General features: G+C 48.1%; 1 long non-coding RNA gene across 1 annotated transcript; it reads left to right on the forward strand.

Annotated features, from left to right (window-relative positions):
• Positions 1 to 21,968: 21,968 nt before the first annotated feature.
• Positions 21,969 to 46,220, forward strand: LOC311585970. Its single transcript, XR_014775410.1, has 3 exons — positions 21,969 to 22,106; positions 31,177 to 31,307; positions 45,745 to 46,220. It is a non-coding gene; the product is annotated as an uncharacterized lncRNA (long non-coding RNA).
• The last annotated feature ends 25,869 nt before the right edge of the window (positions 46,221 to 72,089 follow it).

Here is a 72,089-nt window from a genome sequence, read left to right on the forward strand (position 1 = left end):
ATGCAATGTACATATACTATATGCAACATACAACGTACATACTGTAGAATATGTCACATGCACAATGTACAGCTTGACATACACACACACACACACACACACACACACACACACACACACACACAGCGCATACCGGATCTTGTGTCTCCATGCAGTGACACGACCTGGAACAGGTGCTCACATGTAGTAATGTGATCATCCGTCATCCCATGATGAGCTGAAAGGAAAGCTACCCGTGTGTCAGCATGGTGGCCTCGTGAGAAAGGCCAGGGGCTGGTTGCTGTGCTCAGCGTGCTAGCTTTTCATCCAAGGTTGGCTGAGCCTCACCCAGGGGGAACAAACCCTGTCCTTTAAGGACACCGTTTTCATCATCACTAATTGGGCTGAGCCACGTGTGACAAAGCCTGTGGTTTCGCCTTTCAGGCCTGGGGAGCCTCGTTTCCTCCCTCCAGTCCTGGGGATTCACTTCCCAGCAGGTGCCCATCCTGTGGTCAGCCAAGGGGATCACTTTTCGGATATGACTTGGAAATGATGGATGGATTTCCATCTTCCCAGAGGAGGGGTCTTTTCCCAGCCACCAGCCACACGTTTTGGATGGCACCATCCGGCATCATTACTATGCCCGCTAGAGCTAGTCATGCTTTGCAGCACTCTCAGAAGTTGTGAATGGTCATAAAATTATTACCCATGAATAAATAAATAAATAAATAAATAAATAAATAAATAAATAATAAAAAACTATTCCATGAAATAGCCACAGTGTCTCTCTCTCTCTCTCTCTCTCTCTCTCTCTCTCTCTCTCTCTCTCTCTCTCTCTCACACACACACACACACACACACACTCACACACCTTTTGTGTGTGTACTAAAAGTTTCCAGGATATTCTTTCTCATGTGATACTTGCAATTCTATCATTAATAATAATAATAATAATAATAATAATAATTTCATCAAGTTGCTGTCTAGTGTGCACAAAGCTCTGGGTTTAAGCTCCAGCAGTGTGATGATGACTAATGATAAAAATTATGTTTATAGGTTGAATTGTTGTCAAGTAGTTCACATAAAAATGACATTGGATGTCAGTGTTTAATACTGTCCAGTCTGTTCCCTAGACAATGAAGCTGTGGAGTTAATTAATATGTGATGGTGCCAGTATAACAGCTCTGTCTCTCAGAGACAGAATCTTGCCCAGTTCTTGTTAGACTTTCTACATAGTTCAGTAAAACAAAGCAAATGTGTTGTGTATCATATAAAGAGATAGATAGATAGACAGACAGATAGATAATACATGCATATATACATACACACATACATGATAGATAGATAGATTCATAGGTATATAGATAATAAACAGGAAAGATGATAAACAGAGTGACATGTACGTACATACATACATACAAACACATACATATATAGGTGATAGATACATAGATTCATAGGTAGGTAGATACATAGATAATAGACAGGGAAGATGATAGATTCATAGATAGATAGATAGATAGATAGATAGATAGATAGATAGATAATTGATAGATGATATATAGATGATAAACAGATAAAATATAGATTATAGATGTCATAGATAAGTAGAATCATGAATAGATGATAGCTAGCTAACTAGATAATCAATAGATATACAGACAGATCAAGGATAGATGGTAAATTTTGATGACACATACCTCGCCAGCTCCAACCCCACTTTAATGAAGCTATTATTTATTTTGTAATAGTAGAATTGAAAATTGCACTCATATACACATAAGTGTTCACTGAGCCCTTGTTATGTGCCAGACACTGCTGTAGTTCTTTTGTGGTGAGGAACTGCAAAATTGAGTGACAAAAATTAAACATTCTTTAGAATTCTAGATTTAGTATCACATAAACTTAGGTCCCCCAGAATACAAGAGTGAGGCCTGAGCTTAGATGTTACTACTTTGTAGGTATGAACTATGAGGCAGGAGAGCAGGGAGGGCAACTGAGACAGCACAGGAATGTGTTGCCACTGATGGGCCATCTCAGAATTCAGAGCTGTGAGAAGTCAGTGACCAGGGGATCTGAGAATAGGCAAGCAGCGCCAGAGGCTCACACATATCATCCAAGAGGCTCTCAGAAACTGTTTCCACTTCCAACCTGCATGCTGTAGAGAAAGTCTGTTGTCTGGTGTGTCTCATCCTGTGACATTAAAAGAAAAGCTATGGTCAGAAGGAAGATGGTCAATAAATGGGTCCTGGTTGGGGGCGGGGGGGGGGGGGGGAACCTAAGCAACTCATGTCCAGGAGCAACAGTCAGACTCTGCCTAAGCCAGATGCTGCTGGGCACCTTGAATCAAAGACAGTTGAGGCCAAGAGATGGGAAGCAAGGCAGGGTATCCCTGACCCTATTAGTAACCCATTGAGTTGAGTATCCAAATATCCCTAGGAATGACTGTACACTTGCCACAGATACACAGGTGTGGGAACAAGTGGTAGGAGACCATTTCCCACATGTAGACAGACTCACTGATCTTCACCATGACCCTAGGAACCAAGCAGCCCTGGGGCCATGTCTCCATGCACAGAGGAGAATCAGGGTGTGAGTCTGAGGCTGGTTGCTATGGTTACCCAGACAGATCGTGATGGATGAGCTGAGACTCAAACTCGGACCTCCAACTCCAGGGCCCTTTCCTTGGTATCCGAAAGCTCTGAATTCTCGCCCTATCCTATTTCAGGAAAAGACAGCTGGGCTGGAGAAGAACAGCTGCCCTCAGCCTCATAAAAGATGAGGTTCTCGCCCCCTGCTGCTATGAAAGGAAGGGAACAAATCCTTTGGTTCTAACTGGAAATAAGGAAAATGAAGTTAAAACACTGTAGAGTGAGGGAGAAGCATTTTCCCCGATTCTATTCTGGAAGGGGTTTAACCCATTCGGCTAGTCATGTCCAGTGACTGTATCTGTGGCACCGAGGGAAGAGTCCCTCAGTTTCCTAATTTGTAAAATGGAAACAATCATGGCACCTGACTCAAAGGACAACTGTGTTTATATTTTATTTATAGTTGAACACTGCAACTGATTGACATTGTGTATTCTAATTGTTACCATTTTAAAGTACTTTTACTGACTGTCAATGGTTGGTTAGAGTCTCTCTGGGCAGGTTGTCTATCTTATCACTGGTTGGTTGGTGGGTCTCTCTAGGCAGATTATCTATCTTATCACTGGTTGGTTGGTGGGTCTCTCTAGGCAGATTATCTATCTTATCACTGGTTGGTGGTGGGTCTCTCTAGGCAGATTCTATCTTATCACTGGTTGGTTGGTGGGTCTCTCTAGGCAGATTATCTATCTTATCACTGGATGGTTGGTGGGTCTCTCTAGGCAGATTATCTATCTTATCACTGGTTGGTTGGTGGGTCTCTCTAGGCAGATTATCTATCTTATCACTGGTTGGTTGGCCAATTATTTCATTGGCTCACATTCTAGTTCTTTCCTAAAATCCCTCAGTGGTTACATGCAAGGCCCTACAAAACAGGCTCCCTCATGCCCTTCATCCTTTTCTTTCATCAGTGATGCTTTACCCCATCTCTGAGATAGGACCAATTAAGGTGTTAGGTTGGTCCTTTGGGGTTCATCTTGCCATTTAAGGCAGTCAGGTGGGCTTTCTCTTCTGAGGTAACTCCAGCTCATAGTAGCTGGCTGGGCTGTCACTTGTACTGACATAGATTCTGGGGCCATCTTTAGGCCCAATAGGCCTTATAAACTGTGGATGTCTACCAGGGGCAGAAGACAGGGAATAGAAACATTGTTTGCCATTCCTGGAGAGGGGGAAATTTGGCCTTATCAAGATTTCCCTCTTCTGTCAAACTTGACCACATTTCTCCATCACCACTCCCAGATACATCTTGATGTTCTGGTGCCTAGCCCATTAGTGCCTGTATGTACTTATCGGCAGTTAGACATTATCCCCAGAGGCAAAAAGTGAGGCTGTGTTGGTTTCTGTTTGTTGATGTGGGTGGTATGGGTGCAGTTGTAGTTGGCAGCTTCAGAGGTCTTGAAAGCAATGGTGGTTATGTTAAGCAGTTTATGGAAAGTGTGCTGATGGCGAAGATGATGATGGTGATAGTGGCGGTGACTATGGTGGCAGTGGTGACGGTGGTTGTGGTAATGGTAATGATGGTAGAGCTAGATGATAGAAATGGTGGTGGCCACAAATGATGATTGTGATGACGATGACGATGATGATGATGATGATGATGATGGTGGTGGTGGTGGTGGTAGTGGTGGTGGTGCTGGTGGTAATGGAAATAAATGGTGGAGGTGGTGGTGCTGGCTGTGGTGATGGTGACAGTGTTAGTGGTGATGATGATGACAGAGATGATGGTGCTGGTGAGGATAGATGCTGGAGGTGGTGGTACTGGCTTGCTGGTAGTGGTTTCAGTGTTGATGGAGCTCTTTCTGGTGGTGATGACAGCACTGGTTTCGGTGGTGGGTTGCTGGTAGAGATGGTGGAGGTAGAGATGATGGAGAGATTTGGTAACAGCGGTTTCTCCCTTCCTCTTCCCCACATATGGGCTGTCCTGTCATACTGCGTTGGGAGAGAAAATACCATAGATTTAAAATACCACCCAACTCTTGAGCCTACATTGACTTTCCAACACCTTTCACACATGCACAGATTTTCAGACATTTGTCACATTACCAAAGAGGCACACAGGGCTGCACTGTGCCAAGATGCATTGGTTAAGCTTGAAAGTAATCCTTGTGGCGGAGTGTTTTTGTTGCATTTCCATGGAAAGCACATGCCGGGTGGTGTTTTCTGGGAGCACCTGCAGTAAACTCTGTAGCCTCTGTTTCCCCATTGGCCCTCAGTCTTGCTGAGCATTGGTGCCTTCTTTCCATATTTCTGTGGCTTAGTGAGGGAAGTGACTCTAGACCCAGTGAAGGCTGGCATGTCTGATTCAGCGCTCCCACCTGCCCTTCTCGGCACATGGGGCCTCCTACTTCACACCCGGAAGGTCAAGAAACATCCATTTTGGGGGGAGGAGAAGACTCCATGTGAACATCCCATACCGGTTCTAATACCATAGGCTTCATCCTCACCATAGCACAGGCTGAACCCCCTGCCATGACACCCTCCACCCATACTCATGAAGCTCCACACCAGCAAGCTCTTTGCTCTGTGGGTGTGCCGTTCCATCTTTTCTCTGCAGGATGAAGCCCCGTGGAGCACACTGGACCCACTTTTCAAATGCCCAATTTATCTCAGCATCACCTTAGCTTCTCCTTGCTCTCTCCTCGTTCTCTCACTACTCCATCATATCCTCTGAACACCAATGTGGGGACAGGAGCCACACACCTTTGAAATGTGCTTCCTGTCATCTGATCCCGAGGAGAACCCTGGAAGACTGGGCTCACCATTTTTCAGATTTGGAAATGATATCTGGAGTTCAAGGGAGTAATTGATTTGACACATTAGTCTTCTCATGAGTGTAGGGAGGGTGATGTAATCCCAGTGACATTCTCCTGTGTGAACCTCGACTGATGGCTGAGTGGAAATGGACATTTCATCTCTCTTCCTCTCTCTCTAAATCTCCCATAACCATCCACCCTCAGTCTCAAAGGCCCCGCCCCCAACAGGTACATGAACGACAGAGATAGAAGAAGATTGTGTCTGCTGGCTTTAAGAACACTTAACAGCATCTGTGTCACAAGCAAAGCCAGACCCTGCTTGGGCTTATTGAGCACAGAGAAGACCCCAGTGTGAGAGATGTGGGGCCAGGAGGTCACAAGTTGTCAGTGACCCCATCTTCCTTCCTTGCCACTCCAGAATGAGCCTGGTAAATGCTAAAGGAGAAGCTGTGAGCCTATTGTGTCCTCGTCTGCTGAAGGCATGCAGCATGGAGGGTTTCAAAAGACGCAGGTAATGCCTGGTAACATGGGGAGATATTTTGAGATGTGCACTCAAGGATACATGCTTTAGTTCTGAGCTATGAGATTAGCTCAAGTAGAGAAGAATGGTACTGGGTAGTGGCGATATGGTGGTGGAGAAGTCTAGGGAACAATAACAGCAGGACCACAAGGGATCCCCCAAGATGTCCAAGGATGAACATGTGGTGGCACATGACTGTGATCTTGGCACTTGGAGGTTCACGCAGGAGGATCAGGAGTTCAGAAGACCTAGGTTCAGTTTCCAGCACTCACGTGGTGGCTCACAGCTATCTGTAACTTTAGCCTCAGGGGATCTGACAACTTATTCTGGCCTCTGAGGGCTCTGCTTGTATATGCTACACACATACACACACACACACACACACACACACACACACACACACACACACACACACAAACACACACACACACACACACACACACACACACACATACACATAATTTTTTAAAATGAGCTAATCAGACCACTCCATAGTTTACTCAGACTACCACCTCCTCCTCCCAGACAGACAGCTAGATAGTTACAGATTCTCTTGCTGCTAAATGTAGTATGGGGCTGGTTCTGGCCCCTATGATGTAGAAGCAGTGGGAAATGCTACCTCCAGACCTGGCCTCTTAGAGGCACTCATGAGATTCTTTTAGTAGGTCAGTCTTGCTCTGTAACACACAACTCCAGATCTTGATGGAGTCAGCCATTAAACACTTGTCCATCTCACCCAGAAGGCCAAGCAGGTGCTTCTCACTGCTGGCATGTCCTTGGTGTGGTCACTAGAAACCCAATATCTGCTTGGCCTTCTGGGTGAGATGGGTAAGTGTCCATTGGCAGAACAAGATTGGCCTGACTACCCGCTGCTCACTGTTGACCTCCAGGCCACACTGGCCCACTGTTACAGTTGGATCTCTGGGGAGGTGGGGTGAAGTTTGTGGGCCTTAATCTTTGACCCAGGCAATTGATCAGCCACTAGTTCAATCCCCCATCCCCATGGTTCAGTTCTCAAATGTCTGTCTAAGACCACCTGGTGTAAGGCTGGGTCCCCAGCATGGTGCTGTTGAGAGGCACTGGACGCTTTAAGAAGTATGGGCTCATGGAATGTCTTTGGGTCATTGGGTGGGGAGGGGCAATGCAGTGCGAGATCTTTCTAGAGCATTCTCCCAGGCCCAGAGGGAATGGAGCCAATCAATCAAGTTGAAAGCTCGAAGACTGCTGACCACGCCTTTTTTCTTCAAAAGTGAATTGCCTCGGGGATTTTGCTATAGGGCAGAAAGCTAGATAACTTACCCATCCAGTATGGCTTCTGTAACATCTATGTCCTGGCTCTGCTGTCACCTTTCACAGTGTTCTCTACACAAACATGTTCAATCGATACATTTATATAGAAAGCCTTGTGTTGCCTCAGAAATAACAATTAGAAATCCAGGATCCTTTCATCTAAGTAAAAATAAACCAAAGAATTAAAATATGATTGATAAGTTCTGGTTGACAACTGTGACCAGGTGCAAGGCCTGATGTTGCTCTCTCAGTGATTAAGTATCAAAAATGGTAAGGGGAGGAAAGAGGGGATAAAGAGCTATCAGCATCGGCTGGGTGTGGTGGTACCCTTGGGAGGGATGGCAGGAGGATTCCAAGTTCAGGACCAGCCTCTGCTACACAGTGAGTTCGAAACCAGCCTGTACTACATGAGATCCTGTCTCAAAAATAGGTAGGTAGATAGATAGATAGATAGATAGATAGACGAATGGACAGATGGATGGATGGATGGACAGACAGACGGACAGACAGACAGACAGGTAGATAGATAGATAAGTGATAGACCAGTAATGGATGATAGGTAAATAGATGATAGATGGATAGATGACATAGATTGATAATAGATGATAGACAGATGGTAGATTGATGATTGACGATAAATGATAGATAGATGGTAATAGAGGAATAGATGGGCAGATGATTGATAATAGATAATAAATCAATAGATACCTATATTAGCATCAGTCTAACGTCGATAACTGGAGAAGTAAGTGGTAACAGAAAAGAGATGCAGTTTCACTGTGATCCAACAGCATAACCGTCCACTCTTGTACTACCCCTCCCCCCACACACACACCTTCTCCCACATTCAGAACCTTCGCCCTGGAGGACCACTAAAATGAGACATGCAAGTCCCTAAAACATTGTTAGAATGACGGCATCTGGAGGGTGGTGGGCCACTGTCTAGACACCATTGAACTTGGCTACCTGTGTGCGGTGTGTCTTTGAGTGAATCTGTCCTGTCCTTTCATAGCCTCATCTCTGTTATAGGGGAAATGAAGGTATTTACCTGGTCAGACGATGAACAGGATCAAACCAGCTAATCTGTAGGAAGTATCTAGGTTGGGGCAACTGTTACAAATTAGTAATAAGCATAGAAGAGGGGGCCTCACATTGGGTGCTTTTCCCATGATGCCATTCCGCTACCTGTCCAGCAGGCACTTATGGTACCTCCATGACACAGCTGCTGCTCCTATGATGCTGAGGCAGGTGAGGTGACCTGTGAGAAGAGAGGGCTCCTCCTGCCGGGCTCTCGATGACAAATGTGCAGAGGTCCAAAGTGCAGATGACAAAGTGCAGAGATCCAAACAGAGGCGGGGCTGGCTGGCAAAGTCTCTGTAACAATGAGGATCTTCCCAGGGCCCCAGAACCCAGTATAGCTCAGAAGGCAAGGGGAGAGGGGAACAGGGGCGGGGTGAAGGCAGTCATACTAGCAAGTGGGAAGGGCCTGGAGTTCATGGGTGCCACTCAAAAAATTACAAGAAGACGATTAGGGCCCCAAGGCCCTAGGCATGAACAAACACAGTCTTTGTGACAATCTTGGTTAAGCAACCAGAGCAAGCTGTGTGTGTGTGTGTGTGTGTGTGTGTGTGTGTGTGTGTGTGTGTGTGTGTGCATGTGTGTATGTGTGTATGTATGTATATATGTATGTATGTATGTATGTATGTATGTATGTATGTATGTATCTCCCTTCCCTTTGTTCTACTCATGAAAGAGGGCAAAAAGGAAGATTTGCCTTTAGAGCCAGCAGACTTGGGGAATAGCTGCTCCAGAGGGTATCTATCTGTATTTGTCTGCACGAGGCAGATTCCTCAGGCACAAATCCTTCTAGCAGCTCATCCGCCAGGTGCTGGCAGAGAACCCGAACTATTGTCACAAACTATTGTCACCCTGGAGATGAGCAAGTCCTGGTTGGCCCTTGAGTCCTGGAGGAGTGAGAGCTGAAAAGAGACACGGTGGGTGGGAGGCAGTTGAGGACAGGAAGAGCCAAGATCAATGAGGACACATGGTAGAGGCCCCGATACGAGAGCCTAAGTTCTCAGCTCCCATTTGATGCCTAAGTTCTCAGCTCCCATTTGATGGTCGCCTGCTCTGTGGCCTTGGGAACTCTCTTCTGTCCCTGGGCTTTGGCATATGTGTTTGGAAAAAAATAAAATAAAATGAGAGGGAAGTATCAGACTGTGCCGAGGCCCCCTTCAAGGCCTATCATTCTGTGCTGAGAAAGTTTGAGGTAACTTTCAAAACAGCCACTGGCCCATGACATCAAATTGACATTTGGAGAGCTAAAGGAACTCTTCCACTGGGGGGGGGGGGCTCCTGAGTGCTGGGATTAAAGGTGTGTCCCACCACCCAGCACAAGTGTCTACTCAATCCATCTATTGATTCATTCAGTCCTTAGCCATTGAAATACACACTCGTGTGCACGCACACACACACACACTTGCATGTATGCATGCATGTGCAAACTTACACATGCAAAATAAATAAGTATAACTAATTTTTAAAGAGTGGGGCTTCTGGTAACATCTAAAGACCCCATGTCTTAACAGATAAAGGGTATTTCTTCTAAAGGAATGGGGACACTAACACCCTGTGGGACATAAAATACTGGCTCATATAAAGACATACACAACCACTCTTGGCACCTGTGACTATGTTATATTGCCTTACATGAAACAGGCATCTTATGATGTCGTTAATTAAGCTAAGGACCCTCAGACCATTCTAGACCAGCCGAGTGGGTACAATGGCATCATAGATCCTTAAAAGAGGGAAGGACAGAACCCAGTGTGATAGTGCACGCCTTTAATCCCAGCACTGGAGAGGCAGAAGCAGGCGGATCTCTGTGAGTTCAAGGTCAGCATGGTCTACAGACTGAGTTCAAGGACAGTCATGGCTACACGGAGAAACTTTGTCTCAAGAAGGGGTGTGGGGGACAGGGTCAGAGCCAGATGAGGAAAGTGGTGCAGGGCTGTGCGCCAAGTAGTATAGGCGGCTTCCAGGAAATGGCTAAGTTTCCACAGGATCCTCCAGAAGGGAAGATTAGAAGGTCACCTGTGGTCACAGTTTTCTGTCTGCAAATCCCAGCTTGTCGACTTCCTAACTTTGCCCTTGAAATGTATCACCTTGTCCCCTTGTCACTCCCTAGGTGTAGAGAGGCATGGAAAAGGACTGTCTCCCAAGGTCCCCAGAATGGAACAGGCTACTGTGTTATACAGAGTACTTGGAGCTGGAACCGCCATGGAACACAGTCCCTGCCAGGGTTTCCTGTCTTGGTGTGGGGTCACCCCCAAGAAGGCAGAGAATACTACAGGAGTGATTCCAAGGGCAGCCAGGCACCATGCATTAGACTCATCTTTGTTAAGGCCACGTGCACAGGCTTTTGTGCTGCCATCAATAGCGGCAAGTGTCATGGCCTTGGAGCTTCCTGCTTTGCGCCTCTCCACCTCTCGTCATGCGAGCATCAGGGAGACACAGCAAGCAGGTCTCACGCTGCATCTGAAAGACTCTCGAAGCCACCCGCAGCCCCACCTAAGTACACACACACACACACACACACACACACACACACACACACTCACACACACAGACACTCATGCGCATATGCGCACAAAACAGGATCCTGCCATTGTGTGTCACAGCCTGAACTTTCTACCGTTCACATTGGAGCCAGCCCAGCAACCCTGAGCGATTGCTTCCCAAGTCCTATTTATGGAGGTTTTGTTCGGACAGAGTCGGATATTGTTGTTTTTCAGAGAGTCTATTTAAAAAACAGAATGCCATACTGGGTCAGGCTGGAAGGCTTGGGACAATGAAGATAAATGCGTGTTCCTGACGACAACGACGCTTTTCCCCAAGTCAGAAAGGACAATGAATGCTATTGTGGGGAATCTGCTTTTTTCATCCCTTTATTTATTAAAAAACACAAAGCAATCTTGTAAGAGATCCTAAACATTTGAATCCCGCTCCCAAGTGGCTTCTCCCTGGGATCCTGTGGCTAGCTATCTGTGGCAGAGCTTTGAAAAATCAGGCTCCATTGGACCTGCGTTCTGTCTTCTTTGGGCTAGACAAAAACAGTCCTGCCATTTAGGTCATGACAGGCAGAGAGGAATCAGCTTTTACTTGCTTGTGATATGTGATTTGATGGTTTTGTGCCTCCGATTCCAACATAAAAAGCAGTAATAATTGTTTTCATTTATTTTCTCATTCACTCGTCCAAAAAGTTCTTGAGGGCTAATTTTGGGGGCAGTCAAGGTCCTGGGCATTAAAGACAGAGGTCATATCCACCAGTGATCTTAGCAATTGGAAGGCTGAGGCAGGAGGATGGAAAGCTTCCAGCCAGCCTGGACTGAATATGAAGACCTTGTTTCCAAATAAAAATGGAAGAAGAGAAAAAGGAGGAGGGGAAAATCTTGCTCCCCTGGGCTCTTCCCCAGCCCTCCTGCACATGCTCCCAGCTGCCTCTGTGAAATGACAGCATCTCCATCCAATCTGCATTCACCTCTGCCTCACAGATGATCAGGAGCCTGGAGAGAGCTGGCCAGGCCTGAGAGACCTCAGTAGAGGGGACGAGCCCCAAGTTCACTGCGCCCCTCCTTCACGCTTTCAGTGTCCTCTGCTGGGGGCAGGGTGATTCCCAGAGTGTGCTCTGAGGTCACAGCACAAGATTAAATTAGAGGTTGGACCCGCTGGCCCCTCTACCCTTGCAGAGCAGGGATGGTCCTGGTTCAAGGTCATTTCTCTTTCTCCTGGATGTTGGGTGAAAGTTTTCATGGGGACTGCGGGAAGGGTGGGGTGAAAGCATTGCTTTCCAAAATAAAGTCAAAGATAAGAGATTAAGACTCATAGGCTCCTCTCTCCAGAGTGCACTTGTCTTAATCCAGGCCTCCCCTGGGTAGGGAGGGGCTGGCAGGCTGGAAAACACATCCTGGTTCAAAGAGCAAATCAAGTCTCCAGCAGGGAGAAACTACAGGGCACATTTCCATCCAAACTCCTCACAGCCCTTATTCTGATCAGGCTACAAGAACACGTGGCCAACCAGCTGAGAAGGAGGGGGTTGGGCATGGGGGGGCAGGTTCAATGACATACTCAGTGGGAGACAGAGGGCACAAAGAGTCTCAGGGTACCCTTACACTCACCAACTAGTCACTCAACAAACATCTTCTAAAATGTGCATGTATGTATGCATGCATGGTGAGGAGGGTGTCCATCAACTCCCATGTGCACAGTGTGCCTATAGAGGTCAGAGGACAACTTGGGGGAGTTCTCGGCTTGAGGTAGGATCTTTCTGTTGGCACTCTAGGCCAGGCAACCTTCTGAGCTCTGTGCATAGTGACAGAAGTTGCTGAGTGCAAAGTCAGGAGCATGAGGGAATGGGGGAAGGGCTGCATCTACTGAACCCAGAGTGCTCAGGGAGACCTTCCTGGAGGAAGAGAAGGCCACCTCGCTTCCTCAGCCTTGCTTCTACTGCCAAAGTGGAATAAGCCAGGCACTGCTCTGTTTCTAAGCAGCCTCCTGGGGCCCCTGCCCATTCTTGTAGGCAAGATTGTCCACCTGCCGTGAGAGCCCGGAAGTCAGGGGACCTCTATGTTAGTTCTTCTTCCCCTCTGGCTGTGGTCCCCACCTCTACCTTGCCCAAGGTGACATATCCACAGTCATATCTCCAACATGTAGCTTAGATTGTGATGCATTAAGTGGGAGGTGGGACCCGCTCGCCCCTCCACCCACTCAGAGCAGTTGGTTCTGGCACAGCTCAAGGATGTTTTCTCTCCCGGGGATCCTAGGGGGAGGGATATACACCTGCGTGTCATAGGATAGCCAAGGCTGCCATTCTGCAGTGCCAGTGCCTTGTCCTTTGAAATGCAGCCAGTCGTTGTCCTAAAGCTCACCAAGTAACAAGGGTGGTTGACCAGTGAGCCGCACCCAGGGATCTGTCTGTCTCTGGCTCTCAAGCTCTGGGCTTCCAAGAACCACGGTGGTGCTCAGCTCTTGTTTATAGATTCTGGAGTTCAGACTCAAATCTTAACGTTTGCAGGGCAAGCATCTTACTGACTGGGCCATCTCCCCAGCCCCAATTACACTGTTTTGTAGGTGAGAAAGCGAGGGTCTACACATGATCCAGCCCCTGCGTTTCCAAGGGTGTCGTATGTATGATTGCCTCTTCTGGCCATGGTGCATTCAGCTCTTGTTGCTAACCAGTACCCACAGGCAGGGAGGGACCTTCAAGTCATAAGCCTGGTAAATCAGCTCAGGGCTGTTTGGACATCATGTGCAGTTAGTGAATTCAATGGAGCATAAAAGACCAAGAGCATCAAGGGACATAAATCTGCCCCATAAGTGCGGATTTAGGAGCTCTCAGCATCCCATCCCTGCGCCTGTAATCATAGCCCCGGCTGATGGAGGAGAAGGGTGAATCCCACCTGTCGCTCTGTGGTCCATGGCTTATCACGGTGGTTTACGATCCTACCTCATTGTATCACTGTCAACCCGGCATAGAAAGTCTTCGTCGCTATCTGAAGACATCTGATGCCTGTACTGAGAAGCCAGAGAAGATCCAGATACCCAGCCAGGGTTTGTTGAAGGGCTAAGGAGAGATGCTTTCCCTACCTCAGACACAGACAAGGGTGCGGAGGCAGGAGTGGAGTTCACAGAGCAGCAAAGCGTGTTCCTCTTCTCTGGTGACTGTCTGCTTTCCACAGGCCCAGAACCTGACCCAGTGAGATGGGAAGAAATCTAGAGCCCGGGCTGAGGCAACTCTCACCTTCACCCCTACAGTCTCCTTAGAAAATTAAATTATCTGTGCCACTGTGCACCCCTGACAGCAACACACACACACAATTTTTCTGGAAAGGGCTAGACAGCAGATACGTCTTGACTATTTGCAGCAGACGGGTCATTGTTTCAACATCCTCAGGCCGGCCTTCGTGGCCCCCAAGCACCTAGAGGTGGCACGTGGACGAATGAGCTCATGGCTGGGTGCCAGTAAGACAGGCTGGAGTCCAGAATCGGCCTCTGGTCTTAGTCTGCCAAGTGCTGCTCTGCGGAGCTTATTGAGAGGCGCAGGGTGCCACGTCGGGATTTCCTGGAATTGCCCTTTTTTGCTCAAACTAGAAAGTCCTTGTGGAAGGGAGTTGTCTTGGTTTCAAATTCTCCCTGTGACCTAATGTCCCTGGAATGGCTGTGACTTGCGCGGAAGCCTATGGAACTGGACAGGATTGAAGGATCAACTCGCCGCTTCTGCAGCTTCAGCAGCATTTCGAGGAAATGCCTTGGCCACAGTGGTGCTTCACAAATAAATCTGCTTATTTATTTATTTGTTTGTTTGTTTGTTTATTTTTGAGACAGGGTCTGAGGTAGTCCAGGATAGCCTCTAATTTGCTATGCAGATAAGGTCGGATCTTGAGCTTTTGACTCTCGTGGTTGGGACTAAAGCACAGGGTGTACCGCCGGCCATGCCAGGTTTTACACAGTGCAAAGGCGGAACCCAGGACTCCCAGCACGCTAGGCAACCACATCACCCTTCTAGCCATTTCCATGCCCAGGACCTTCTAACCCCAAATGTTCTGGGTGTTCAACTGTAGCTTTGCTAGCCTGTCCTGAGGAGTCCCAGGGTCTCTGGACCCAGTCCACCTGGTAGTTCTCATGTGTGGTCACTGCGACAATTAGGACTGTCTTGCCCTATTGTCCCCTTAGTCACCATGGGGGGGGGGAGTCATTGCTAGTCAGAGATGCACACTCAAAAGGACCCCTCCATGAACACTTCCATGAACACTTCCATGAACATTTGCATATGACTCATTCTGGAAGGTTTCATCTGTACTCCCTGACTCAAAGCAGGCAAGAAATTTCTAGTTATAGGGAACTGTGTTCTACTTCTGTCATTCTTCTTTTCTTTGTACCCCCATACATACACAGAGAGAGAGAGAGAGGCAGAGAGAGAAAGAGAGACAGAGACAGAGAGAGAGACAGTGTCTCCAATCCAGTCTCCAGGGCAGTTCTCTAAGCAACCGGTCTGGAACAGTATCTGAGACTCTTATTTAGAGAGCATGGCTCAGGTTGGTCTCATCAGGTGGAATTGGATCAAGCTGGTAGGTTTTGTAAGAAAAGCCAGGTGCAGTTGGGCGTGCCCTCAAACCCACAGTCCCTTTGTAGGGAGAAGGACTGTGCACTTGAGACTAGCCTGGGCTCCATGGTTTCCTGGTCAGAAAACCTTGTCTCCAAAGAGTAAGAGGAGAAAAGGAAGGCAGTAAAAAAAAAGTGAAGGAGGGAGGGAGGGAAGGAATGAAGAGGAAGTGAGGGAGGGAAGTGAAACACAACACATGTAAGCCTTGACTCCCACAAATCAATATCTCTCTCTCTCTCTCTCTCTCTCTCTCTCTCTCTCTCTCTCCATCCTTCCTTTCCTTCCTCCCTCCCTCCCTTCCCTCCCCCCTCCCTCCCTCCCCTCCCCACCCCCCATGTATATGTGTGTCTCTCTAACACTTCCAGGCTAGCCTCAGACTCTCTATGTAACCAAGGATGGCCTTTGGCTTTTGATCCCATGCCTCCACAGTGCTAGGACCACCTGGTGTATGTGACGCTGGCAATGACAGCCAGGGCTTCGGGCCTGCTGGGGCAAGCCCTCCAGCAACAGAGATCTAGCCACGACTACACATTCAGAAGGGGTCTTGGACATCCTCTGGCCCAAGGTGGCCCTCTCTCAGCAGCTCTGGTGAGTCTCCTTTCAAAGCTTCATTCCTCAACTTCTTTCGTTTCATCTGCCTGGTTCTCTGTTCCAAGCTGCCTCCAAACTCCAGCAACCCAGGCAGCTTAATTACACTAATTGCCACCCCGGGCTGTGAGTTTTGAGTTAATGCTCTCGGAGGTGATTCATGTGGTAAGCGACACGCCTGGGATTTCACCAAGATTCAACTTCTAATCCTAAACTCACTTAAGATACCAAATGTGTCCACGCCCCCGGGAGCTGGCAGCTGACAGAGAGGACAGGGCCCTGGGGACCTCCCACAGTGTCTCCGCATCCCTGTCTCCACCTCTGGCTTTCTCCTTGTCATCCTTCCTTGAGCAATCTTGACACACCCTTCCTTAAAGCAGGCAGGGCTGTACTTGTTGACTAGTGTCATCAAGTCCTACGATGCGATTATGTTTACAAGGCACTTAGGGGGAAGAAAAGGGGACACCCCCCCCCCACCCCAGTGACAGGTGTTTTCGTTTGTATCCCTGACAGAAACTTCCGACTTAGTTCTCCTAGGGTCACTTGTATGGTGTTGCTCTCACATGACAGACACCTTCCACTGGCTCCGGCTGGCTATGGCTCACAAAACTCAGTACCCATTAAAGTCCATTTGAATCTCTGTGTCCTGCTCTGATTATCTGTCCCAGCAAAATAAGCCCCAGGTTTAGTGGGGCAACCATTGTGTCTATTCTCAACCCCCGTGACCTTATGACCCAGCCTTGGAAACCACAAAGCGTCAGCTCACACCCACCTCGGCCTATTACCACTTGTGCGACCAGATCCTCCCAGCTTGGAAAGCCTGACTCATCCAGGGCATCCTCTTGGAGGTTCAGCCTTTTTCCTTACATTGATTGCTGTTAGAGCCATACTGAGAGCCAAGGATCTTTCTCTAGACCTTGGAGTCTAAGGTGAGACATCTCCCATCTCACCAGTTGGGTTTACATCCTCAACAACAACTTCTACAGGGTTCTCAGTATGTGTCAGTGCTGGGTCCTTGGGCAACAGTAACTCATCTATTGTGGATGAGAAGCCAGAAGGACAAGGGTCACTAGCTCTTTCTGCTCATTCTCATGAGATGGGGTGTTGTAGTGCCCGTTTGTAACCCCAGCACTCGGGAGGCAGAGGCAGGAAGAGCTTGAGTTTCAAACCAGCCTGGGCTATGCAATTAGGCCAGTCTGGTTAGCACCAACCTGACATCACCTAGAATCACCTGGGAGGAGAATCTCTATATGAAGACTTACGTTTGATTAGCCTTTAGGAATGTCTTCATTGATTTGGGAAGACCCCGCCCACCGTGGGCGGCACCATGCTCTAGGCAAGGAGTTCTGGACTGTGTAAAAGTGGAGCAGCGGAGTTGAGCACCAACAAGTGGGCTACTGAGCATGGGGATCCTTTCACTCTGCTTTTGACTGTGGATGCGACCGACGTGAATGGCCGTTTGAAGTTCTTGTATTGACTTCCTCTCAATGACAGACTATAGCCTGGAGTCATGACATTAAACCCCTGGAATAAACTCCTTTCTCCCAAAGTTTCTTTTTGCCAGGGCAGTTTAAAGAGATAGAAAAGAACAATGATCCCATCTCAAAATTAAACAAAAACATTAAGGCACTAATGCGCCACCTTGCACGGAGGAGGAGGGAGGAGGAGAAGGAGGAGGAAGAGGAAGAAGAGGTGGAGGAGAAGAAAGAGGGCGGAGATGATGATGATGATGATGATGATGATTGTGGTGATGAGGATGGTGGCCGTGGTGACAATTGTGATGGTGGTGGCAGCAGCAGTGGTTTTGGTTTTCTAAGACATGGCTTCATGTTCAAAGCTGACTTCAAATTCATGATATATTAAGAGCCCAGAATGGCCTTGGGCTCCTGTTCCTAATGCTATCACCTCCCAAATGCTAGGATTATTGATATGTGAGCTTCTTGATTCTTTCATTTTCCTCATGGTCTGATGCAAAGACTACAGTCATAGTGGTTCAGGGTACACCATAAACAAACATCTTATCTTCTATGGCTTTTAAGCATCTGCTTGCCAAGAAGCCTTGGGCTCTACTCATCTCCCTCCACCCTCTGCTCCAAGACCACACCAGTTTCCTTATTGTGCCCCAAACTAAAAAGAATGGATGGATCACCCCTACTACCATTGAATGCCACTTTATTTGGAAACTGTCTTTGCTGATGGAATCGAGGTAGGATGAGGGCATCGGGCAGTTCCTAATTTAACAATTGGGCACCCTTATCAGAAGATGAGAAGAAAGCTACAGTGAGAAAGCCCGGTGACAAGGAAGGCAGATCTTGAAGTGGTGCGGCTGTAGTGTGTATCGAGGACACTCAGAGGAAAAGGATTTGACCCTTGAGCCTTTGGAAGGAGCATGGCACTGCTGACACCTCGGTGTTGACCTTCTGGACTCCAGAGCTGTGAGGAAATGACTAAGTATGCATTAACTCGCTCAGGTTATGGGACATTGCTAAGACAGCACTGGGAAGTGAACACACATCTGCTTACAGCAGCTGCCACGCCAACAGTCATGTTATCTGGGCACTTAATGGCCACTTTCCAAGAAAAGCATCAACCCCATAGGGCAGAAGTGCTCAACCCGTGGGTCATAACCCTTTTTGAGGTCAAATTACCCTTTCACAGGGGGCCGCCTAAGAAAATACAGATATTTACATTATGATTCATAACAATGGCAAAAATTACGGTTATGGTATGGCAATAAAAATAATGTTATGGTTAGGGATCACTGCCGCACGAGGAGCTATATTAAAGGGTCTCAGCGTTAGGAAGGTTGAAGACCACTGCCACAGGCTCACGTGCTCCATTTTGCCTAGTGTCACACGCATAAGAGAGCAAGCACATCGTAGCCTGCACGTGTGTGTTCCTCTGCACGTAGCTGAGCATCTCTAGGTCCACCACCACCTGGGGAAGCCCCAGGAGGGGCACACAGTCATGGCACATGTCTAGTTTTGCTAGTTTCTCAATGACTAGGGGGAAATCTGGCAAGGATCCTGTGAATTCAGAAGGCCCTTAATCCCCCTGCCAGCCGGGGGTGGGGGTGGGGTGGGGGATGTACCCTGAGGACCGTTAGGGACCTGTCCCTGGCCAATTAACTAATGGGTGGTTGAGGGCAATCAAACACTTGCATCAGAATACAGAAGCCAAGCTTCTTTTGGGAATCTGAAAACAAAGCTTATCTTCAACGCACAGGCCTCAAAACCAGGGAAATAAGCCTAAAAGCTCCAAGGATTTAATCAAACTCCTAGCCTCAAATTGCAGCTTGCATGGACTCTCCCAACACCCTCCTGGCATCCTCTGGGTAAGACCACACCTAGTTACTACCCTTTTTCCTAAATTGCCCCCATCCACGAACGACCATTATTCTAATGAAATCTCTCAGCCTGCACGTTCTTGGTTTCAGCTAAAAGGTTTTTTTTTTTCTCTGAAGGCTTTGCTCCCAGTGCTGCCTTAATTTGGGGTTTGGGGGGGGGCGGTACTTCCTTCTGGCTGTCTGGAGAGAGTTTTGACAGATTACTTTCTATTTGGTTTCATTTGCTTTATTTCCTACGGTGGGTCAACATGCCCTGGCTTAATGATGATGAAAAGTGGAAAAGATGGGACTGCCCCCAAGAAAGGAACGAGGGGAAGGGCTGCTTCTGCCGGGAGGAATGCATGCGGGAAGGCTCAGCAGCCTTCTGCCTCAGGAGGATGCTGGGAGCTGGAAGGAAGAGTTTTAGACCCAGAGGGTAGCAGCCTCCGGAATCTCACAGCCTCCATCTGAACTCTGGTCTGTGAGCTTGGTTGCACAGGATGCTCTCTCAGCAGGAGCTGGCTTTAGGAGAAGGGCTCTAGAACAATGCAGACTGTTGAATCCCCTCCCCCAGCCCCCCCAGTACCCCCCAGAGCACCCATTCCATGGAGGTTTCATAATAAGAAGCCTGACAAAATACCCAAAGGGTGGAGAACTACCAAGTTCTGTCACTCATTTGCTTGGCATGATGTCCATCTGTCCTCTCTGCCAACATCCGGGCTCCGTCTCTGGGGTCTCTCCAAATGGCCTTCCCATGCCTCAGTCTGGCCCCAGAAGGTGCTTGCTTCAGTCTTCCCAGTGTGTGATGGGTTTGTTTGTTTGTTTGTTTGTTTGTTTTTTCCTGCATATTTTTTTCCTGCTGAGTAGCGGGGCCAAATAAAATGGGAAGTTTTAACTGAAACTGGCCAATGGTTCTCAGGAAACCAGACAATCTGTCCCAGCAGGCCCCTGTATTAATGACTTGTCTTTGACTGTAACAACATACCTGACATAAGGAGGCAGAGATTCGCTTCCATGGTGGGTCTAGGTCCTGTCCATCGGACAGTGCCAACTCTCAGGGCCCCCTTTTCCTCATGGCAGCCATTGCTGGCAGACAGGGAACAACCTTTCTCCCTCACCGATCTCTCTGTGCACCTGGATCTGGGGAGCAATTTGGTTTGAATACCTCATACATGTTGGCATGTGCGTGTGCACATGTGCACACATAGACACACACACACACTTGCATACATGCTCATGCATGTGTAGGCACTATACACACATGCACATGCACTTATACACACACACACATACACACACACACACACACACACACACACACACACACACACAACCATGTAACAGGCCAAACAGCCCTCCCACTTAATTTACAGGCACAAAGGTCACTATCTCCACAAAGAACAGCTTCCCCCTACCCTTCCTGCAGGTGTGTGTCCCATTTGCTTAAGTCATTTGTATACAACAACTCTTCCTAGGTTACCTGGCTAGCTTTGTTCTGGGTTCCCCAGCTCCAGGAAGCCATCCCCAGTTGCTCCCCGACTCCTGCTTCTGCCTCTTGCAGATTGCTTTGCCCAAACCTGGACTAAAAAGCATTTCATGGCCTTGTTGGACTGTCATTTCTTGGGAGGGCAGAGGCTGAGCCCCAAGGAGAAGGGGGCTCCTGGGAAGTGTTTCCAGAATACCAAGGGGAGAGATCAGGTGCAGAGACCAGCAGGAGGCAGGGGAGGGAGGCCAGAAGGTAGGATGGAGCACAGAGAGCCAGCACCTGTAGGTCTGGGTGATGTCAAGGGTTCTGAGAAAGCTTGCGTCTGGAAGGCAGGAACAAGCTTCTGCCTTTGATGGGGACCGTGGGGTGCGTCCTCCTATGGGGTGGTTGCTGTAGAAGCTGGCTTGGTTCAGATGGAGGCTCAGCCTGTTTCACTCTGCAGGGAGGTGTGAGTGGCCCCAGTACCCGGTATGTCCTCCCAAAAAACAACAAACAAACAAACAAACAAACAAAAACCCAACAACAACAACAACAACAAAAACCTCCCAGGAGTGCCAGTCATGGCTGGGGAATCCCAGAAGTGATCAAGTGAGGTGACTGGACCCAAGGTCTCAAGAAATGTACAGACCAGCTCTCCATTCCCTGTGAGGTGGGCTCCCATGGCTCCGGGCTTGTCCATGGCTCTGGGCTTGTCTGTGACTCTGGGTTCCAGGAGGGGAGTCAGGAGGAAGAGGGGATCCCCACCCAGGAGATGACTTAGCCATCAAGGAGTAAGCCAGCAGATCTGCCCAACGGCTCCCTCTCTATCCCCAGCCATAACTATAGCATTAGCCAGTCCCTAAGTGACAGCTTTGAGCCTGAGAGACACTGGACTTTATGCTTCAATTCTACAGAGCAGCTGTGGGCGGCTGGACGTGATGACCCTCACTTAAGGCCGCAGAGTGGAAGAGTAGTGGAGCAGAAAGTCCCACCACGTGTCATCTTGGGGGAAGTGTGACCTATGTACAGATGATAAAGTTGCTGGTGTAACTTTAAATAAGTCCTGGGACATGGTGTCAGGTTAGGGACCACAGCCCTAGGACCTCCCTCTTTGCCTGCAGGTGGCTTGGGCAATAAGGCAGCCGGCTCCTCCTCCTCTTCCTCCTTCTCCTCTTCCTCCTCCTTCTCCTCTTCCTCCATCCCCCCCCCCCCCCCCCCCCGCTGCTTCGTGAGAAGCTGTGGCCGCACCCTGCCGCCTGTTGTCGTGCCTGCCACCACCACCCTCCTGTCCTCTGATCCAGGCTACCGCGCTGCCCCGCAGACTCGGCGGCGCCAGCGCACCTGCAGTAAGGCGGCGGTCCACAGCTGCGCTGATAAGAGGTGTGTTGCGGGGGGTTGGGGGTGGTGGTGGTGGAGGAGACACGCAGGATGCCTCCCTTCCCCCTCCAGCGCCACTAATGGATTAATGATGTCGCCTCCTGCTTGCTTAGGCTTCTTTCTGGTCACTTCTGGCAGTCTCTCTTCCATTCTCCATCTCTGATTCTGTAATACCTCCCCCCCCACACACACATACACGTCTCATCTGAATCTCTCTCTCTGTCTCTGTCTCTCTCTCTCTCCTTTCTCTCCTTCCTTTCTTCTCTCTCCTCAGATTTGCCTTTACTCCTGTCTCTCAACTGTCCCCCATTCTCCCCTTGCCACCCCCACGCCATCCCATGCCCCTCCTTGTCCCCCTGAGCCTGCTCTCTGGACCCTGGGACACTTCCTCCATAGCTGCTGGAGCCAGCTGGAGCTGAACAGCTGGACCCCTGGGGCGGGCTCAGCAGGTGTCCTGACATCAGTGGGCAGGGCCTGCCCACCTGGGGCCTTTCATCTGCTGCTACGACTGCCCTACACAAACAGTGATTAAGGCCCGCCTGGAGGCAGGTCAGGGGATGTGGCAGCCTGGCTGTTCAGTTATTTTCCTTATTAATATGCAACCCCTCCTTTAAATGAGTTTAGTGCAGGGAACAGATCCTGAATGACGCCCCAGAGATTAAGGTCTCTGCGGTTGCACAGGAGGAGATGGCTCTCTGATAGAGCAGGGACGCCTTTCTGCTGCTTCTTTTGTCTTCAGGGCAGTCTCAGCAGGGGGCTTAGAGACTCCAGGGCCTTTCATTCTGCGCTCTAGGCAGGGGTCCAGAGCTGACTGACTAGGTTTCTCAGCATGGGCCCCTGGCAGAAAACCTACAGTGTCTGTGGGAATACAGTCCCTCACTTAGACATCCAGTTCTGGTGTGTGGCATCCATCCATGATGCCGCTTTGGCTAAGCCACTTGGCAGGGCCACCTCAGAAGTTGGACCCTAGGCAAAACCATTTGCTGATGGGGTTGTGGACAAGCACATGTCCAAGTTGCTGGAGACCTGGCTTCTGAAGGAAGTTCACTTCCCAAATGGATTTCTTCCCCCAAGATGCTCAAACAGGCTTATTTCTCAAACCTGCTCTGGTGAAAGCAGTCACAGATTCCCCTGTAAGCAAAGGGGAATTTCTCTCTCTCTCTCTCTCTCTCTCTCTCTCTCTCTCTCTCTCTCTGTGTGTGTGTGTGTGTGTGTGTGTGTGTGTGTGTGTAAGTCTTCCGGCATTGGTCTCACTGAGGAAGGTGAAAAACTTGAGCACTGAGGCCAGCCAAATGGCTCAGAAGGTAAAGGAGCCACAAGCCTGATGACGAGTTGAGTCCAACCCCTGGGACACACATGGTGGAAGGAGAGAAGCAACTCCTGCCAAGTTGTTCTCTGACTCCTGCAGGAGTGTGCATATGCACACCCAAGAGCACACACATGCATACACTTGCACTCATACATAGCCACATATGTACACACACACACACACACATATATATATATATATATATATACACATGCACATATACACAGATATACACATACATACTCAGGCACACACATACTTATATTCACACATATAAATGCATACATACACACACACATATATATCCATATATGCATACCTATATAAACACATAAAACACACACTTTTACACAGACACAAACCTTATTGTATTAAAGTAACCTGTTTCCCAGAAGCTGAAGATTTGGGAGTCTTTTTTCAAACTCAAAGAAACAAAAGCAAAACCCCAAACCTAAAAAAATCTTTATAAAAAAAGACATTTTCTCATCACTTGCAGATATTTGAAGAGATTTCTGACAGCACAGCTTACTCTATGATTGCAAACCTCCTTCTGCCTGTGTAACAGTGGCCAGCCAATAAACTGAACTAAATCGAACTGGCTGTGGATGGATTCAGGCTCCATGTAGATAACTATCCATCACGGAGTCAAGTTTTCTTTTTGTGTGAAGTGTTGTTTTGGGTTTATTTTATTTTATTTTTATTTGTACGTGTGTCCATAGGACACCTGTGTGCGGAGGTCAGAGGACACCCAGCTGTAAGAGGTGCTCTGCTTCCACCACGTGGGTTCCAAGTTCACGCTCATGTCGCCAGTCTTGGTAGCCATTGCTTTTACCATCTCGACGGCCCTGTGTGAACTTTTGTCTAATCAACGCCAGGAACGAAAGCATGGAAAGTCCAGGAGATCTAAAGAGAATATTGAGTCCGTAAATCAAATTCCTTGTCATCAGAGATCAAGATCTTGCTAATAACTGAGTTGCGGGAGGAGCCTGGACTGTCTTTGAGGAAGAAGGCCTGCCGCCGCCGCCGCCTTGGCGGTCCTGGCTGAGAGCGATAGCCGCGAGGGGGGCGGCGGGGAGGGGGAGAGCCTGAGGCAGAGAAATCTAGAATGTGATTACACATAGGCCATGGCTCACACTCTGATCTTGGATAAGTAGGTTAACCACGTGGTGTCCTGTTCTCCCATCTGTGAGATGGCGAGATAAAGCCTGGACTGTTGGGTCCAGCGTGCAGATAACTTCCGGAAAGCCCTTTGAGCTTCTTGGAAATAACAGCTGAGATATGAGGAGGCGCCAGTGTGGTGGCGAGTGGCGTGATCCGGGTTCAGGCTGGGTAGCTGTTCTAGCTCGGGGGAGGGGGAGGGGACTACAGCTTCACAGCACCCCTCCTGGCTGCTTCCTGCCTTCTTCCGTGCTCCACTCCCAGTGGGGGACCCCTGCGTATCAATCTACTTTCTCTAGATAATGCCTCCTGTCACTCATCTTGGCTCCTGCCTTCCTGGCTTTTGCGCACATCAACTCCCACCCCAGGCCTGATACACCTTCGACACCTGCTTTCTCCCTACTGTAATCTTGTCCATAAGAGCCAGCCTGTCATATAGAGCGCTCGCTCCCTGGGATAAAGGTTTCAAAAGCAGAACCTCATTTCATCTCTGCAAGAACTCTATTGGGTGAAGCCCTTGCTGTCCCCCACTCTGACATATTTCTAAGACTTTCTTAATATTCTGTTAATAAATGACTCTCCCAGCACTTGGGAGACAGACAAAAAGGTCACAAATTCAAAGCCCATCCTTGAAGGCATGTCAAGAAACGGTCTCAAAGAAGAACAAATAAACAAAACACAGCAAAAGCCAACCACTACAAACTCTTTGTAGGCGCATGCTACATTTTAGCACTTTTGTCAAAGACAGGACAAAGATTCTCAGAGAGTCGCTCCGGGAGACCCTCAGGGTCTTTGCAGATGGGGTGAACAGCCCTCAAAACTGAGGACATGTCTCAATTCCCCTGGTGTCTCGAGGGTCTTCAGACACCTGCTGGGTGTGGATTGTACACCGTGGCTGCTGGAACCGATGAAAGAGTCAACACTTCACACTTTGTCACCTAAGTTTGCCTCTGCCTAATACAAACTGTAGCTCCAGCCCACAGAGGATTATCAGGAGTCCAGGCTCCTTGGAAGAAACTGAGTCCACCTTACTATCCTTGACAAGTGAGTGGCAAAAGAGGGTGGTGGGTGGTGTGGAAGTCTTCAAAGAACCCAGCCTGGGAGTAGGGACCGTCCCTAATTCCCTCTGTGTTTTACCTTATTATGGTCACGAGTCTCATCCACCTCCCAGAAACACTGGGAGAAATTATGCTAGCCTATTCCCAGGTGGAAAAAGAAATAAGTTTTGGTGGAAACACAGCAGGCTCAACTGCAGTGGTAACAATAATAGATGGATGGGGCCAGGCATGGTGGCACATACCTTTCATTTCAGCACTTAGGAGGTAGAGGCAGGTGGATCTCTGTGGGTTGGCAGCTAGCCTTGTCTACATGGTGAGTTCCAGGCCAGCCAAGGTTACACAATGAGAAAAAAAAAATGAATGGATTAGGAATACTGACACACCCTTATGACTTCTGTCCTGGAGAGGCTGAGGCAGGAGGATTGCTGCAAGTTGAAGGCAGGCCTGGATTACCCAATGAGAGCCTGTGTCAGCCATAATAACAATACCCAGACAATAAAATACTACAAGGACAGAACAAAGAGCCTTCCTCAGCGGTGGCTCCGAGGTTAGGCATCAGGAGGCTGGACACCATAACCCCAGCTCCACATCACCTCTCTCGCTATTACATTCCAGCCCCCCTCCCCCAGCCTCCCCCCCCCCACACACACACACACAAGAGTAGGAATGAGGCTACCATCCTCAGAAGCCTGGGAACTTCCTCAGGACAGCAATAGGAAGTCGGACCACTGCCTCCCAAGGACAGGGCAACTCGTGCCTGCCCCTCTCGATTCTGCCTCAGCTCATTTTCCCACAAGTATGACTGTGTGTGTGCCCCGGCTGGTGAGACTCACTCTGGTCCCCAGGCATCTGCGGGTACATCTCTTTCTGACTAGAAAGCCCTATGTGGCTACTGGCCTTGGCTGCAACAACAATTCCCTCCTTCCACTTGGACACCTGTTCCCTGGTGCTGCAAGTTTCATGGAAAGCTAGGGTCTTTCCACGCACCCAGGATGCCTTTATACCCAGCGCTGTGTGTTGGCTTGTGTTTTCACTCACCGGTTGTTATGGTTTTCGTGTGCAACCTTCTACCCCTAGGCCTATACGCTAGAACACGAGGTCCCCCAAGTGTCCGTGGTGCTGTTTGCGGTCTCCCTGCAGCAAGTTGGCTAACTGTCCAAGCCTGATCAGTGGGCTCTGGGTTCAAGTCAGAGTCTATGTCTCTATGTAGGGTAGAAGAGCACTATTGAAGGCAAGGCATCAACCTTTTGCCTTCATGTGGATGTGCACATGCGCACAAACAAAAACAAGAAACCTATTGGTTGTTGAGGAGAAGGCTCTTTGGAGGGTGATAAGACTTGAGATAGAAAAATGAACAGGAAGACTGGAAAACCTCTCCTACAGTGCTGGATGCTTCCCAGGCACCTCATCTTCCTGCGTGCCAAAAAGGACCCTCTCCCATCTGTCCTCACTCAGAGCCTCTGACTGTTACTGTTGTCCCGCTATGTCGTCCAATTATCCATTTAATTCCAATTAATTATACAGACTAATAAATAAATAAATAAATAAATAATAAAAAAAATAAAAGAACTCAAGCTGAACACGGGGCTCACAGCATCAATCCCAGCTCTAAGGAAGCAGAGGCAGACAGATCTCGGTGAGTTTGGGGACAGCCAGGTCTACCTGATGAGTTCCAGGCTAGCCAGGGCTGCACATTCACAAAGAAAACGTAGGAATGTAGGAGTTCACCTATAGCCCAAAAGTTCTTTGTCCATGTCACTGTGCCAAGAATTGCCAATAAAGGGCTTGAGTTATTGGGAAATCCTGTTTCGGTTTTCAGTGAGTTGACAATGAGAGGAGCCTTAGCCTATGTGGCTCATAGACTCCTTAGGGGTATACGTGAGCAAATGAATAAATAGAACCAACAAAGACCCCCCTTCCAAGCGAAAGTGTAGTCCGAACCAGTGACCGAATGAATGAATTCTCAAATGTATAGTTGACCAATCAGAAGTCTGCAGTGAATGATGCTCATTAGATAAGAGTAGTTACCAAGGAGCCTGCATCACAAAGATGAATATGAGAAAAACCATGCGCTATGAGAAATGTGCATATGACACATGCCACACGCCACACCTCACTCTCTGTACCCTTATCCTGGCCATCCCACACCCTCTTGCTCATACTCCCGTTATCTACGCACCACAGGGATGCAATGAATTGCACTCACGAGGTAAAACTGACGTCATAAAACCCACACCTTCTGCAGCTTCTGCCTTCACTTCCATTCAAAGTGGGGCTTGATCTGAACAGGGAGTCTAGGTTCACTGTATGCACTGTCCTTGGTTGGTATAACAGTTTGCACAGGCCCCCCTGGGTACACATAGAAAGGGCAAGAGGGCCTTCGCAAACTGTTGTACCAACCAAGGACAATGCATACAGTGAACCTAGACCCCCTGTTCAGATCGAGCTAATGGACAGCTCATTCTCCGTGGTTACGGGGAGAGTGGGGACTTCCTCTGACATGAACTCTGTTGTCCCCAGTTTGACCACTTCCTGAAGGAGAGATGAACATGTTTATTGTTTAGCTCACAAGTGGGGGATGAGAAAAAGACCTGTGAGAGAGCAGGTGATATTTATCCCCTTAGAAGTTGAACAACCATGTGGAGGAGATTGGTTATTAACAAGCTGAAAAACATCCCTGAACAAATTCTGAGAGGATGTATAAAAATGAGCCAAAAACAAGAGGCAGGGCCTTTGAAGACTTCGGATACTTTTGGCTGTTCATTGCTCCACTTCGAGATGCTCCTAGAGAGAACCACTCAAGAGAAGGCTTCAGGGCTCCGGGCTCCGGCTGAGGTTCTGGGTTCTGGTTACTCCAGGTTCCAGCAAAAGAAATCCTGCTGATTACACCAGGAGAATCGTTCCTCAGAACTGATATCCTTATGGTTTCATTATTGTATTCTTTAATCTTCATTTCCTATTGTTTATGTTAGTCGGGTTATAAATGAGGTGCTCTTGGTTAATAAGTTTGTAATAAAATATATTTGTTAAGAAAATTGAGCCTACAACTTCCCCTTGGTGGGGATGCCTGGTGGCACACAGAGGAAGGGAAAGTAGGCTACAGGGATGAGACCTGATAGTCTGTGGTTATATGGTGGGGGAGGAGGTCCCCTTCTGTCAGAACAGCGTTAAAGAGGGATGGAGGGGGGAATGGAAAGATACAAGTAAGGGGATAACAATTGGGGATGTAATCTAAATAAATTATAATAAAGAAAAGGAAGGGAAGCTATGGGTCAAATATGAAATAGCCTCCACAGGCTGGTGTTTTTGGTGCTGGGCCTTCGGCAGCCAGCACTATTATTGGGGGTATTGTAAGCTTTATGAGATGGAGCTTACTTGAAGCACACAGGTCACTGACAGCAGCCTTTTAAGCTTATACCTAATGCCCCACCCTTGCCTTGCTCTGATTCCTTTTCCTTTATATGCTTGACATGGGTCCAAAATTAATAGATTATGGGCTGAACTCTCAGAAGCCCATGAGCCAAAATCCATCTTTCCACTCTTAAGCTGTTCACATTGGATGCTTTGTCACAGTGTGTGAAAGTTACTAAAACAATTCGCAGCCCAAACCAATCTATTCCAACTCACCTGGCAGGCGTCGGTGTGGGAAAGAGAGCGAGCATGGCTCAGACCCTCTTTTGAGCCCTTATCACCTCCCACTGAAGCGTTCCTTTGCGTTCTGACCCACAGATCTGACAGGTCTTGGATGTAGTGGGAAGGTACTGTGGATGCAAAGTCCAGGGCAGCAGGCCCCAGGTACCCATGCCACACCGTAGCTTTAGATGTCATGTTGTAATAGAAAATGCGGGTGACTTGATTTCTCATCCTTTTCTCTTTGCTAAGTTTCTCAATAGTGTGTCCTTTTAATTTTTTTTTTCTTCAAAGAATAACACACAGCAAGTGTGCTGCTGGCCAGGCTTTGCTGGCCTTCCGGCTTGTTTTCTCATGTCACACTAACCTAGCCTCTGTGGTGCCTTGACAAGGAAACACTTCAATTCAGCTCCACAAACTGAGTGGTCAGATGCTGGCAATCAAAAGTCAGAAATGGGGGCTGGAGAAAGGGCTGCTCAGCAAGTAAGAGCGCTGACTGTTCTTCTAGATGACTGGGCTTCCATTCCAGCAGCCACATAGCAGCTCACAACTGTCTGTAACTCCAAGATCTGACACCCTCAGGCAGATATACATGCAGACAAAACCTCAACACACATAGAATAATAATACACAAATTATTAACCTTTTTTTTTAGGTTCAGAGAGGAAGAAAGTCTGCAGAGACACCTCACCATTATCAAATGGGGGGGGGTAGTCTGCAAAGCCTGAGCTCTGCACCCCACAAACATCAAGCTGCTGCTAAAGAGTAGGAAAAAAAAAGTAGAATTAGCTGCATAAGGAAGTAGCTTAGGGTCTTGTTTAAATATCAACATATACTATGTGGATGATTTATACCCCTGTTCTGTGTCCCTCTCTGTAAATCTCCCCAAATTGGACAGAGTTAGCCACAGTCCCCAGCTGTATTTGACATATAAGAATCGTTTTGTCTAAGAAACACACTTTGGCCAATGGTTCTCAACCTTTGGGCCGTTGGCCCCCTTTGGGGAGGGGGTTGCGTATCCGACATCCTGCATATCAGCTATTCACATTACGATTCATAACAGTAGCAAAATTGCAGTTATGAAGTGACAATGAAATAATTTTATGGTGGGGGGCGGGGGCATCCCCACAACATGAGGAGCTGTACAGAAGGGTCCGCAGCCTTAGGAAGGTTGAGAACCACTGCTTTAGAGAGCCCCACTGAGGGCCGGTCACTGAGGGGTTCCAGAGAAAGTGGTGTGAAGGTATGAAGCAGGACCCTCCCCGTGTTAGAGTCATTTTGGATAAAGGAGACTAGAACTACATGGAACTGGGGAACGGGCTGTGTGGCCGGGGCGGGGGTCGGGGGAAGTGGAGCCTGAAACGTGGGACTCTGGATACTTTTCTTTGAGGACCTGGGCTGCAGTAGCAGAAACCACATAAAAGACCACGCATGGCGGCTTGAATAAGCACTCGCAGCGATGGGGAGGCAGAGACAGGTGGTCCTTGGGACTCCATACTTAAGTTCCAGGTCAGTGAGAGACCCTGCCTCAAAACCCTGAGGTGGTTGCCGCCAGGGCATTGAGACCGAAGGCTGACCCCTGGCCTCCATTAGTCATTTGAACTACCTTGAAGATGGAGAAAAACTGGCTAAACAGGTGGGAGTGAGAAGCAGGGGATGGCGGAAGCCTCACCCTAAGTCATGATTCAAGATAATACACTCAGGAAATAGTGGGAAAGGGGAGAGAGAGTGTGCTAGACTTTCAGGGCACAGGGTGACAACCCCCCCCCACCGCCCATCAGGACACTACTCTTGTCATTACACACCCTGACATTGCATGGCAAGACAGCATTGCTCTGGGGGGAATTTCCTTACTTACTGAGCCCTAGCTTTTCTGCTGTTTCCAAGAGTGTAGAGTGAGATTTCTGTTTATTTACAGGTGCCAGAAAATTCCAGCTGACCTGGACTGAGCCGGGGCTCCTAGATCTGGATTACTGTCATCATCAACCAGATGAAGAAGATTCCAGGCTTGGGAGGCAGCTCACACAGGCGGAGAGCTTTCAGGCATGAGTAAGGCCCTAGGGGAAATTACACAGGGATGTTCTCCAGTCCCGAGGGCTCAGATCTGCCAACTTAGGAGGTACGGGGAGGAGAAGCAACAGGCCACCCTCAACTTCATAGTGAGTTCAAGGCCAGCCTGGGCTGTACAGGACCCCATCTCAAAAAAACTAATGAATCAATGCACAAATAAACACACCACATGGAGATTAACAAAAGAGACTGTTGTAAGAATGTTCACAGAGTGTCTCAGGTGGAGAGCGTGCACCACAGCGGAAGCTACTCGTATGCCATTTCAGAAAAAAAGTTATTACCTTAGGGACTGTTAGCCTCCTGCCAATAAATGCAACTGGCAACCCTTTTGTTGTTCTTATTGTGAGACAGGATGTTTCTGAAAGCCCAGGCTGGCCTCAAGGTCACAATCCTCCTGTCTCAGCCTGCAAGTGCTGGGATGGCAGCCACTCACTACCTTGCCCTGTCAAATCAGCAACATGGTGGTACAGAGTACCGCCCCCCAGCCTTTCTTCATAGGCTGTGGGAAATGCCCTGCAGGGGGTCAGGCGTGGCCCCCAGCCAAACAGTGGCTTCCAAGATTCAGGACCTTGGGCAAGTTACATAACCTCTTGTACCTCCGTTTCTTATCTCTAAAAGGGGGATTAAATTGTACTGAGCTCATTAGTAGCCTTGCGGTGAGGTGTAATTGGCTTAATTATACCCAGCGTGTCAGCAGAGCAGCGAGAGCCATTGTAGAGGACTGTGTCAGCTGTCAGCATTGCTCGGGCTCTTCCCCTACGGATAGTCCGTGACCCAAGTGACTCTCCTCACCTGCTGCCTCTTGCCGGTCACTGAGGGGTTCCAGAGAAAGTGGTGTGAAGGTATGAAGCAGGAACCCCTGAGATGTACCCTCACTGCTGAAGTACGTACCTCCTTCCTCTCCTGAAGCCACTGGACTCAGATAAAAGTCATGTGTTTCCAAATTTGCTGCCGAGAAAGTCCACTTCATGTTTCCTCCTTAGACACACGCAATCATTATTTCAATTGAGTGTTTCCCAAGGTCCACGCACTGTGCTAGGTATATGGGCTTATCCTTATAATAATGTATGCATTATATACATGTGTGTATTACATACATGTGTGTATATGCTGCCCACTGTGTGTTTTATTTATGTATATACACAGGTGCTCAATAGTAATCCAAAACATCCGACGAGAAATTCCGGAAATAGTCACGTATCATGGCATTTATTTGTGCCACTCTAAGTGAGATGAGGCAACATTGTATCCTGGCCCAGCCCTCCCGCCCGTCCTTGAATCTCCCTTTTGTACAGAGTGTCCTTGGTGCATATGCTGTCATCTCGTGGGTGAACACCATCTTAGTTATTGCAACAGCTTTCTCAGCCCTGCAGTTCCCTACTGCCCACAGCTTCTGGCACCCATACACCTCTCAGAAAAAAGGGAGGCTACTGTATATGTGTAATACGCTTAAATTCAATGGGAGACTGACACATTAGAAACAACTCTTATTCTGGTGGTAGAGAAAAGAAGACAATCAGTTTGGTGGGATAGCTTCTTTGGCAACAATATTTTTGTGCAAAGATTTTTTTTTCATTTTGATACAACTTAGCAAACACTTTAATTTTTATTTCATTACATTTATTTGTGTGTGTGTGTGTGTGTGTGTGTGTGTGTGTGTGTGTGTGTGTGTGTGCGTGCATGGCATGTTTTCTGGTGACAACATACATGGCAGAGGGTAATTTGGGGGAAACCAATTCTCTCCTTCTACCGTGTTCTTCCTGGGGAATCCAACTCAGGACACCACCACACTTGTGAGCAAGCAGTATTTTGTTTTTGGTTTTGTTTTTGTTTTTCCCTGCTGAGTCATCTCACTGGCTCTCAGTTTCTGCATATAAATTGAGCCCCTACCATGCTTCCAGCCTCAAGCTGGGTCCTCTGTGTTGCTGAGACTTGCTCTCAGGAAGACACACACACACACACACACACACACACACACACACACACACACACACACACAGAGGATTTGTGAGAAGAGGCCCCCTGCCTCACAGTGTCCTTATCTAGTCAGCAGAGGGCGCGGTGCAGTGTAACACACGCTGTGCACTGTGTCGGGGCTCCACTCTGAGGTCACCTGCATGCCAACCACCCAAAAGTGACCCGAGCTTCCTCAGCCTTGGTTTCCACAGTTCATACCTCGTGGAGAGCATCATGCAAACTCAATGACATATTTCAGTTTGAAGAGATGAGCAAGGAGCCCGCCATACAGAAACGCTCCTAACGGGGATGGAGCAGTGTGATTACTACAGTTATTCCAGGGAGTGACAGGGGACTTGGAAGAGTGTTGTTTTAAAGCACTGTTGTGGCTGGAGACAAGACTTCATGGTTCAGGGCATTGGCTGCTCCTCCGGAGGACCTGGGTTCAGTTCCCAACATCCACATGAAGGCTCACCAACTGTCTGTAACTACAGTTCCAGGGGATTCAGCGTCCTCTTCTGGTCTCTGTGGGCACTGCATGTGAGATGAAAATAATAAATCTTATAAGCACTATTGTTAAAGTAGCAAAGGGCTTGGTTTGATGGGGGGAAATGACCTTGTGGAGGGTTTTGGTTCTTTCAAATGAAGGTTTGAGCTTTTCTGATAATAGAATTGGCTTGCTTGCTTGTATTTTTATGTTGAAAAAAATGATATTTTTGAAATCTTTGAAGTCCAAACATTAATGACTATTTTCTCTAAAATATGGACTAAGGGTGACCAGCTGTCCTGGGTCACCATATCCTGATCTTTCCCAGGACTGAAACTTGTGCTTAAGCTGGGACAAAATGAATGACTGTTCAACCTGTGGGCTGATGTGTCCATGTGTATCCATATCAGCCAGCACCTGGGTAACACACAACTTCCCAGTGGTGGATTCTATGACCCTCCGAGAAAGCGATTGCCCTGTCATTCACAAGGCCCTGTAGAGATCTGTTCCCAGAACCTGGACCACCCCACTGGTATCAGGTTGGATGAACTCAGAAAACTCCAGTCTAATTGTCACTGCCAGAGTCCTAGGTTCCACGTCATCTCAGTCTCCACCTTGTGACCTGGCTTTCTTGGAACTGTCACATGTCCTTTAGCTTCCTGGTCTGAGTCCCTTCACTTCCAACCAACTTCTATGACCCATCTCTAGGCTTTATCTTTACTCCTGGGTGAGTCTAGGTTTCCCCTGACCTCCCAGGAAATAGAACACAGGACTTCAGACAACCAAGAGGCACTTTCTCCGAGTTTCAGACCTCCTTTCTGTGAAGACCATTCTTGTTCACAGTAGGCATCTCATTTCTCTGTAAAGAAATTCTAGGGAATGGAGATGATGATGATGATGATGATGATGATGATGACAATGGGTGTAAAGGTAGTGGTGATGATGAAGAAGATGATGATGATGGTGGTGAAGGTAGTGATGGAGATGCCAGTGATGCTGGTGGTGATGGAGATGCTACCGATGATGGTGGTGGTGATTATGATGATGATGATGATGATGATGATGATGATGATGATGATGATAAAAATAATAGCTTATCCTGATGGAATATGTACCACGTGTCAGACACTGCTTCACTCCTGATAAGTAGGCACAAATGGAAATGCAAACATGGAGCTGAGTGGAGGGTCCGTGATGTCCCCAAGATCCCTCCAGCTAGTGACCTTCAGAAATGGTTTCTAACATGAAAGGTCTCAGATGTTCTTAAGCTACATGATGGTGACTCTGGAAAACAAACACAAGTAGTAGACGCTCTTGGGGCTGGGGAGATGGCTGTCAGTCAAGTGCCTGACCAGCAAGCATTAGGACTCCAGTTCAGACTCCAGAACATACATTAAAAAGTCAGATGGAGTGGACACTCTTGTAATCCCAGCACCTGGAGGTGGAGACAGGGGGATCCCTGCAGACAAGCCAGCCAGCTGAGCAAATCAATACACTTCAGGCCTGGGAGAGACCCTGTCTCAAAATAAATTGTGGGGCCAGGGAAATGACACAGAAAGTAAAGGATTTTGCTGCCAAGCATAAGGACCTGAGTTCAATTCCCAGGACCTACCAATGCAGAGAGACAAACTTCCACCAGTTGTACATATACAGAGGTGGAAGGGGGAGGGAGGGAGGAGAGGGAGGTTGGAGGGAGAGAGAGACAGAGAGAGGGAGGTAATATAAAGATTATCATTGACTGGGACTCTTCAAATCTTAGTCCAGGATGTCTTAAAATACTAGATGTAGACAAGCTCCCTCAAACATGGCTGCCATTAGCCTAAGCCTTGGATAACCACCTCCAGTTTCTAATTTGCCCTAGCAGGGGAGACATGTTGTTATGACTCACACATGTGTGGACCTTATACCATCTTCGCCATTGGAATTATTTTATTCCATCGGCTGGCCCCCTCCGTTTCTTTTCATCTCTATTATGAGGGAGCTACCACACCCCGTGGCCCACGCCTGCTTCCCTGAGCACGCTTCTCTGTAGTTGAACCCTTTGACTTATTAATAAACCCAGCATGGCCTCCGCCCCGCCAGGGGAGATAACAAACTTCCCCACTTCCCTCATCAAACTGTCTCCCTGTCACATCAGTGGCGCCACCGAGGTGACTGGCGCCACTACTACCACCAAGCTCCTCCCAGGCAGGGCAATGAGGGCGAAGTGATGCGTGTGTCCACACAGGGACCAATTGTGCCGAGAATACTTGGAGGCTTGTAAAAGGTGCTATATAAATCAATTATTAATTCTAATCAGGGTTGTGACAGTGCCATTGACGGGAGGAGGGAGGCCCGTGCATGCAGACACCACGCCCTCTCTGACACAACCCTCAAGAGCCAGGAAGCCCGCAGATCATGCAGAGAGGTGAGAAGAGATGAGCTCAGACTGATAAGAGCAAAGCTCTACTCAACGCATCCCACCTGGCACTGCACAAACTCCACCCAACAGCACCACCTTAATGAAAAGAAAAATCTAAAACCTCAGAAACGTTAGGCACTGAGGGCTACATCTCGACACTCTAGTCACGGGGCCTTTCTTGAAACCAGGGCTGTAGCTACCCCTTCCTGCACTCCAGAGGAAGTGACACCCACCTGAGCATGCCTGTCAGGGCCATTGGTCCCTTCTCAGCAAGGGTGGCTCCGAGCTTGGCTAATATTTTGAAGGGACTTCTTGTTTCTCCTTGGGGTCCGCTTGGTGGGCTGGGGGTGAAAGAAAATCATTTCCTCATGTGGCGGATACCATGGCTTGATTGCGTGCGTGTTGATTCTTGAACATTCCATGACCTTTGGCGACCCACGTGTGCATATACAAGTATCTTTGTTGCTGGTCTGATAGTCCCACAAACAAGATGAATGGAAGAAACAGATATGTCACCTCAGCAATATGTGCTGTCACATTCAAAACGGAGTGGCTTATTCTAACCCCCTAAGAGTTGAGTGCCTGTGATCTATCTAATAGAACAAAATGCCAATTGAATGTCTGACCGGCACACGTTACCCAGGAATCTAAATCTCTTGAGAGTGGTGGCCTAGAAGGGAAGGCGGAATCTTGAGGACGTATGGAGGTGCACCCAGAAGGCCTTGGGAGGGCTGAGCAGTTATGATATAGACAGAAGACACAGGCTCCAAGAACACCGCAGTCTATTTAGGAAGGTGTGAATAATAAGGACATTTGATAAGCAGAACAATGCCTCGCCAGACACCTACCATCCCTGGAGCCCCCGGACCTATGGATGTGCTAACTTACACACAGAGAGGAGCTCTGTAGACACAATAAAGTTAGAGATCGTACGATGAGGATATGACTCTCCTTTCCCAGATAGGCTGTGTCACTGTGGGGTCCCTGTTAGGGGAGACCAGGAGGGTCCTGATCAAAGATGAGAGGCTGCAGGGGGTGGGGGTGGGGAATGGAGATTGAAGTTGTGAAATGGCATTTGTAAACATGGAGGTTTCTAGAAGTCAAGGGAGATGGGTGGCTTGTATCCACTGACAACAGGAAGGAAATGGTCTACACCCAGACCTTGTCAAGGAGGAGCTGCTTCTGCAGTCGAGGGTGGGACCTGAGACTGTCCACCTGGTTGACATCAGTGGAGTGGGTCCATGGAAACAACAGGATCAGCTAAATTATACACAAGCCTCCCAATGAGGGCTGTCTGAGTACAGAGGGCTCCGGTGTATCTCTTCTGACATCTGAATGTTACACAGCATTGAATTGTTCTGAACTTTTGGTCCCCAGCCAGTGGCACTATTTAGGGAGTTCATGGAAGCTTTTCGAGGGGAGACCTCACTGGAGGAAGTGGGTCAGTCAAGGAGAGTGCCTGGTAGGTGTATTAGCTGTTGCACCATCTGCTAGCAACTACGATCAGAAGTCTCTGAAACCAGGAGCCAAAACAAATCCAGGGAAATATAAGAAAAGTACTCAGAGCAGCAAGGGCTCAGCATGGAGTGTGTCACTGTCAGTGTCAGTGTTTCTCTCCTCTTCAGACTGTAGACAGCAAGGGCAGCATTGGCATCTTATGAGGGTTTCCCCATTCCGTGTTCTCTGCACTAAGCCTAACGCCCAGTGAGGAAGCACTCCACACCACTTTGCTTCCAAAGCCACTTTCAAAAAACAAAGGGGGAAGGGTCATAGAGGTGGCTCAACAATTATAGGTGATTGCTGCCAAGCCTGACAGCCCCCCAAGTTCCATCCCAGGGACCCTCATGGTAGGAGAGAACTGACTCCCTCAAGTTATGCTCTGACCTTCACATGTGGGACTTGGTACTGGTGCACCCTTAAACAGGCAGGCAGGCAGGCAGGCAGACAGACAGACAGACAGACAGACAGACAGACACACACACACACACACACACACACACACACACACACTGGTGGGGGGGGGGAGGGAGGGAGGGAGAGGGGGGAGAGGAGGAGAGAGAAAGAGAGAGAGAGAGAGAGAGAGAGAGAGAGAGAATAAATAAATAAATAAATAAATAAATAAATAAATAAAAAAAATATTTTTTGTTTTATTTCTCTAGTAAAACGAAGTGGGATGGGGATTTGTGCTTCTTAAGTGCCTACTCCGCACCAGGCATGATCTGGTTGCTTTTCTTTATCAAATATCCTCCTCAGGAGCCCTAAGACACAGGGAACTGAGCTTTAGCCTCAGCAGACTGAGGTCTGGAGGGAGGAAAACATCTGCCCAAGGCCCCATTACCATGGATAAATGAGGACTCAGGGACTTCTCCTCATGCTAGCTTTTCCTTGCCAGCTCTGTGACAAGAACCCTTCTCTGACCCCTGGTATATCCTGCTGAGAAAGCCAGTTAGTTTTCTTTGATCCACTGGGCTGGGCCTGCAGTACAGCTCTGGCTCATAGCCTCCTCCGAGCTTCTCATATTTATTAACTGTGAATTTATCTCCCTGGGGAGATAGGGCTGTGGGTGAAGGGCCCCTGCCCACACCTGGGCAGGTCTTACCTGCTCCAAACAGGTCAGCAGGCAAGTAGGAACCTTTTAATTATCTTCTTCCGCCCCAGTCCCCTCCCTCAAGTTCAAACCTGTACTGTAAACATCAGCATCAGGACCAAAGGTAAAAAAAAAAAAAGGTGAAGGAGGCATTAACCCATCACATCCCTTGATAAGGCCCACATTTCACAGCACCATAAACCAATTCCTGTTCAGAGATAAAGAGCGACAGGCAGGCAGCAGAGGCAGCAGAGGCAACTGTTGCACGGTGAGAGGCAACTCTGATGCTATCTGTGTACAGAGCAGAAACCCCACCCAAGTGCATCCTACTAGCAGGGGAAGGGGTGAAGGGTTTCAGCCACATTGTTGCACCTTCCCTCAGTCGCTCTCCACTTATTTCTGTTTGTTTGGTTTTTGTTTTTCCCGAGACAGGGTTTCTCTGTGTAGCCTTGGGTGTCCTAGACTAGCTCTGTAGACCAGGCTGGCCACGAACTCACAGCAATCCACCTGCCCCTGCCTCCCAAGTACTGGGATGAAAGGCGTGTGCCACCACCACCACCACCACCACCACCACCGCCGCCGCCGCTGCCGCCGCCGCCGCCACCGCCGCCTGAGTCAGAGTTCCCCAGTGAATCGGAAGCTCACTGATTCCCCTAGATTGACTGGTTAGTGAGTCCACCCTCCACCCAGAGCTGAGGTTTCAGATATGAACTGCTATATCCAACTTTTAGTGGGAGCTAGAGATTCGAACCCAGGTCCCCACTCTTGCATAGCAAGCATTCTCCTTCTCCACCACCCTTTCTTTTCTTCTTTCTAACACAACTGGCTGCCTGCCTACCTTGCATAGCTGAGGAGGTCATGAGCCCTGGGGAGATGACAGACTTAAGCGGTGCATTCCTCGCTTTACCAATTCCTGTTCCGATGGGAGGTCTACAGGAAATTCTACCACATGATGCTTGCCGAACTGTATAGAGGAAGCTACAGGTCAGCTTTGTTTTATTTGCCTTGGTTTTGACTTCTTGTGTTTTGAAACAAGGTCTTTCCATTGTAGCCCAGGCTAGCCTGGAACTTGAGGCACTCCTCCTGTTTCATTCCCCCACCCCAAAAGTTCTGAAATTACAGGTATGTGCCACCATGCCTTGCTCAAGTAGGTTGTTCTTAAGTAACTTATTACTTTTATTTAATTAAAATACAAAATATGAGCTATCGTGCCATTTTGAATAAAGCCTGTTCAGGTATGGTTTTAAGTAAATCACACAGGGACTTTCTTTTTCTATATAGTCAGTGGGTCTCTAATCCCTCAATATGGAGTCAGAAGCTAGTAGGAAAATGCCAGTGATTTTTTTCTTATTGGGGCAATTCACCGTATATGGTGAAACTTGCTATAGTGGATTCTATAGGACACTCCTGGGCTAGCTCTCACATATGTCAGCATTGGAAACTCCTTGGACTCCCCACTTCTCAGGTCTCCACACTGACCGACGCCGTGAGATAGCCTACACCAAAGAGCTTTGCTAGTGTGAAGGACACAGAAGCTTCAGGGAATGTAGAAAAGACAGTGATCCTGGTTCCTTCAAGAGTCCAGCATTGGAGACTAGACAGAGGGCTCCTCAGGAAAGTGAATCATAAAGACCTAAGTCAGGATCCCAAAACTCACACAAAAGGAGCCAAGGTGGGAGTAATCTGAGCACTGGGCAGGCACAGACCGGAGGGTCCCAGGAAGTCACTGGCCAGCATCTTAGCTGGATATGTGACTTCTAGGCCAGTGAGAGACTCTGTCTCAAAAGAAAAAGTGGACAGGGTCCTGAGGGAGGGTATCTGAGGTGGACAACGTACCTGTATATACATGTGCATGAACGCCACACATGCGTGCATACCCATACATTTAACTAGTCGCTTTGAGCGGAGTACAATGGCTCACACCTGTAATCTCAGAAAGATGATGAGGTTGGGGCTAGCCTGAGCTACACTGGGAAAAACTGTCTTAAAAAAGCAAAGGCCTGGAAAGGAAGAGAAGAGACAGGAAGAAACAGAGCAGTCGAGGGAGGGAGGGAGGAAGGGAGGGATGAGGAGAGAGAGGGAGAGAGAAGGAAGAAGAATCCAATTTGGGGAAATTGAAATTAAATTTAGAAACAAATTTAAACTTAGATGAATTAATTCTTCACCTCATAACTGTTTAACTCTTAAGATCAAAACCCAAAAAGAAAGCAAAATAAAGGAAATAAAGTACTCAAAATCATACCTTGATTTTCAAAATCAGGCTACACATGAGGCCCTGTGTTTCACCCCCAGTACTGTAAAAGGAATTTTATTTCTCAAACATGACATTACCTTTAAGCAGGGTGAGAGCCTGTATCCAGCAGCCCAAGAAGTGTGTCAGGGGCCGTGATGATTAATAACAGGAGAGAGGTTTAAAGTCAGTGGACAGAGTTTCCTAGTTTCTCAGACAAACACCTAGAAGCCAAAAGAGCATCTGAGTCCACACTCACTTTAGGATTATAACATCAGGCTTCTGATTGGTCAGGAACGTGAAGTGTTATTAAAAATGGAGAGGAGGGGCTCTCATTGACCCCCCAAGAAATGAATTTATGAGTTCATAGCTAAGCCCTGCAAAAGTAACATTTAAAATACCAATTTCTAAGCACCTACAATTTTCTGTAAGCCCACATAATGGCCTTTGCACCACTCAAGTGGTTGAAAACAAAGGAAAGAAGTGGGAAGTGACAGAGAGATGGAGCCTGGGGAAGGAATGCCTCACTTTCTCCATTCCCAGAGCAACAGGGTGCGCGTGGCCAAGTAGGAACTAAACACAGAGTGGCAGGCTCCGGCCGGAAGTCTTTTATCATCAGATTCTCACGGAAGCTCATGTTCTCCAAAGTTCCCAGAAACCCATCCTGGATATTCAGTCCTCTGTGAGGAATGACACTGAGATGGCACGTTGCACCATTAACAGTCGAAGGAAGTGTGCATTTGCTTTCCTTCAACTGGACCAGCACACTGCTGTTTGTGTGAATGTAGTGGTCACAGGTTGAATATATGTATGTATGTATGGATGGATGGATGGATGAATTAATGAATGAATTAATGAATGGATGAATGAATAAGTGAGTGAGCGAGTGAGTGAGTGAGTGAAGAGTCCAACCATGAATGAGTCAGTGAATTGGGATACACAAACTCCCCTAAATAAATGTCAGTCACACATCAAGGTCACTTCCCCAAACTTACTCATGTTTGAGTTATTCCTTCTGGGAAGTCATGGAGACGGGAGGAGTTCTGAGGACAGTAATCTGTCCAACGTCAGACGCAAGGAAGGACCGAGAGGTTGGATCATGCAGAGTAAATATTTAACCACGGGAAGCCCAATAGCTGTTCAATATGTTTGGCCACGGGCTCATCTCTAAAAATCAATATTCTCCCTAGCAGCGACAACACCCAGGCTCCACTTAAATGAGAACAGGCTAAGGAAAGGACAGCTGGAGCTGGCGTCTCAGACAGGTGCTCCCAAGTTGGTTTAAAAACCTCTTTAAAGAAACAAACGTGTGCTTGGAGATTTAGCTCAGTGGTAGAGTGCTTGCCTAGCAAGCGCAAGGCCCTGGGTTCGGTCCTCAGCTCTGGGGGAAGAAAAGGGAAGGGGGGAGGAGGAAGAAACAAATGCAAACGCAGTAATGCAGTGGCTTGTAATGTCTCTCCAGAAAGCAGAGGCTTCATGGATGCTGAGCTGACGGAGAGCAGTTTGTCCTGGGCTGGGTGTGGGGTAAAGATGAGCAAAGACAGGTTGGGGTGGACGGGGGGGGGGGGTGGACGGGGGGGGGGGTGGATGGGGGGGGGCAAAGAAAGGCCACAGCACTTCTCCACAAAAATGAAAACAATCAAGGACTCAGTGTTTGAAGCTGATGCAGGTAGTGGGTACAGCGCAAGAAAACACATCACCGCAAACACAGCGGAAGCCAAAGTGAGCCCCGTGCCCATCTCTCCGTGGTCATTGCTTTTGAGTGCCAGTCGTCAGGTGTGTAGCTCTCAGGACGTCAGCTCCGCAGTCTGGAGACTTTGCCCTCAGCTCAGACAAACAAACTCATTGCTTGAGTATGCCTTGCTCAAGTGTGTTCACAGAGCCTTCGATGGGACTGAACCCCCAAGACAGGATGTGCTCACTCTCTCCTGGAGCTAAAAGATCATCCCCCAGATAAACACTTTTCACTTAAAGTCCTGCCTACACTGGAAGTGCTACTCCCAGGCCCTTTCCCCAAGACTAAAGTTCTCATGTTTTTCCAAGATGGTGTTGATCGACACATAGTAACTTCTTTCTCTCTCTATGAGGTGCCACATGATATTTTCAGACAGATTCCATTGCAAGAAGATCAACTGGGAATGTTTAGTTTAACCAAAAATGTGTGTGTGTGTGTGTGTGTGTGTGTGTGTGTGTGTGTGTGTGTGTGTGTGTGTGTGTGTGTGTTTGTGTGTGTGCCACTCAGATTCTCTTTGCTAGTCCTCTCCCATTATATGCCTTTAAACACACCCTGCTCTGGTTCCTGGTTGTGCTTTCACAGTTGCTGGCTGGTGTTTCCCTACCCTCCACCTGCAACCTTACAGCAAGTGTTCTACCCTCAGTTTTTGTTTCTTGTATCTGTAAAATGGGGGCAAAGCAACACTTGCCTCAGAGATATCGTATATGACCAAATGTTTGGGAGACTTTGGTTCAATGCCTGGAACTAATATATGTGGCAGGCTGTCATTGTGCCCAGGAGCCACCTGGCTGCTGACCATAGCTCTGCCTGCTACGGGCTGTGATGACATCGCCACACAGCTCTCTGCCTTAGTGTTCTCACAAATGCATCGGAGAAATGGGATGCTAAAGCCGGGAAGTCCTGAAAACATAATGCATGTGAAGTGTTAATCACAGGGGTTTGCACAGCAGAAGACAGGGCCAATGGGACGTTCTTGTGATAAATAGAGGATTCATAAATGTTAGAGGCATTTATTTTAATTAAATTAAATAATATATGGTTAATAGATTATAGGCAGATAGACACGTGATGGGTGAATAAATATTACAGATAGATGATTGGTAGGTAGATATGTGATTTATAGATGATAGGCAGATAGATTCATGATATGTTAATAAAATTACATATATAATAATATAGTTAGCTACATATAGATAGATGATAGATGGTAGATAGGTAAATATATAGATGATAGAAATAGTCACTGATAGATTGATAGATGCTAGATTTAGATTGATAGAGTTAGATATAGATAATAGATAGATAGATAGATAGATAGATAGATAGATATTTTCTGGGTCAGAATTAAAACTTGTTAATTAATCCTCCTACTAAGAATTGGGAAAGTTAGGGGTTGGGGAGGTAGACCAGGTGTACAACAGTGATGATCAGAGTCCCAGTCCCCAGAACCCACATAAATGCCAGGTGAGCATGGAGGGCTGCCTGTAATGGCAGCCTCAGAAGGCCAGTGCTGGGGCTGCAGCCTCTCTCCCACTTTAGCTAACCAGTCATAATGGCTACTGGCGAACTCTAGTTTTGATGATGAGACCCTGCCTCAGTGGATAAGGATGAAGAGAGAATGCCTGACATCATTTTCAGGCCTTCGCACTCAAGTGCATGGATGTATACGCCCATACCCATACTACATGAGTCTACACACATGCAAACATGCACATTTGCCTGCACTTGCACACAAACACACGTGTAGGCAATTGAGCTTTCAGAGCATTGGTTTTGAAAGTCACTCGCTGCCTTGTCCTAGAAAAGACATGTGAATCCAAAGCAGTGTGTGTAGCTCACATTGGTAAAGGGCCAAGAGGCAGGCTGGAAATGGGTATGCTCAGGTGACATAGTTAATCTAGTCCACACAGCAGATATTAAACAGAAACAATGGCTTTGGGCCAGTGAGATGGCAGCTTGGGTGAAGGTGCCAGCCACTATGCCTGATGATCTGAGTTCAATTCCCAGGATCTGTGTGGAAAGACAGAACTGCCTTGTGTTGTCTTCTGGCTTCCACATGAGCTCCGAGGCACACACTATACACACACACACACACACACACACACACACACACACAAACATACACATACCCTACACACACACCACACATAACACACACATATCCCACATACACACAGGCACACACATACACACATGCATATATGTATAATACACACACGCACATATACACACGTACCTTCACACACATAGATACACACACAAAACATTAAAACAAACAAGACATAAGAGCACTGGCTTAATCATGTGGTAGGGGGCAGCAAGAGGAAGTGAGGGAACATTTGAGCAGGCAATTTTACCTGATGCAAACACCTGAGACACAAGAATTGGTCCCTAAGTTACCCATGGATGTCTTGTCGAAAGACGACTCAGACAACAGGTGGAGAACACAGTGGCCACACCCACTGACCACTGTCTTTAATCTGATGTGTGTTATAACCCTCAGTTTTGTTCCACTTATGCCAGCAATGCTGGGGTTCACAGTATCCATACCCTGAGCAGAATAATGACAGAGCTGCCAAGATGGCGGGACAGTTCATCATTTAGCCCCACACAATTATAACCTTTGACCTACTATTAACTTAGCCACTGCATTCTAGGTTGTCTCTAGGCTCCTGTTATTAGTTATGCACAGCCCTCGCCACATAATGAAGTCATTCTCGCCAGATGTGAATGTTGCTGGTTCAATGTTAGTCTTCTTTTCCACCAATCCTAGATTCATCATCTGAATCCCTTTTTCAACACAGTACTCTGTGTAGTTGTTATCAGTCTACTACTGGAATTGGCACAGGAGGAACTGTGGCTACAAGCAGCAGAAATCAAGGAGACTCTGCTGATGGGATATGAGCGAGCTCAGGGAATCATGGGAGCGCTCAGGAGCCAGGAACTGCTTGGGGACTGAAAATAGGTGTCTGCCCACTGAAAGTGATGTCTTTCCAAACCTGATTTCTCTTTCTTTCTAGGTCTTTCTACTCAAGACCTTAATTTCCAAGGAAGCGTCAGCTTGATGCGGAGCCTGTGCCCAGCGTAACAACACAAAGTACCATGAGCACCCAAAGGGGAAGCTGGGCTGTATGGAAAGGATAGCAATTCTGGACAGCGCCAAACACTAACACTAACACCACCACCACCGCCGGGCCCAATCTAATGGGCTTAACCAGCCCCGTGAACTCCAGTTGGGGCACAGACTGCCGCGTGGGTTGATTGGCTGCGCTGCAAGGCATCACTGAACCAGTCCTGCTGGTGGTTATGAACACAGCCTGGGTGTTTCACCTGGGAGCTAACTCATCAGCCCAAGAAGGTGCTTTTGAAAGCCTCTGATGAAATCAGCCCGTTGATTAACGCAATTAGCACCATTAAGACAGGAAGTTGTTAACCAGAATCAATTACCCACAGACATCTGTCACGCTAAGTGTTCCTCTCCGTCTTGAACAATATTGCTCTGTTTGGTGTTTCACAGTGATGACCATTAAAAATAAATGATTACTGTTGATTTTCTATTGATATAGCTATTAGTGTACCGGTGCCTGTGTGTATAGGCCGCTTACGTGTAGTGTACAGAAAATAGATGGGCTAACAACAGGAAGTAGGTATTGACTCTCATCACTCACCCTGGGAGGTAAATATTGACCAATGGAAAGAGACTACCCACTGAGGATGAGCTAAGAGCAGAGTCTTCACTTCAGCTCAATTTCTCTTTAATTACTTGTATCATTTATTACCACCAACACAGAGACTCAGATGCAAGAATACATTTCCCTTGCTGTGGTGTTTGATTCGGCCATGGCTCCAGAGGACTTTCTGCAAGTTGGCTCTCCGTATGTCTCAAACCTTTGCTTCCTCTCTCCTCTCAGAATTTCCAGCTCACTGACCTGAAAACTCAGCCTGCTCCTGTCAATCTCTCACAATAACCGAGATGCACTTTCCTAAACCCAACCCTTAATGCACACGACAACCACCCAGAATAGAAATGCTTAACCTGTACTGTGCTCTTTCCTGGGTGTCTCTCCCTCTACATTCAGGATTGTGTAAATTACTTGGATTTACTATACGCCTGTATCATCTGTGGGACAGGTGAAGACAAACTTCAGAAGAGTCACTCTGTCTTCTAGAAGCTTAATAAAGGCATGATAAGAGCTGTTATGTATGGGCCAGGAACTGTTTCGAATGTGGTCCATGTCTGAGTTAATTCAAATCCCCATCAAGTTCTGAAGGCGTTGTGATTATGGCCTTGTTACTGTGGAGGGAATCAAGTTAGAGGATGTAAATCTTACTGTTGAGAGTTACATAATTCCTGAATTCTGTTTCTATCCTCCCTTGCTCAGTGTCTCTTTAGTCCAAAGGTTTTTACTTAAAGTTTGCTAGCAAGGGGTCAAATTTCATAAATACATTCTCTTGGCAGGATTGTTTCCAGGTATATGTAGGCATTTGGACATAAGCATGTGTGCACGTGTATACATGTGTGTGTGCAAACACATGTGTGCACGTGTGTACATGCACACATGTGCACATGAGGGTATCTATGCCTTTGTGTGTCTCTTCACCCATCCCACAGATGATACTGACATGCAGCAAATCCAAGTAATTTATACAACCCAAAAGTAGAGGGACAGACACCCAAACCAGTCTCCACTCTCAGACTTTCTCCTTCAGGACAAGATGGAGTTCTAGAAGGGACACTGGGCTCCTCAACCTCAGCAGGGCTCGAAATGGTTGCTGTAGGCATAGAGATGGGCCATAATAGTCTCTGTGAGAATCTGGAATCTGACTGCTACATCCTGAAACACCTGTCAGATCAATTGGAGTGACTAAATTTAACAGAGCAAGTCAGCCTCAAAGAAGAAGGGATGCCCAGGGCAAGTCAGAGTGACTGAAGAGATCACCACGGGAAAGAAAAGAATCAATTGTCCCCAGCCTGGAGATGCAGACTCCCAGCATCCTTTAAAGGAGGTAAAGCAGGTAGGCAGAAGGCCAAGCCAGGCTTCCCCTGGGACCAGGAGCTAAGATGGCAGTTTCAGCTGATGCATGAAAACTGGGTATTGCCTGTGGTTTCAAACCCATGGGGGGGATGGAGGAGTCAGCTTCAGGGATCTAAGGAAGCTGTGCAGTGTTTGCTGTTTCCATAGTGGGGTGATTGCTTTAGAATCCAAGCACTTGCAGGTGTAGGAAGCAGTAGAGGAGGATGGGGAGGGAGGAAAAGACCAAGGAGAGATCCCACAGGAGGCTGTGGAGGTGTGGATATGGGGTGGATCCATCCTTTCAGTTTACTTAGTTTTAGACACCAATTTCTCTAGAGAGAATGAACTCCCCAAACCAGTTATTCCCCCTTTAAAGTATATTATTCTTCCTCTCCCTCCCTCCCTCTCTCCCTCCCTCCCTCCCTCCACGTGTGTGTGTGTGTGTGTGTGTGTGTGTGTGTGTGTGTGTGTGTGTAGATAGATATGTGTAACAAGGTATTCATGCTGAGGTTGAAGGACACATGGGATAAGAATCCCTTTCCTCGAGCAGAATATATACAATATGCTAAACGTTCACTGTAAACCAATGTTAATACTGGGGACCCGGCAGTGACAAGACACCAAAGGCAACAGTCTTCATTCTGCTGTTATGGGTACCACAGTATACAAATGATCAAACAGGCCTCAGTGACTTCACAGAGTAGTCCTGGGTCCAACAATCTATCTGGGATTCAGGTCAAAGGATCTATTTGGGGTACAAATCAGGTGGTCACCTTGGGTGTATAGATCAGAGGGTCTACTTAGGTGTACAGGCCAGAGGGTCTAACTGGGGTACAGGTCAGAGGGTCTCCCTGGAAGTACAGGTCAAGGGGCCTACAGATCAAAGGATCTACTTGGTGTCCCTGGGCCAGCGGGTCTACCAGGCAACCTTCAGTCCTGCTACTAGCACACGGGGAAGGCAGGTTCCACAGGGCCAGATTCTGATCTCTATGAAAAAACAGCCATGGGTCTTTCTCTGGACCCACATCTGTCTCACTGCTGAGTGGGTAGAGTGTCACAAAAACAGCGCAGCTGGGACGGTGGCGCCTGCCGAACAAAACCAGTGCATCCCAGTTTTCTCGCTCTTCACCTGCTCAGCCTACTGTTCCACCTGGACCAGACCAATGCCTCTAGGATGACATCACCAGGGGACTGTCACCTGGATGGACCAAGGTTCCACACTCATCCTCAACCCCCTCCCTCCCTCATCCCTACAATAAGCTCATAGTTGTGACTTTCTTTGTGTGGTAACACAGAAGAAGTTGGCTAGAACCTTCCAGAGTCCATTGACACTGGATCTCTTGTGTCAAATCTTGTGACCAGCATCGACCTAAAATCACCAATGGCTCCCATTACTCTGAGGATAAAATAAATCTCTTTAGTATGATCTCCAAGGTCCCCGTGATGAGAACTGTGAGTCTCCTCCACCCTAACCCAAGGCTGCTTTTAACAATTGCTTTATATTATTTCATATGTAAAGGATTTAGCTCAGTGGCACGCAGGGCAGACAGAGGACACTCGGTCAGCATCGGCCACTCCTTTTGCTATTTAATAGTGAGCGTCACTTATTAAGTAGTTAGTGAATGCAATCAGCTGGTCATTTAAAGCTCCACTCTAGAAACGGGTGTGTGTGAATGTGTGTGTGTGTGTGTGTGTGTGTGTGTGTGTGTGTGTGTATGTGTGTGTGTAACCCTTTCCTTGATATTATCTAAGTTTAAACTCCACCAATGATGGAATCTGGAGCAGGTTTAGGGTTCTGTACCCTGTAAACAAAAATGCTTGGGGCCAGAAGTGTCCCTATTTCAGATTTGGAAATCCTTGCTTCTATGCCATGAGTTGTCCTAAGGACAGGACTCAAGACTAAACATGAATTGTACATAGACTGCAGGTAATTTTATGTAATATTTTGAAGCAACCTGCATGGATCTGTCTCTTGGTCTGGATTTTTTTCTTTTTTCTTTTTTCTTATTTCTTTCTTTCTTTCTTTTTTTTTTCTTTTTTGTTTTGTTTTGTTTTGTTTTTGAGATAAGGTTTCTCTGTGTAGCCTTGGCTGTCCTGGACTCACTTTGTAGACCAAGCTGGCCTCAAACTCACAGCAATCCACCTGCCTCTGCCTGCTGAGTGTGGGGATTAAAGGCGTGCACCACCCCGCTTGGTCTGGAATATTATTCCATTTGTGGATTCGGGTCAGTCCTCGGAAAAGTTCTGGATTTGGAGCAGTTCCAGTTTCAAAGTTACCAAGTCATCTTCAAGCACATCCATGTCAAGTCAAGCACTGTACCAAATAGCACCCACAGAGGAATGCTCCTCCCAGCCACAACAGACAGTAATACAGTCTTCCCAGACGGTAAACTGAGGCCCCAAGGAAGCCGAACCTCGTGGACTGCTCAAAGCCACATAGGTAGAGAGTGGCCGAGCTTGGATTCGAACTCACACATGTTGCTCTCCCCTCCCACACTCTAACATGGCTGCAGATCCAGCCAGGTACATCAGAAGATGTGGGTAGGGAGGATTTTTTTTTTTTTTTTTTTTTAGACAAACAGTACTCCCTGATTCTATCCCTCACTACAAGAATCTAGTGGTTTCTCTTTAGCTTCACTGCCAGGAGGCCTTCAGAAAGTTCCTTGGCTTTCTGAAAGTCCCCAGCTGGAGCCTTCCTTCCTGTTTTAAGTAGTGAAAGCTTGGTGACACTAGACCGGGCCCAATATAGCTTCAGATCTAAATTTAACAACAATGACCTGGCTCCAGGCTGACCCTGTGGAGAAGAAAGGGGAAAGGGGAAAACAAAACAAAACAAAACAGAAAACCTAGGGACAGCTAATTCTTCACAAATTAAGACAATCATAAAGGTTCCTTTCAACTGTCAGGGCGTGTTCTCAGCAAGAGCGTAACACTTAAATCAATTCCAGGCTGTAAAAAACGGTATAATAACAGGAAGCAAGGCTACAGGCCTGACTTCCTCCTGAGAGGCAAGGGATTTGCTGGGTGTCAGTAGGGTGGCCCTGCAGGGACAGAGAGATGGAGCCAGGCGGCTCCTGACTCACCAGCAGGCTCTTATCTCTGTGTGACCTCCTGTGAGTCCCATCTGGGGTTGCCCGGTGCAGCCCCTGGGTGGGGGGCTCTGTAACTAGAACCTTCCATAGCCTCTTGCCCACTTTCCTAGCCTCAAAGTCAGCATGCATGGTACAAAGTAGAAAGTGAAAATGCAAAGCAGAAAACGGTGCACCTTGCAGTCACACCTGCAGATGGGGAAGACACCTGGGAGCCCAGGGGACCAAGAGAAGAGATGCTGGACTCTCCATATCTTTGTCATGCCTGTGGCCAGGTCTGTAGTGGAGAATCTACTGTAGTTGTAAGAACTGTGTGCACAGGTTCAAATCCCAGCTCTGACATTTCCTGGCTATGTAGCCCTGGGCAGGAAACAAGGCTCTGCTTCCTTCCGGCCTTGGCTATTGAATCTGTGTGATGAAGATGCTATTGCTAGTCTGTCAGGGCTTGCTGGTGTCCTGTAGGTGCCATTTGGTGCAGTGGCTGGAGAAAGCCATGCTTGAAGGCATCTTGGCAAGTCACAGGGTGTATACATTTACAGAAATCTAACCCCCGCCAGCAGTGCACAGAGGTAGGGAATTTTCTGGAAAATACTCCATTCCTCAGACAGATCAAGGACCTCTGTATGGCTCAGCTGAGAATTCCTGGCCCCTCACAACAGCCTGAGGAGACCAGCGTGCCCCACAGCTCTGTGGTCCCCCCTCCAGGCTCCTCTCTCATTTTTTCATTGCTTGGATACCTGTCCCCAACAAGATGCTCCCATATTTAATATTTAACTTCTTCTGGCACTGTGCTTCTCAGAAGCTCACACGAAAACACTTCTGAGTCTACCTCTCCTCACAGTCATGTCTTTCTAGGGGCTTTTTGTTCCTTCCAAGAGAAAACTCTAGTTCCCTACACAGGCCCCAAGGCCCATGCCGCTTTCTCAACCTCAACTTCTACCCGTGTGGCCTGGCCTGATGTTCCTGTCGCTGTCCTCCTAACCTCTCAAAGCTGTTTCTGCCTCAGAGCCTTTGCATCCACTCATCCTCTGACAGGGCTACTTCTCTTTGGGTCCTAAAGCTCCCCCATCACCCTCCAGGTGGTACCGCAATTAGCGAGAGGCCTTCTCAATCCACTTGATAGAAAAGGACTTCCTGCCTCTGCTTGCTAATCAATATCTTCTCCTGAGGTAGCTACATGTCACCCTCTGGGCTTGGCTCATCCATCTGTCAGCCCATCCTAAAGGCCAGCATCTCAACAGTAGCAGCTTGTGCTTGCCCAAAGTGGGGGTGGGGTGGGGGTGGGGTGCTGCAGAAGACTCTGGTAGCCTTCTTCGGACTTCCCCCTGGTGTTTAACTCCTCAAACCCTTACAGAATGTAGGGGCGCTGTGGTCACTATAGATGAGGAAACTGGGCATGAAAAAGCTAATGAACTCCCTGGGAGGTGGGGCAGGGATTCAGAAGATGGTAGAAAGTTCTAGAGCCCATCTCTTTCATTGTGTGCTCACCGGCGTCCCAGGCACTGAGTAGGTCTTCAACACAGGAAGTGGCCCACTAGCAACAATACTTTCATAAGGACCTGGAAAGCCGAGCCCTGGTCACTTTCTGCCCTTACTCTCCTCTGTACCTGCCTGTGACTTCAGAAGCTTTGCCCCTGAAAACAGTGTCTCCTGGGTGCCAGGCTCCAGGAAGAGTTTTCTCACACCAAAGGAGAGTAAGCAACTACTTCAGGCAGGAGTCCCCAGTAAAGTGACAGAGGCAAGCCTCCATAAATTCAGAACCATGTCCCCCGAAAGTCTAAGTCTCTCCCTGCTGTGAGGTTCAAAACCTCATCTTTTAAGACTCCTGAATGTAAACCTCCAACTACCTGTAGGTTCTGGGTGCTGGAAGGACCCCATTTTCATCACCCCATCTCATCCCTGTTTGATTTAAACTCTTAATGTTTGGACCATTCAGGCTGCTTTCTATTTCCTGCATGGAGCCAACTACACCCAAGTACTAAGAAACCTCATCTCATTTCACAAGGAGCAAACTGAGGCTGGCAGGGTCAGGCATGAGCCTCCCAAGGGCACACGGCCTGGCTAAGCATCAGCGCTCAGGTGTGATTGTCTCAAACACACTTGTTCTGTCTTCTGTTCATGCTGCTCCTTGAACCCAGGGCCCTCCTGAACTCATGAAAGAGCAAAGGCCATGGAGTCTCCCAGACCTGGCTTCAAACCCCATTTTGTGGCCATCAATGGATGACTTACTCTTCTCTGATCCTCATTCTCTTCATCCAAAAGCAACAATGTGTGTAACACTTAATAGAACAATTGTCATCGTCACCATCATCATCATCATCACCATTACCACCATCATCATCAGCATTGCTATCAATACCTCTCAGCTCATCCATGCCACCCCAAGACTTTCAGCTCCCTGAAGGCAATGAGAGAAAACATACGGAGCAAGGTAAGCTACCACATGCCCTTTACTCACAGGCCCCTTCTCAACAAGCAGGTCTGTAACCCCAGCTAACCTAACTGGGTCAAAGTTGCACCTGGCCCCTCCTTTCCTGGCTCCCCCTCCCCGCTCTGGGACAGGAATTATCCCCGGCGCCCAGCGCCTCTGAGGGCCATCCCCACTGTGAGGCTTTGATAGGGAAAGTATGAAGAACAAAGGCCATTGTTTCAGAGGCGGCTGGTGCCTCTCAGGCCACAGGCCAGCTTCCCGGGGGTGAGGTCTGGCTCCTAAGACACAAAGCCTAAAGTCATTAGGACCAGGGACAAACAATGACGGCATCACTTCTATTTACCTGTATCTAAGTTGACTGCCAAGCCAGGAAACAATGAGGCGGGTGTGCTCACCCGTGGGCCTTGGTGCTTTAGAGACTGAAGCTGTGGCATCCAGCCCCATCGGGTGCACATCCTGTCTCTCTGGTGGCTTCATTCAGTAGTAAACTTCCATTCCCTTCCCATAAAAACAGCCGCAGCCCCGTTACCAGCCCCTCCTATAAAGTTCAAATCTTTGCCCCAAGCCCCTCACCCGCCCCCGAAGACCTCCTGCAGGGTGTCCCATGGATCGATTTTAAGGAGACACTGTTTCTCCTATAGATGAGTAAAATGAAAATGCACCTTGAGAAATTATGAGATTCCTCCTGCAGCCTCTTGATGGGAGAAGAAATGACTGAAGCCTCAGATGCTGCCAGAGAAGGGTGTGTCTCCTGAAAAAAAGATTGACAACATGTCAGATGTCCTTGCTTTAGGGTCTAGAAGCTGAAATCGGTGGGTGGGGGACTCCACCCGGGGGGACCTCACCCCCACCCCTTAGCTCAAGACCCAGCAGACCACAGAGGGGTGAGGCATCGCTGCATCACTTATCCTTCCTCCCCAAATGGCCACATTGAATATCTCTCTTTTCTGCTTTCCACTATTGATTTGATTCCTTCATCTGCCTTATTGAGGATGGGTGGCCAAGCCTGGCTTGTCGGGGCACGTGCTGTGACCCCTAAGTCCTGTAACAGTGTCAGTCATCTGCACAGGCGGGCGCCATGGTGCAGTGGTGGCTGTGGGCAAGTCCTCTGTGCCTCAGGCAACCTGAGTTCTTATGCTGGCCAAAGGAGAACAAGCCCTCAGTCCCAGAGAGCCAGAGCCCGAACAAAGTAAACACCCTTGGAGATGTGACTCTGCCAATTTGGAAAGCAGGATCTCATGAAAAAGTTAAGCTTGGAATACCTGTGGTGGCAGTGGGGGGGGGGGGAGGCCGCAGGGCGAAGTGGGGCAGCCCACTTGGACAAGGTGTACTTCCAGGCTGGACCAGCGTCCCCATAGGCAAGACAGAGGATAGCAATAACACAAGGGAAGCTACCGAGTAAGACTCAGTCTCAAAATCAACAAACACTAAAAGACTGAAGTTCCATTCAGGTCAGAGACTGACACAGATGCCATTGAGGGGTATTCACAGCTAGCCCAGAGAGAGTTATCCTGCCGAGGGATACCCACTTTATGAAAGAAAAGAGATCTAGGAGGGAAAAGGACAGGTGAGGGGTTGTGTGTGGGAGAGGCTCTAAGGTAGGTCATGTGGCATCTGGTGTGTTTCTCTCTGGTCATGTGTACTAGAGTCCTCTGCAGCCATAAGAAATAGCAATGACACTTGTTTCTACTCAGCACCCCTTCCTACCCCACCTCTTTTCCTCACCTCCCTGTAGAGGGGTGCAGTGGGGATAAAATCCGCTAGGTTGCTCTAGCACCTAGCATCTGCCCTCAGTGGTACACCTCACACGTATGTCTAGAAACTGTAACAGAAAACGGAAGGTTTCTGGAGCCCAGTTAGGATAGGGGTCATGGTAGCTCAACCCCCTCCCCCACCCCAGACAGAGACACTACCCAGAATGTGCTCCTGCTGATGTGGGTGATGGAGCAGGGTGACAAGAGATGTCAGCTCAGGTTGGCTAAAACTGGGCCCCCCGCCTCCATGTTCCATCCAGGCTGGTCTTGACATACACAGGTCCACCCCTCAAGGTGTCCACACAGCCTCCGTGGCTTCACCGGTGTTCCTTTTATTTTCTATTTAAGTTCTAGGAATCCTGATTCCATTGTGTGTGAGGCAGGGAATGAGGGGCGCTCATCAATGCTTGGACTGCCTTTGGGTCACGAGACCATTCCTGAAAGTACGGCTGGGGCTCCAGTAATAATATGGACTGAGGCACTGAATCCAAAACTTTCCCTTAGCAATCAAAGATCAGAAGTGAAGAGATGAGATCTCTAGAAAAATCAGGATACTTTGCCCACTTTGCCTGGGGTGCCCTCACTGACTCCTGCAGCTGTTCAGTTTTCACGTTTTAAACTCTAAAATATGTATCTATTTTTGTGTATGAGTGCTCTGCCTGCATGTACACCCGCAGGCCAGAAGAGGGCATCAGATCACATTATAGATGGTTGTGAGCCACCATGTGGTTGCTGGGAATTGAACTCAGAACCTCTGGAAGAGCAGACAGTGCTCTTAACCACTGAGCCATCTCTCCAGCTCCTGCTTTCAACTTTAAATGGTTAGACTCACCCAGCTTCATGGTTCACTCTCTCTGTGGCATGAATCTTGGTAGCATTTCACTTTTCAGGGCTGTGTAGAATTCCACTATGGAAATACAATGATATAACGCCTGTTGTGCACCTGTCTGCTGTCGGGTGGTATATACACTCCATTTGTTTGCTCCTCGGGGAGAAGAGAATTGAATGTCCAGACCACTTCTTTACACTGTGACTTCTATAGCCGTCTCCATCCTGCCAGACAGGTTTACACCTAGACTCATGCAGGACTTTCCCAAACATCTCAGAACTCAACAGCCTAGACACGCCACTTGGGCTCAAATCACCCTCTGCCTTAATTTCTGCATGCCAGGGTTTCTGAACACCATCAAGCCTCCCTCTGAAGACCGTGCAGTCAGAACGCCTTTGTTTTCGAGCACAAGGCTCCTTCAGTGATTTTGTTTTGCATGGAAAAGAGAGGGTCAGTTTATTACATTGTGTTCCTCAGAGATCACTGTCAGTTATAGGCCCACATCAAAGTCAGAACCACGGCCAGGCTCACCCACCCTTGCTGCCAGGAAATTTCCTTCTTCTTCTTTTTTTTTTTTTTCTCCCCATTTCAGAGGCTATGCAACATGGCTTGCCTTAGCATTTAAAAACAGAGTTGTGCCCAGCCCTCCTGCTGCAGTGGCTGAGGAGGCCCTTGGCCTCCCTCTGATCTTTATCACACATTTGTCCAGCAATGAGAATGACAGGTTTTTTTTCTTATTTATACAACACCTTTGGGGGGGGAGGGTAATGGTAGGAAGGGGGTGGGAGCCGGATGAAGCCTTTTATAGACCTCCGTTTGTTTACCCTGCGGAGACTGAAGGTCTTTAATGGACAAAGATGGGACATTTAGAGAGAGAGAGAAGGAATGTGCCCAGACTGGAAGCCAGCTGCCAGGCCTTGCTCTTCTGTCTTTAGTCCTCGTAGATTATATTTATCTATTTATCTGATTCTCAAGGCCCCGGTGGGAGCTGATACCTGCCAAAGGCCTGGGTTGCTGTTACCCACTTTTGCAGCGAGACCTCCATTGTTCCTGGACCATTATCCGGCCCCATCCATCCCATAACCTCTTGAGCTCCAGATCTGCCATCAGTCTTCTTTGGAGCTTTCTTTTGCCTTTGCTTATAAAACACCCTTTTCCTAGTATTTGGACCTTGGACCTCGACCCTTCTTGTCCTTTTCCAGCCATTCTAGGCTCTCTTCCTGCCTTGGTTGGTCATTTATTTCAAAGCAAAAGCTCAATCAAGACCCAGGTGAACCCCAGCTAGGGATGGAGCATCAGGGTAGGCAAAATTACATTGATATATGACAACATTCTCCGGAGAGGGTCACGGCGCAGATGCCTGGCTCGTTGGTACCTCAGTGCATCGTGGACCAGTATTCCAGACACTTCTCCCAAGTGTGACTGGTGTTTATCCTCAGAGCTCCTGATTCAAGGTGGTATTTTCTGACCCCCAGAGATCAGGGCTCACACTGTAAAGACCCTTCCTAGAGCAAGTAACCTTGTCTGCCTGATCCTCTGTCACAGCCACATCCTCAAGGGAGGATATCAGATCAGGTCCTGTCATGAACCCCAGGGGAGCCCGCCCTCCTTATCAGTCAGGAGTCAATCCTGGTAACACAACCACCCCAGCTGTTTGAAACTGGAGATTAGTACCAGGAAGCAGGAGAGAGCAAGAGGGACAGGAAAGCTGGGAGCCAAAGCAGGTAGGAGGGAGAGGCGATTCTCCAAGACAGCAGAGAAAGGGAGGGCGAGGAAGTATCACACAGTTCATGGATCCTGGGAAAATCCCGGTCACCTGAGTCCCTGCCCTAGGAACAAAACCACCATCAGGGGCATCGAATGAACTCAGCTAGCAGAGGGCTTGCCTGGAGCCCTTCCTAGCACAGAATTAAACTAGGTCCGGCAGTGCGTGTCTGCAATCCTGGCACCTCAGGAGGTAGAGACCGGAGGATCAAGAATTCATCCAAGATCATTCATGGCTATATAGAGAGTTTGAGGTCCGTCTGGGCTGAGATCTTAGAAAGAGTGAATGGGAGGAAGGGAAGAAAGGAATGGAGGGAAGGAGGCAGAGGGAGAGGGAAGGAGGGAGGGAGGAAGAGACGGAAGGAGGAAGTGAGGGAAGGAAAGACCCTGACTCAGTGACTTGAAACAACTACAACTTCCACACAGGGTCTTAGGCAAAAGTCTGAGATACAATGTAACCGTATTTTCTTCCTGTACATCTGCCACAGACCCAGGCCCGGTCTTTCACTTTTCCCATGCTGAATGAGGCCGTGGGCTGTAAATGGACTTCCATGACACTCTCAGAGAGACAGAACTGGAGAGCTGAGCCCCAGACACCCACTTGGACGAGCTCTCTCTCTCTCTCACTTCCTCTGACATCCATGATCTGAGCAAGTCCCATGGAAAAGTGTCATCTCACCCCATGCTCCAAAGAAGACACAAACTGGAAATACCGGAGAGCAGCAGTTCTGCCCCCTGTCCCCCTGCTGTCACTGGCTCCCAGAGAGCAGCAGAGTGCACAACAGCGTTTGTAACAATCTAGCCCCTTCACAGATGCACGGTGTGCGTTGTCTCCAACTGTTCCCCTCGGGACCATTAGAAGTGAGGCTGTGTTTATTTACAGACAGCGATGATCCTAATATGTGGAGCAAGTTACAGACACTCTGCCTTGTACAGCAACGAGCATCTTGCTCCCCTGTGCTCTTGTGGTTCAAGGGACCCCCCTCCTCTTCCTCCCCCTTCTCCTCTCCCTCTCCTCCTCCTCTTCTTTTTCTTTCTTTCTTTCTTTCTTTCTTTTTTTTTTTTCTGGCTCGGCGTGGCAGCACATACCCATGATCCCAGAACTTAGAAAGGTCCTTGAAAGTTTCAGGCTTTCTTAGTCTGTAGAGCATATTCTGGGCCAGCCAGAGCTAGCCTCTGAGACTTTGCTTGAGAAAAACAAAACAAAACAAAATAAAACAAAACAAATTGTGTCTACTATACATTTCTACAACGGCTGCCTGCCCCAGGATGGCCTCAGCACTCCCTGCCTCCTAACCCCTGGGTATTTTAACCCCATATTCCCATACCATGTCTCAGTTGATCTGAGTGACTATATTAGTTACATTTTTTTTTCACACCTAACCAAAGCAACCTGAGGGAAGAAGGAGTTGTGCTGGATCACAGCTTGCTGCTCTCCTCCCGGAAAGCATGACAGCAGGAGAGTGAGACAGCTGGTAGTGTGGCATCCACAGGGGTGAGGCAGAGAAAGACAAGCCTGGTGCTCAGCACATTTTCTCCTTCTTATGCAATCCAGAACGCTAGCCTCAGGGATGAGAGGCTGTGTCTTCTCTGCTCAGTTAACCCCTTATAGAAACTCCCTCAGGTTTGTTCCCATGGTGACCCTGAGCCCCAGTAAGTTGACAGTCAAGACCAGCCAAGGCAATGTGGCTGAATTCCTGGAGCGAGAGGCCAAAGCCACCTTGGAACCATCACTGCAGTTTCTGGTTCCTTCCTCCGGGAATGTGTACTTTCAGGACAGGGGGCAGCCTGTGCAAACAGGGACTGAGGTCCCTACCAGCACCATGAGCCATGAACACTCATGGAGGATCCATCTTGGAAGTGGATGCCCTTGCCCCAGGGAGGCCACCAGAGGAGACTGTGGCCCCAGCATGCTTTGGCATCTTTGTAGGAAGTCCTGAGTCACAGGCACATAGACAATGTGGTCAAATAACAGGCTCACAGAGACTAGGGCAAGTGAATTCTAGTGTTCAGTTGGAAAGTTTAGGGGTGATTATAGACATCTATATTATACTTGTATGATGCGTACGTGTGTATATATGTATAATGTGTATGTGATATTAATCATAGGTATTGTGTCTGAGTATATACATATACATACGCATACACTATATTTGAATTTTTTCTTTGTTTTTAAGACAGGATTTCACTCTTCAGCACAGGTCAGCTTAGAATTAACTAAGCCCAAGTTTGAACTCATGAAAATCCTCCTGCCTCAGCTTACTGAGTTCTGAGATTATCTGTGTGACCTGCCAGGTCCGGACGCCTTCTTGTTGGGTGTTGACTTAATTTCTGTCTTGGCGCTCACCCGATTACTGCTTTCTCTCCAAGGAACACTTAATTACTTGGAATAGAAGTCAAGAAGGAGAGAGGAGGCCACGGAGGAAATAAGAGCAGGGCTTGGGTGATGGGGTCCTTTATCAGTTTCTTGAAGCACCCGGTTTGGCATAGTCACCAGGGCAAGAGCCAGAGCCATCTTGCCAGTGTCAGCTTCCGAGCCCCTTACACAGTGATCTTAGGGCCCGTGTCAGGAAGTCCTGTAGTGTAGACCATAGCCAGGGCTGGGAAGAGGCGGAGCCAGGAGGGGTAATCTTGGTGAACCTCAAGGTTTCTGAGATGGCAAGATAATGTCAGCAAAAAGCCCTGGCCTGTCTAGACAAACGTTTGATTTTGAATCAAAGAGGGGGAACGCTTGCAAGTGGGGAAAGCAGTTTAAGCAATTTTTCTCCTTTGAAGAGAACCATGAATTTTTAACCACCGACCCTGAAAAGAGACACGGAGGCTGCAGGGATGACACCAGGGACTTCAATATTGCCCGCTGACCGGGATGGAGCTTGAGATGGGGGCCGTTTCTGAGATTGGACATTGACTCTGAGGGCTGAAGGGAAAAGGTTTAACAAGGCCCCGGGGCATTGGGTAGAAGAGACAGGCTTTCACGGCAGCCATCCAAGACTGGGAATCCGTTACTCAGGCGGCCTGAGAAAATGATCCATTGAGCTGTTGACAGGGAAATCTCTGAGCCAGGTTTAGCTGACCTTGAGGGGGAGAAGTCCACGCTAGGGCGCCTGACTCATGGTTGGGGCTCCTGTGGCTGCGGGGAGATCCAAGAGCATACCTTCCTTCCTCGGTTCTTCGGACCTCATCCTAGGCAGATTTTGGGTTCTGAGACCAAGCCAGGGACACAGGTCAGAGAGTGTGAGTGAAAGAAATGCAATATGGTTCCCCCCCGCCGGCAGAATCTACTAGAAAGACCAGGGGGATGTCCTTACAGCTGGGAGACACCTGAACTTAAGGAATGGTGAAAATAATAAAAACATTTCTGGGTCTCAGGGGGTCCCCTATTTGTTAGGCCATGCCTTTGCCTTGAACTCCTGGCAGCCATTCTGCAAAGAAGGTCACCCAAACACACAGTGCTGGCTTGAACCATTGGAAATGAATCAACGTGTGTGTGTGTGTGTGTGTGTGTGTGTGTGTGTGTTGTGGAAAGAACTCCGACTACAGCTACTACAGAGTCCACTGGATGACCCATAAACTCAGATTTACCAGGTGTTATGGACAGTCTTGACAGCCAGCTTGACAAGACTGAAAGCCACTTCAGAGGTTAGTAAGTAGGTGCGCCTATGGGTGTGGTTCCGCAGACTATTAGCCTGTGAGGGCTCTAACCTAAGGAACAGTTTCACAAATGGGTGGATGCAAAATCTGCATCTAGGAGCCAGTGAAGCTAGGAAAAAGAGGCCTAGCTGAAGGTGGTGGGTCACAGAGGCACATGCGTGAAGGATGTGCTGACCCTGCTGTTTCCTGTCTGCCTATCTCTGTTTCCTGTCAGCCATGAGGCAAGCAAGGATACTGAATCGGGCCTTCCCTGCCATGATGCTCTGACTCACCACAGACTCACAGGTGGAGATGAAGACAAAAGACCAGGAACCAAACCAACCCTTTTTTCCCTGCAAATCGTTTCCCTCAGGTATTTTGTCACAGTGACAGAAAGTCTAACACACGTGATACTCAGTGGCTGCCCAGAGGGTCCTCAACTGAGAGTGAAGTAATTACTGAGGCATGGGATTCTCTCTCAGAAAAATTCTTTATCTATTAGATGGGCTCCTTCACCCAGGATGATGTGCAGATCTTGGAAGGTTCCGAGTTCTCATTTGTATACATCTGTGCCTCTTGGTACCTCACCTCAGCTTCTCAGCACATAGCACCAACTATAGGATTCACTCTTGTTGTACAAACTTTTCCATCCTATACTTAGCCTGGTCTTGAGCAACAATGCTAGTGTTACCACAGACTTAATGTAACAAGGCTTTGGAATCAATCGGGTTTATATCCCACCCTTGCTGTTTTCATGCTCTGTGACCTTGGACAAGATGATTGATCTCTCCATGCACGTGTCTCTAACTATAAGATGGGCATAGTAGCAGCTGCTAAATTAGTAGAACATTTGAGAATAAAAGTAGACATCCTTATTACAGTGCCCATCAGAAGATGACCCTCCACCTGCAAGAGTTTGTAGTAACATTGTTACCAGTGCCACTATGTGATTATTATATGTCTTACCATTACAATAAAATAAATAAATAAAACCATAAAGTATATAAGTGACAGTCTATTTGGACATTCTGAGCAGTGGTTCCTAGCTGGTGGTCCTTGGTAGGAATCTGATGGGCTGTGGCTGGAAGAATAGTCATTAGGGACAGCCTCTGGAATTTATACCAATATACTCTCTTCCTGTCAACCAGGACATGAACAGCAATTGCCTCATACTCCTGCAGTTGCAGAGGGACCTGCTTACCCACCCTACCTTTCCTGCCGTTGGTGGACTGCGATGTCTCTGAAACCGTGAGCTCAAAAAAACCTGCCCTTTCTGCTGTGAGCATTTCCTTTGCCTGTGTTAGGGGTAGAGCCCAGGGCTCTGTGAAATGCTGGGCAAGTTCGACACACTGAACCACACCCCAGCCCTCTAGTTACCAGTATCTATGAAACCAGCTTATAAGCAAAACTTTGAGTTATCTTTCCAGAACCTTGTCCATGTGGGTAGGGAGGTGTGGCTCAGCCTGGCATAGTCAGCACACTGAACCCCATTTGTGGCCACAGGGCTTGGCTTCAGAGGGTCCCCTGAGGGTCAGTGACATTCCTGAGAGTCCTGTTACAATGGGAGCTCCAGCAGGAGACAGTGAGTGGCCTTGAAGGGAGGAGGATGGTGGAGAAACACCCAGGGTTATCTTGGGAGAGGTGTGGGTGGTAGGCCCAGGAGGCAGCAGCTGGGTCCTGGAGCCACCCTTTCCTGAAGCTGTCTTGCCCTAGAGCTCATTTCCAGGGGTCAAGAGGTCAAGATAATTAGCAGCTTCACAGGTCTCGGTGATGACTTTTTGTCACAAGCCAATTGATAACAAGCATTTCAACTAATGTTGTCTCCATGGCTTCCCCTTCCTATAAAGGCTAACAGGAGATGCTAAGGTTCTCGGGAAACACTCTGCACACAGTAGGCTTCTCATAGGAAAAGTTAACTGGCGTTCTCAAGGTGACAAAACACTTAATACCAGCAAGTTCATGTGTCAGCAGCATCCCACCCCCTCGCCTCGCATTTCCTTCTAAAGCCTGCCTTCTCCCTCCTGCCTAGGAGAGGGAGATCTGCACACCAGCTGGAGACCAGCCAGGCTAATTAGTCCAGAGTTACAGGCATGACGAGGACTTACTAGAGATGACGGTTTGCAAATTCGGGGTGAGGTATTTAATTAATCAAGGATGCTTGCCCACTTGTCACATCGTGTCTGTGGGAGCCTGGCAGGGATGAGGCTCTGGGAGGGGATGCCGGTGTGGACTCCTGCTGGCCCTGGCTTCTTCCTCATCCCAGACATAGCCCAGAGAACACCAGCCATGCTCACCCCTGACTCTTCACAGCTCCACAGTGGCTGGGGTGGCCAGAAGAAAGTGGATGGGTCTCCAGGAGCCCATCATGCCTGGGGTCAGGGTGGGCGGAAGTGAACACTTTTGTTCAAGGACTGGGTCAGCGGAGAAGAGCTTGGCACAGTGGTGTGGAGTATGCACTCGTAACTGTTTATCTGGATGTGTGTGTGTGTGTGTGTGTGTGTGTGTGTGTGTGTGTGTGTGTGTGTGTGTGTGCAGAAACCAAAGGACAACCCTGGGTGCCATCACTCAGGCACCATTCCCCCTTTTGTTTTGAGACAGGATCTCTCATTAGCATGGAGCTCACACAACTGGCTAGGCTATCAGTGAGCCTTCCCTAGTGCTGGGATGATATGCCATCACTGTTACACCTGGGTTTAAATTTAATTATTTATATTTATTCTTAGTTTTATATGTATGGGTGTTTCCTCTCTCTCTCTCTCTCTCTCTCTCTCTCTCTCTCTCTCTCTCTCTCTCTCTCTCTCTGTGTGTGTGTGTGTGTGTATGTGTGTGTGTGTCTGTGTGTGTATACCTGTGCTCCTGGTGCCTGAGGGGTCAGGGGATGGTGTTCAGTCTCCTAGAACTGGAGTGACAGACAGTTGTGAGGAGCCACTTTGTGGTACTTGGGATTGAACGTGGGTCCTCTGCAAGAGCAGCCACTACTCTTATCTGTTGGGTCCTCTCTCCAGCCCTGATTTTAAACAAACAAACAAAACCCGCATAGATTCTAGGGATTGAACTCTGGCCCCTTTTCAGGAAAAGCGAAAAGCATGACAGACTTTTCCTGGGGAGGTGCATCCCAGACAAATCTGTGCATCCCAGACAGGAAGCCCCAGGCAGATCAAAACACGAACACCACTGAAGTCCAGTATGATGAACCAGTGAGTTTACTGGGGTCAGGCTGCTGGGCAATGACCATGGAACCCTCACCTGGACAGAAAGAAGGAAGCCCTTTGTCTGCTGCAGCCAGCTCATCTCCCCTTCCTGCTCCTCAAAGGTCTGTAAACGGTTAGGGCAAAGCAAACTTGTAGACACAGAACCCCCCAGACTCTGTGCCCCAGGGCAGCAGAGAGAAGGGTACTTAGAGCTCAGACAACAGCACCTAGTGCCATGACTGAGTCTATGAGATAGAATGACCACACATACATACATACATACATACATACATACATACATACTACATACATTCATACATACATACATATATACATACATACAGAGGTAAGGTCAAAGGCATGATAGATTAGCTATCTAGATAAATGGATAATAGATTATGATAGATAGATAGATAGATAGATAGATAGATAGATAGATGATGGATGGATAGATGATAGGTGAATAGGTAGTAAGTAATAGATGTATAACTGACAGGTATTAGGCAGATGGTAGATAATAGATAAGTGATACACAATAGATTGATACATGATTGACAGATAATTGATAGAAGATAGATTGGCAGGTGACTGCCTGATAGATGATGGACAGATGATAGATAGATGACAAATAGATGAGAGATAGATAGATAGATAGATAGATAGATGATAAATATATGACTGATAGTTCAGAGATGACCGACAGATAGAGGATGCATGGGTGAGGAGGCATGAGGGATGGTAGATATTTCCTGTTACCACGACAAGCTGTTTGTGCCTGGGAGCAGGAAGCCAAGTTCTTAAGGTCAAGGCTATAGTTTCCAAGACTAAGTCTAAACATTTGAGAACAAGTCTTAATCTCCTTATGGGGTTGGGGGAGACTCTGCAATTAGGTCTGCCTGGCACACTTGGCTACAACACCTCTAATAAGCTGTGAAAACTTTGAGCAGCCACGCAAGCTCTCCTGGGGCCTCAGTTTCCCAGTCTGCTGGTACTCACCATCTAGAATGTTATTTTATCCACAAACCATTTTCCAGTAGTTGAAATCCTCACCTTTGGCTTCTCTAGCTTGAGAGACTTGCGTGGCATCTGTGGATCCCTCTCACTCCTAGTGATGGAGATGGAGCTATTCCAGGGACCTTCGAGTGAGCTGTTGCTCCATACGTGGGCTAGTAATAATAAAAACGTAACTGGACACATACAAAGGAAATGAGATTCCCAAGAACGCCCCCGCTTATGAGAGAGCAGCAGGAGAAGAGTGTTTAAGCCTCATGCCTCTGAGGTTTAAACACTAAGGAACATTCCCCAGGCATCAGATATCTCGGGGAAACAAGGGGTCGCGGTCCCACTAGGCTGACACATATGGAAAATGTTAAGTGGGAAAGCGAGGGAAGTTAAGAGTACACACGGGTTCAGGAGACATCTCGATTTGTTTCTGGGGAAGGAGGAAATTGATGTTCATGTGAACAAGCCATGAGGGTGAATGGTGCTAAATCCCAACAGAGGGACTGGCTTAGAGTAAGAGCTCAGGGCATTCCTCTCTCTCTCTTCCCTGCACATGCATGCGCACACATGCGCGCGCGCGCACACACACACACACACACACACACACACACACGCTCACATAGACCCATGTATCTGCCATCTTTTTTTTTGTCTGTCTCTCTGCAGGTGTGTTTGTGATGTTTCCGGAGGCCAAAGGTCAACCTCAGATGTCATTTTCTAGGAGCGATCCACCTCACGGCCTCTTCCTTGACCTGTGTTCTAGTTAACTCCCTAGTGCTGTGATGAATTTCATAGCCAAAGCAAGTCCATCACTGGGGAGAAAGTCAGGGCAGAAACTCAAGGCAGGAGGCTGGAGGCCGGAGCTGATGAAAAGGCCACAGAGGAGTGCTGCCTATTGGTGTGTCCCTCATGGATTGCTCATCCTGCTTTCTTACACACCCCAAGACCAGCTTCCCATGGGTGACCCCACCCACAGTGGACTGGGCTCTCTCACACCAGTCATTAATCAAGAAAATCCTCTACAGACTTACCAGTGCCAGTGGGACTGAGGCATTTTTCTCAGTTAAGGTCCCTCTCCCCAGACAACTCCAGGTTGTGTTGATTGGCAAAAACAAGAAACAAGAAACAAAAAACAAAAACAAAAACAAAAACAAAAAATAAAACCTAACCAAGAGACCAGGCTAATTGCCCAGCGATTCATCCATCCGTGTCTCCCCAACACTGGGATTACAAGTGTGAGCCACCACATCCAGCTTTTTCACGTGTATTCTGAGAGTCCCATGTGTGTGTGTGTGTGTGTGTGTGTGTGTGTGTGTGTGTGTGTGTGTGTGTGTGTGAAGAATGACTAACCGAGGTCTGTTTTCTGCTTTTGCCTCCTGAATCCAGGAGATAAAACTCGGGTTCTCAGTCTTGGTCGTTATCTGTGGAGCCCATCTCGATGGTCCGAACTTTTAAGGCTTTGGGGCAAAAATCTCACCAAGCTGGCCTTGAACTGTCCCTGTAGTCCAGGTAGGCCTTTTACTTGTCATCCTCCTGCCTCAAACTTTGGGGAGTGGAACTACAGACCCAAGGAACCACACCCAGCCTATTTTAGCTTTAATTTTGGAAGCTGATTTCCCTGCCCCCACCCCACACCCCCATCCCCAATTTCAGTCTCCAACTTGTAACTGAGAGTTCCAGCCTCAACAAGGATGCAAACAACCCGGGAGGCTGCAGGCTTCACTCATCACCTTCTTCTCCCAGATGGGAAGAAAAAGGGGCAGGCAGCCATCAGGAACATGCTGTGTATGGAACATCGTGGATCTCCATGCTGCTGTGCCTTTGTTTGTCACAACCATGCCCGCTGTCGCCTCCTCACCACTCAAAGCTCCTCCCAGCCATCCTACGGCTTTTCCATGGAAGAAGAGAGAGAAAGGGAAACCGTTCCCCCACAGCAAATTGCAAGCAATGAGCTGAGCCAGATGTGACAGTCCCAGGCACTTGACCTGTGCCTCATAATAGTTAACACGGGCTCCCTAGAAAAGTTTGAAGTTAATAACATCCCCCTTCTCCGGTCCCCAGGGAACCTCTGCTTCCTCCACTCAGATTTCTAAAGCCCCACGGTGAGCCGAGCACAAAACACCCAGAAGACGGGCAGATGCCCACAGGAACTCACACGTACCTGGAATCCATGATTGGGGAAGTGGGGGTGGGGGCAGGGGCGGGGGGAGGGAAGCAGAAAAAGCCTGCATTGGACATGAGCCTCAGCAGGGAACTCTGGAACAGAAAAGACACTAGGTCTTTTGGAAGACTCAACACAGTATGAGAAACAGAGACAGGAGACAGACAACAATCATTTGAGTTCAGGCCGTACCCCACTGGAGTCCACATGCTGCAGGTCCAGTCGCCTGGCTCTGGAACCTGGGGTAAGTCCCTCGATCTCTCCAAACCATGTCCTTGGTTTGTGGTGGGCATCAAACCAGAGAATTCAAGGGAAACTATCAGTGCGATGTTTTGGCCCTTGTCAACCACAGCCCATGGCTTCCCGTCAGCATCCTCTGTTGTGTTAAAGCACCTGTGCAAAGAGTTGACCTGGGTGCTCCAGGTCCCTCCAGATTCAACAAGATGAGGAGAGAATTCTAGAGGTCCCGTGGAGGCACATGAAGAAGGGTAGAGGAAATGTGGGCTTTCGTGCCCCGAGCCCTAGTAAGCTGAGCCCCAGATCTGCACCAAGCACATTGTGTCCTCAGTTGTCAATGTCATCTGCAAAGCAGGGATGAGAAATCCTGCCTCTGCTCAGATGATGAAACGAACATGGGTTTAAATGAAAACGTCCGAGCACCGTCTATTTCTCTCTTGGGGACATTATGATTTGCTGAAAGTGGCTGTGAGTTACTGTCTTTCTGTTTTCTCTGGACCTAGACCTCTCTGCATCTCTTGTCCAAGTTCCATCCTGACGACTGACTCATGCCCAGCAATTTGAAGCCATCTTTGCTATGCCACCCTGCCTACACAGTGAAAGATGCCTTTGGATGGAGACGGGTTTCCTCCGTGTAGTTCTCCTGGGCTGCCCGGAGACGGCCATGGAAACCAGGCTGCTCTCCTTTCGGAGCTCCAGGCTTTCAGCCCCACTACTGTTGGGGCCAAGTGTGCTCAGCCAAAGAGCATTCTTCAAGACTCGATCGGGCACATGCAAAGGCAGAAGCCAGGTCTCACCATGATGGTGCATGGGACTGGCTTGGTTGGGTTGGATTTACCCATTGGGATTCAGAGGAAATGTGTTCTGCTCCAAGATGGGAATTTTTAGGTGTCCAAGCAAGAAGCATCTCACTGGATAGATGGGAGAGTATTTTTCCCATGAGATAAGAATCCCACCCAAGGCAGCCTCAGGGGGCTCTGGAGTGACCTCATATGGTAAAGTCGGGGGCGATGTGGATATTTTCTTGTACTTGTTCTCGTGGTCACAAAGTGGTTGTTGTTACTCTTGCCATCGAGTCATAACAGGATAAAATACAAAGTGGGAGGAAAGAAGGCTCATGGGAAACAGCTCTTTTTTTTTTTTTACAACTCCTAAATTAGAGAAGCGAGCCTTTACAGAAAGCCTTTATTATTATTATTATTATTATTATTATTATTATTATTATTATTATTATTTGGTCTTTTTGAGACAGGGTTTCTCTGTGTAGCCTTGGCTGTCCTGGACTCGCTCTGTAGACCAGGCTGGCCTCGAACTCACAGCAATCCGCCTACCTCTGCCTCCCGAGTGCTGGGATTAAAGGCGTGCACCACCACACCCGGCAGAAAGCCTTTAAATGAATGATGCCTTCAGTTTCCTGGCTGGATTCTAGTGGCTTGACCAGTTTCATCACTAACCAAGAAAAGGGGCATGGGGTGTGCTGACATTAAAGTGAATTATTGGTGGCATTCTTTGAGCGCTTGGTTCATTGTCTCCCTGAAAGAATTTAGGGTTTTGTTAGTAAAGAAAAAAAAAAACACAGTGGCAAAGACTCTACAGTGATGGTAGTCCCCTCGTGGATGTCCTAACGGGACACAGGGGTGTCGTTCAGTTGGATAGAGTACGTGTCTAGCCCACGTGAAGGCCTAGGTTCCATCCTTATGACCTCATAAACCAGGTGCAGTGGCATATGCCTGTTATCCCAGCTCTTGGGAGACTGGAGGCAAGAGGAGCATTAGTTTAAGGCTACCCTGAAATGTACAGAAAGTTCAAGGGCAGCCGGGGCTACACAGGGTTCAAAGTCAGCTGGGGCTGTGTGTGACCTTGCCTCAAAGATAAAACAAAAACAAAACAGAAGAAAAAAAAAACAGACAAAAATCAAAGATACTCATCTGACATTAGAAGAAGCAGGGCCCTGAGGTGTCCTGATGTGGGGGGGTGGGGTGGGGTGGGGGGGGTGAGTGGGGGTGGGGTGGGGGGGTGAGTGGGGGTGGGGTGGGGGATAGTGGGGAGAGGAGGAGTGTCTTCATTCCACAAGGCCAAAAACGAGAGAGCACCTGCTGGTTTCTCTGCAACAGTGTGAGCCTCTGGAACAGCATGTCCCATAATGCCAAAGGGACATTGTCTCCCAGGGAGGCAAGTGCAGGAGAGGGATGTCCTATGGCTGCACCCCATGCTCAGCTGAGTCCAAGCAACACTCTCCCAAATGAAGTGGAACAACTTGAAAATTCTGAGAAATCCCCAAGCCACAACACCCTTTTTGTTTCCAAGCAGCTCATGAATCTAACACAATGGAAAATAATTTTAGTGTAGAGGGTGGGGAGAATGGGGGGGGCGAGGAGGGGGAGGGATCACTGGTCCATTCTGAGTCTGGGAATCATTTTGGTTGTCTAGCTCTTGTGTTAGTCATATTCCTGAGAACTCTCCCGAAGAAAAGAATCAGTTCTGATATATTTTATTAAAAATACTCATTCATTTTTAAGTTTTTAAAGTTAAATTTTTTTCATACAATATATGTTGATCACATGTATTTTGTCCTTTTCTCCCTACCCAACTTTATGTTCACTTTGTCTTAAAAAAATAAAAATAAACGTCTCTAAAACAAAAATCAAAATCAAAACCAACAAAATAGCAATAATAAAAACCAAAATAAAAAGTAAATGCATGCACGCGTGCATACACACACACACACACTCACACACACACAACCCAAAACCACTGAGCGCATGCTGTGTTGGCCAACTACTCCTGGACATGGTAGATCAATCCCAGGACACTCAGTTGGGAAAAAAAAAACTATTTTTTCTTCCAGTAGGGATAAATTGCAAATAGCTTCTAGTTTAGGGGTGAGAGCCTTGTCTGCTTCCACCTCTCAGTGCTGGGGTTCCTTCCGGCTTGAACCTGTGCAGGCCCCGTGCAGGCTGCTGCAGTCTCTGTGAGTACATATGTCCATCAGTCCTGCTGTGTCTGGAAGACACCGCTGCCTTGGACTCTTCCATCTTCTGTAGCTCTTACATTCTTCTTCCCTGCTCTCTTCAGCACAGATCCCTGAAGCAGGCATTTGATGAAGGCATCCCGTTCATTGCTGAGTTTGTTTCTGCTCTTAAGAGCAAAACTGCATCACGGTTTAGAACGTGGAACAGCAAGCCAAGCCTACATGCCTCCATTCACTCATCTGGAAAGATGGGGACAATACTGGTTTCTCCCAATTAAAATTAATGCAAGAATAAGGAAACCGTGATACATAAAGAAGCTTGTATCCAGTGCTTAGAAAGCCATGTGCCAGCATCACTTGGCCACTGCGCATGTGGCCTTTAGTTCTTTGAAATGGGCTCACTCACTAGGATAAGTGCAACCAAGCTGAATAGTTTCAACGTAATGTGAACGTAAGTCAGTCGAGACCATTTCCTGGATGGACCATCATGGGTCAGAAGACCAGCAGAGTTCGCGTCTGAGACATGGCTGCAGGTGGCAGCTGGAAAATCCTCTTGGGGTCCACACGTGGGAAATCCTGCGGAGAAACATAGAGGGGCCAGGGCCCAAGCCACACGCAGTGACGTTCCCCAGAATCCTTTCAAAAGTGTCAGAGGATATTGGAACCATGCGAGGGAGGAAGGTGGCGTTTGAAACGTCCTGAGAGTTGAACCAATTGGAAACAATTGCCTTCCACTCCGCGTATTAAATCACTTCCCTGTTTTATGAGGTAGATAGAAAAATAATAAGAAATTATTTCCCCCTAAGGTACTGGGAGAAATTGTACGGCGGTATTGGGTTAGGGCCTCTTGTACCAGTTAATAGCTATTTCAAGGCTGTTTAATTTTAATACGCAAATAGAGGCTTAGTGAAAGGTGAGATGGGAAGCGCTGGTTCCTGCATCGTCAAGGGTTTAGCATCTGGGCTCTTCCCACCTAGTTCCTGAAGGGAAATCCTATTTCAGCTAGGAGCATCACACAGGAACCAGGGCACCAGGTGGGTCAATTACTCAGGGGAGGTGAGCTAGGTGTTTGGGGACATTAGACCGCTAGCCGAGAGAGAATTAGTCTCCGGGAACCTGTGGGGTCAGGGAGTATACACTAATTATCTTCACACTCGTGCTCTGCTTTGCCAATCAAAGCAGGAGGCAGCAGAGAGAAACCCACAGGACCTGGGTGACCCTAAAATTGATTCCGAGTCACTTAGGAAAACATGTCTCACAGGGGATTATATGAGGTTTGTGCTAATGAGTG

The sequence above is a fragment of the Acomys minous genome, assembly GCF_964271855.1.
Source record: "Acomys minous genome assembly, chromosome: 16".
Lineage (NCBI taxonomy): Eukaryota > Metazoa > Chordata > Mammalia > Rodentia > Muridae > Acomys > Acomys minous.